The 69,700-nt window shown below is 52.5% G+C and overlaps 3 protein-coding genes across 5 annotated transcripts in view; 2 read left to right on the plus strand and 1 right to left on the minus strand.

Annotated features, from left to right (window-relative positions):
- Positions 1-15,013: 15,013 nt before the first annotated feature.
- THRA (thyroid hormone receptor alpha) lies at positions 15,014-26,155 on the plus strand (the record flags this gene model as incomplete). Of its 2 annotated transcripts, none has more annotated exons than XM_080713631.1 (8): positions 15,014-15,066; positions 17,541-17,608; positions 18,595-18,695; positions 21,360-21,507; positions 22,090-22,295; positions 24,345-24,491; positions 25,032-25,290; positions 25,905-26,155. In XM_080713631.1, 8 exons carry the CDS (start codon positions 15,014-15,016, stop codon positions 26,153-26,155), a joined length of 1,233 nt encoding a protein of 410 aa, XP_080569757.1. The 2 variants fall into 2 exon arrangements, with proteins under 2 accessions (XP_080569757.1, XP_080569758.1); XM_080713632.1 differs by having other exon boundaries at positions 17,547-17,608.
- A 3,517-nt stretch (positions 26,156-29,672) lies between these two features.
- Positions 29,673-36,845, minus strand: NR1D1 (nuclear receptor subfamily 1 group D member 1; the record flags this gene model as incomplete). The annotated part of the gene is made up of 8 exons (XM_080713630.1): positions 29,673-29,872; positions 30,509-30,719; positions 31,158-31,343; positions 31,626-32,266; positions 32,853-32,997; positions 33,101-33,189; positions 33,395-33,742; positions 36,815-36,845. 8 exons carry the CDS (start codon positions 36,843-36,845, stop codon positions 29,673-29,675), a joined length of 1,851 nt encoding a protein of 616 aa, XP_080569756.1.
- A 25,385-nt stretch (positions 36,846-62,230) lies between these two features.
- The window catches only part of MSL1 (MSL complex subunit 1), a gene marked incomplete at both ends in the record, with an annotated part of 12,580 nt that continues 5,110 nt past the window's right edge, over positions 62,231-69,700 (plus strand). The window contains 4 exons of one of the 2 annotated variants that reach the window (XM_080713313.1): positions 62,231-62,995; positions 65,620-65,843; positions 67,295-67,677; positions 69,583-69,630. In XM_080713313.1, the coding sequence (XP_080569439.1) occupies positions 62,231-62,995; positions 65,620-65,843; positions 67,295-67,677; positions 69,583-69,630 (1,420 nt within the window). The remainder of the gene's footprint in view (positions 62,996-65,619; positions 65,844-67,294; positions 67,678-69,582; positions 69,631-69,700) is intronic. The other variant, XM_080713314.1, reaches the window with a different exon arrangement.

Here is a 69,700-nt window from a genome sequence, read left to right on the forward strand (position 1 = left end):
CACTGAGGCCCAGGCCACAGAGCGAGCTCAAGAGCTGGCTGGCAGAGGGGCTTTTCCCCATTTCCTCAAACTACTAGGGATATACAAGGCCTCCTGGCAGAGGTGGAGGACACTGTGTGGGTCTTAGCTGCCAGGCTTTGGCAGAAAGTGCTTCAGAAAGATGGCTGGGTCCTCTAGCTCATAGGAGTGGGACCCTCAAGAAATTTTGGATTGCTTCCTAGCAACAACCTGGAAGGAAAAGAGGGAGAGGAATGGGCCTGGGCATGGCTGCTGCACTGAGAGCCCAGAGAACAAGCTGTTCCTGTTGCCTCTTTGGCAACAAAAATCTAAGCCAGAGGAGGAGACATAGCCCCTCATAAGGACCCTCTTCATCCCCACTCAAGCCTCCCCCCCTCCCATAGGTGCCACCTCTTCCCAGAGGTGGGGAGGGGGTGGGAGGGGACAGCTTAGGTGGAGGGTTTCAAGGCAAAGAGGAAACAGGAGCTGGGATGAACTGGATCTGAGAAAAGCCAGAAGCTTTAAGAAACAGGTGGGCAGGGTGAGCCGGATGGGAAGAGGGGTGAGGCCACGGACAGGGCCTACACCCAGACCTGGGCTGGCTCCTGGCTTCTGGCAGCGGCCTGTCCTGGAGGCAGCATGCCCTTCACTTTGTCCTTGCCCAGCTCTGTCACCAGCCCATATTGGGAACCCAGGAAAGAAAGAGAGATGAGCAGAAGAAGATGGGAATGGTGAGCCTTTGAGTTCAAGGTGCTTCTCTCTGCCCCGTCAGCGGTTGGGCTGGAAGGATCTGGAGGCACTTCATTTTTTTACCCTGAGTCAATGATTTCATTGGGGGAGGGGGCTGGTCTCCCCCATCCAGTGTCCTTAGGGCCTTGTGTCAAGGACAGATGTGGTAGAGAAAGAATGGAAGAGAGCCGGGCGTGGTGGCGCACGCTTGTAATCCCCGCGCTTGGGAGGCGGAGACAGGAGGATCGCGCAGGTTCGAAGCCAGCCGTGCTGGCGTAAGAGACCCTTTTTCAAAAATATAAAATAGGTCTGGGAGTGTAGCCCGGAGGAAGAAGGGCTTCCAGGAACCCCAGTACCACCAAAAAAAAAAAAAAAAAAAAGAATGGAAGAGAGATACAAGAATAACACCTTCATCTTCCCCTTGTGGATTCTATCGTCCTACCCCAATCCAGATTACTACTGAATCTCTCCATGCCTCCTAGTTTTGCCCGGTGGAAGCGGAACACAGATGTCTATCTCATGCACTGGGATTATCTCCCAACTCCTCAGGCAGCCCAGTCTCAAGTGATGACTTCTAAGCAGGGTAGCGCACTGCTGACCCTAAGCACACTGAGCTGCTCTCCAGGGTTCTAGCCAAACCTGATCACCAATGAGGTGGCATCAACTGTCTGGCAGCTACCCGGGTGCACCTCCCACTGCCCACTGCACTGACTGCACGCCGCAGTCCCCGGCCCCACACTGCAGCTGTTGTATGTTCACTTGGAGCCCAAGCTGAACTCAGGTGCACTTACTGGTGCTGATTCTGCACCCTGCAGGCTCCCCTCCTGACCCCGCTGCACTTCACCTCCCAGCTGCCCTTCCAATCCCATGGTTCCAGGGACTCTAAGAGATGAACCCCCGCCTCCATGCATTGCAAACCCCTGTTATCCCCTGTAAGAGAAGTGGCTCCATCAGGACGGAGGATGCAGGTGGCTGAGACCATGATGGGCAAGGGCAGCCCAGTTTGGATAGGCTGATGGCCAGAGCCTCTCACTCAGCAAGCGATTCTGCCCAGTACATACTGGATGATTAGCAGAGCAGCTCACACACACACACACACACACACACACACACACACACACACACACACACTCCTCCCCAAGAACAGCGGCTGATGGAGGCAGGGCCCCGCCCTGGGAGCCGTGGGAAGGCTGTGGCCCCCGCTGGTAAAACTGGGCTAATGACAGCGGGGGAACCGGCGGGGCCAGAGGGGGGTGCTAGGGTAATTAGACCTCTGCCTGGCGCTCCGAGATCCCGAGATGAAAGGGGCTCTGGCGTCACTGGCATGGTTTTATGTCCGTGAATGCAGGTGTGTGTGAGTATGTGTGTGTGCTCGCGCGCGCGTGTAGGGGGTGGGGCCGGCATAGAGACCTCTCCTTTGGGGAAGGGTGTCCATTTGTATGCAGCCCTCCCCCCTCCTTAGGTTGGCCCTGGTGTTATTTGGATTGTGACGGGGCAAGCATAGGGGGAAACACTACTTCAGTGAAGCCGAGAGATGAGGGGCTAAGGCAGTCTTGCCCCCTCCTGGACCTCAGCAGGGGGCGGATCGTTGGGGAAATGGCAGGTGGCCGGGAATACAAAGGGCTTCTACAGGGGTGTTGTTTGAACAGAGGCAATGGATAGGGTATTGACGTTAGAAATAAGGGGTGAGAGAATGAGCCCCCCAAGCATTAAAAACAGGATGTCTGAAGTTAAGAGGGCCTCTGGAGTTACCTGCTGAACCCTCGCATTTTAAACTGGAGGCAGCTTTACGCCCCCCCGCCCCCCGCAGCGGTGGTGATTTGTTCAAGGTCACAGTGAGTTACTGGTAGATAAGGGACCCGAACTCCAGAACAAACTCTACACCTCTAAGCGTTAGGTATTTGGACTTTCTCCCCGATTTAAGAGGTGGAAGCGGCTCCTCGATACTTCCTCCCCCACCCCAGGGCGCAAAGCTGAAAAACCCCAGATTTCTCCCACTGTGCAAAGGCTATTTTTTAAATGACATCTTTTCCGAAATCTGTCACCGAGTACCCACTCTAGCGGGAGCCGCCTGGAGCGGGAGGGCGAGGCGCGGCGGGGCTCGGCCGGGGGGCGGCGGGCGGCTGGCCGGGGTCCCGGGGCGCGGCGGGGGGCGGGGGCCGGCGGCGGCGAGGCGGCCTGCAGGGAGCAGCCGCGAGCCGGCCGGGCGCGCCGAGTCGGAGCCCGAGCCCCAGCCCGAGCGGGGCGGAGGAGGGAGGAGCCAGAGCGGCCGCCGCCTCTGCCGAGGAGCCGCGGGGCCGCCACACTCGCCCCCCGCCCCCCCGCGCTCACTCGCACTCACACCCGGGCGCTGGAGGCGGGCGGCCCGGGCCCCACCGGCCCCCCATGGACGCCCCCGGCACGGGGCGCTGAGACCCCAGCGTCGCTGCCCAGCCCAGTCCAGCGCGCCACGCCGAGGTAAGGAGGAGGGAGCGAAGGGGCATTAATATGCAAATGCCTGGCGATTGATTATGCAAAGCCGCGGGTCTCCATTGCTAGCTCCAGGCGGGCTGGGGGCGTCCGGGGCGTATCCGCTGCCAGTCTCAGCCTTTCCTGGTGCCCCGGCGACCCTGTCATTGCCTGGGAGCTTGCAACTTACGCCCTGGGCAAGGGAGGTGCTGTTAGGAGGTCGGTGGGCCCCGGGGTTTGCCAGCGGAGATGGCGTCTGGGCCTCCCCCTCGAGGGCCCGCCCGGCCTCTGTCCGGCCGATCTGCTGCGCATTCCCGGGCCCGGCCCCGCTGCCTGCCGGAGCTCCCCCGCCCGCCGCGCCGTGGTTTGTTTACGGTGTGTCGGAGGCCTGCCCCCCCAACCCCCACCCATAGCCTCGGAGGCCGAGTGGCCTTTGCAAAGCTGCCTCCAGCTGCGGAGGGCAATGTGAGTGTGGGGAGGGGGGGCTTGCATGGACAAGGAGAGGGAAGTCTCCCTCCCCTTATCTGCCCCCCCAACTCAGCATGGCTGTGGTTGCAACACTCCTAATTGCAAAAACGAGGCTGGTGGTGGGGGGAGTGTGTGTGTGTGTGTGTGTGTGTGTGTGTGTGTCTGTGTGTGTAGTGGGGCGGGGTGGGGGGAGGGCTTGAGGTCCCTAGATGATTAGGAGAGTTGCCGACTACTATCTGGTATGGCTGGGGAGAGAGGAAGGAATAGACCTGTGTTGTGTGTGTCCCCCCACCCCCGTTTCTTTCCCTTTGCAACGTGTCTCTGGTGCCCCTTCTTCGTCTAGGGCCCTCCCTTGTCCACTGTGAAAGGAAGGCTGGGGGGATGACAAAGGCAATGGAGACAGCCACCCATTCCCGGGATCTGAGGAGTGGGCACACAGAAGGAAGCCAGTCAGATGGAGCTGCCCCTCAACGCTGGCTCTGGCCCGGAGGGGGAGGGGATGAAGGGGGCCCATTGCCCTAGATGAGGGGGGAAGCAAAGGTGACATGCAGACATGCCCACACAGCCACGCACACACCCCGGGACACCCAGGCGGACTCAAGGACAGGAGCTGCTGGACACACCCACACGGGGACAAGGGAAGAGGCAGGCAGCCTGCACCACGGAGCTCAGAGGGTGGGACACACCCACAGAACACCAGCGGCAGGGAGAGGACCCATGCACATACCCAGGCATGGGGTCAAACAGATACTGTCACTCACAGAAGCAAGGAGGAGTCGCTGTCACATGCATGCATGCACACAGAGCGTTTGCACACAGCCACACACTTACAAAAGACCCTGTCACTCACAGGCACACGCATGCTCACGTGTGACCAGTCACGAAGTCATCGCTGCCTGCCCTGACAGCTGCCGTCACTCAAACACAAACGCAGCCACACAACAGTGCATGTGTATGTAGCTCAGCAACAAGTATTTTCCTGCACTCTTACTGTGGAACTGAGGTTCTGTACACAACAAAACCCTTGCTCCTGAGAAAATAAAATTTGTCTTAGTGGAAAGACTTCTCTGTATAATGGTTCAAAGCATGCATTCCTGGTAGCACATTCTCAGTCAGGGTTGCTTGCCATACCACCCAGTTACTAGATGGTGAGCTCCTTGAGACCTGGGAGAATCACTAGAAGAGCTCTGGATCCTACCCAGAGCCTAGCACAGGGTGTACTCTGTAAACACTTGTTAATTGATTGACTGTGGGAACTCCAGACACAGGTGCACTACTTTGTACACAGTCCCAAGAACTCAGGTGCAGGACACATGCACAAGGCTGCAGTCTGCACAGTCACAGGTCCAGACAGCAGCATCCAGACAACCCCACATGCACACATTGCAGCTGGGACTGTCAGGCACACACCTAGGTGCACACAATCAGAGGCTTTTCCCTCTACACTGCTTCTGTCTGTTCCTTCTAGGCTCAGCACTGGTGGCAATTGACTTTTTTTTCCTTTTCTTTTTTTTTAAGGGACAGAGAGTTGAGAGGAAAGTGGGCACAGGGGGGTTCCAGAGGGCCGAGTTATGGGCCTGAAGCAGTGTCCAGTGACTTCTAGCAGCTGGGATTATACTGGCTGCTGGGGGAGGGGTGTATTGGGAAGAGCTGGCTCCTAGGGAGAGGCTCTTATGGCCCTACCCTAAAAACCAGCAGACCTAGCTGCCCCTGCTAGCGGTTATTTGCCTGGGCCTTTCCTGGGGACCTCAGTCACCCCCCGCTGAGTGCCTCCTTCCCCTCCAGAGCCCACTCCTTTCCCACCTCTGCCCTCCTGTCCAAACTTGGAAGCTTTCCTTAGGAGGCTGTAGGCTGGCCAGTGTCTGCTGTGAGTGATGTGTATTTTTGACTTGGAATTTCTCTCTAACTCCATCTCGGTCGCTCTGTCTTGGGGTGTCTGTTTCTCCCTCTCTCTCCTGTGTCTCTGCCAGTCAGTAACTCTCTCACCCTGTCCTTGTCTGTTTCTACCACAGCCTCTTTTCTCAGAGCTGGGAACTGGCAGGGACTGTACTTCATACTTTTCCAGTTGTTAATTCTCAAACTGTGGCCCTCTGCCCCTCCCACCCCGCCTCTGGGGTCAACGGGAGGTTGGGGTGGGGGGCTCCACGGGGGGGGGGGTGTGCTGCTCGGCAGGCTGCTCAGGACATCCTGCGCTTCCTTAGTGCCGCAGCTGCAGCTGGCCAGCAAGTTTTGGGGGCTGGGAATTGGGGGAAGGAAGGGGGGTCAGCTCTTATGCATTCTGATCCTTGGGAGAGAAGGGGACCCTGGTTCTATGGGGAGCCCTCGGGATGCAGGCTCTAGCTCCTGTATAAGCCAATGAGGTTCCCACCCACACTGACTGAAGCTGGAAAAAAATGGCCCCATGGGCAATGGCGGGAGTTGGCAGGACCCACTCCAGCAGGACTTACAATGGTCTTTCTCCATGCCCCTGGCAGCTGTGACCCACCTCAGAGATGCCCAACAGCTGTGGCCTCCTTGCCCAGTCTCAGGCCTGGTTCTGAGGGTACAGCTGCTCAGTCTTTGCGTGGGTCTGAGGGAGGCCCTCTCACCCACAAGTGCAGGTTCCAGCCCAGAGAGGGCAGAAAGGGCAGCTCTTCCAGAGAGGGAGTTTGAGCAGGGGCACTGGGGCAGGAGACCCAAAGCCCAGGGGGCACCCAGCATTTCTGGCCACGCTCCCTTCCACCCTTGGCCTACTTGGATGAGGAGTCACTAGTAATGATTCCATTCTAAAGAATCCTTGGGCTGCTACAGAAGGGAGGCTTAGCCACAGGGGTTGTATAGCCAGGTGAAAGAACAGGGCATCCTTCCTCCAGCAGAACATACTCTATCCCTATTAAGAATAGGGTTTTGTTTTTTTTGTTTTTTTTTTTTTTGAGACTGCCTGGGTTTGAATCCCAGCTATGCCTCTTGCTGGCTATGTGACCTTGAATAGAGGAATTAACATGCCCCTTGCCTTATCTATAAATTGGGGGTGATAATATCTACCTTATTTAGCTATTTGACCTTTAGAGGAGTTAAAATATAAGAAGTACCTGGCTCACACCAAACTGTAGGTGTTAGCTATTATAACGAATGAGGAAACCTGTGGGCCTGGGGTCCCCAGTTTCTTGGGGAAGCTTGCTAAGAATTGGATTTCCTAAACATGGCAGGGATAGGACTGGAGTTGGGCGTGGCGGTGCACGTTTGTAATCCCAGCACTTGGGAGGTTGAGACAGGAATATCGCAGGTTGGTCTGTGGCCAGCCTCTGCAAGCTAGTGAGACCTTGTTTCCAAATAAATAAAATAGAGCTGGGAATGTAGATCAGAGGTAGAACGCCCCTGGGTTCCATCTCCAGTAACACACACACACACACACACACACACACACACACACGGCATAGGAATGGGATGGGTTGGAGGGCAGTAGGTCTCCAATCTCCAGCCTTTTCCTCCTTCATCTCATCTCTCTTTCCCCCATACATTTTTGCAACCTGGAGCCAGTTTATGAAAAAGAGCCCCAGGCAGGTCCTTCTGCCCACCCTCCTTTGACTCTCACCTTTTAGCTACCAGGAGCCCTTGGCATGTCAGCCTGGAACACACCTTAGCTGAGGACACAGGCCTGAATGTCTGAGCATCACTGCATTTCTCTTGGGACAAGACCGAGCACTGGGGTGGGAGGAGGAGCAAGAAAAGCAGTCCCCTGCCCACAAGCCTTCTCCCTTTTATTTATTATTATTATTATTATTATTATTATTATTATTATTATTATTTGGTGGTACAGAGGGTGGACCCCAGAGTCTTTCTACCTCTGGGCTATACTCCCAGACCTATTTTATATTTTATTTGGAAACAGGGTCTCACTAAGTTGCTGAGAGCCTCACTAAGTAGCTGAGGCTGTCTTCAAACCTGCGCGATCCTCCTGTCTCAGCCTCCCAAGCATGGGGATTATAAGAGTGGGCCACCACGCCCAGCCGTATTATTATCATTTTTTGATGGTACTGGGGGTGAAACCCAGGGGTTTTCTACCTCCGGGCTATACTCTCAGACCTATTTTATATTTTATTTGGAAACAGGGTCTCACTAAGTTGTTGAGAGCCTCACTAAGTAGCTGAGGCTGGCTTTGAATTTGTGCGATCTTCCTGTCTCAGCCTCCCAAAGTGCAGAGATTACAAGCGTGCACCACCATGCCCTGCTCCTTTTTTTTTTTTTTTTCTTTCAGTACTGGGGTTGGAACCCAGGGGAATTCTACCACTGAGCCACACACACCCCCTTTTTTTCTTCTTTTTTTTTTTTTTTTCCGGGTCTGGAGACGGAACTCAGGGGCATTCGACCTCCAGGCTACACCCCCTGGCCTATTTTTTATTCTTTATTTTGAAACCAGGTCTCACTGAGTTGCAGAGGGCCTCACTAAGTAGTTGAGGCTGTCCGCGAACCGCCATCCTCTGGTCTCAGCCTCCCGAATGCTGGGATTACAAGCGTGCGCCACCACGCCCGGCTTTTATTCTTTATTTTTAAAACAGGGTCTCACTACGTTGCAGAGGGCCTCACTAAGTAGCTGAGGCTGGCCACAAACCGTGATCCTCCTGTCTCAGCTTCCCAAGTACTGGGATTACAAGAGTGCGCCACCACGCCTGGCTGCTCTCTCTCCCTTCTTAGTGTAAGTAAAGCACAGGCTTAGGAAGGGCCCCCTTCCCCTCTCTTAGGAGCCCAGCACTCCAGCTCCCTAGAGCAAGGACCTAGCCTTGGCTGACAAAGGCCAGATTCCCCTTCTCTGCACAGAGCAAGCATTAGTGTGAAGGGCAGTGGCAGAGAAAAACTGAGGAAGGACCCCAGCGAGGTGAGCATGGCACCTAGAGGTGCCTGCTCTGGCCTGAGGTGCCTCTTTCCCTTTGTGGATCTGGGAATAATAATCCCTCTCCTCCAGGCCCCTTTTATCCAGCCCCCCCACCCTGCCCGCCCTTCAAGGTGAAGCAAGGACACGAGGAATGCCCATGGTGGGGTGAGCTGACCAGGAGGCTTTGGAGGGGGAGCCACTCTCAATTCCAGACCCTAGAGCTGCAGAAGTGCTTGGGGGACTTGGGTGCCTGCGGTGGGGGAGGCAGGCGGTGACATGTGGAGGGAACGCTGGCTGGGAGTTGGGAGACTGAGTTTTTGCCATTCCCCAGTTGTGTGACTTTGGGCCTGGGTTGTTTTTCTTATCTGGAAATAATGATGTCTGTCCTACTCAGGGTGAGGGTAAAGATCATAAGGTGGTTGGGTCTGGAGGTACAGCTCAGTGATAGGGAACTTACATCGCACGCGCAAGGCCCTGGGTTCATCCCCAGCATGGCCAAAAAAAAAATTTTTTTTTTAAATTTAAAAAAAACAATAACAACCAAAAAAGAAAAAAAAAAAAAAAACCCATAAGGCTGATGGTACCACGTTCAGTCTGTTGCTGCCTGGCATGATAAGATGATAAGCAGGGCTTCTCTTCTCATTCCCGGGACTGGCACTCAGCAGGCTGGCAACCCACCTGCCACTGGGAACTTAGTTCTCTGGCGGAGGCACCTGGGGCTGGTGTGCAGCGGGATCTCCCTCCTTTGTGGTGTGAGGTGGCCCAGAGGGAGGGTCAGAAGTTCACTGGGTAGACAAGGGAAGCAAGATGGATGTTACTGTGCCCAGGAAATGCTCCCCCCCCCCACTTTGGGGGTGGGCACTCAGGCTGGAGAGCAGAGGCTGGGGGCTAACAGTGCCAAAGGCATAGCCCCAGCCCCCAGCAATGGCAAAGAGCAGTGTGAGTGGGCTGCCCCCCCAGCTCTCCTCTTCCCTCGGAGGGCTCCGGACACCCCCCCAGTCCTAGCTGTCTGTTCCATTTTCTTTTACCAGGCCTGGGCAGGGGGAGGGGGAGGGGATGAGCTTTGGTGGCCATCAGCATTTTCGTACACATCAGTGAGTGGGTGTGTTGTGCACGCATCCATGTGAGAGTGTTTTTGTGCATGTGTGGGCTGGGGAGGGCTCTGAATATCTCCTGGAACGGGTGCTGGAGCCTTGCGGCTCTGCGCATGCGGGTGTGAGTGTGTCTCTGCACGTGTCCGTGTGTGTGCTGGAGACTCAGCTGCATTTGCTTGCTCGCCTGCACAGTCTCTCTCTCCCTCTTCCCCTCCCCCTCTTCTGCTTTCTCTCTCCCCTCTCTCTTACACACACACACTCTCCCTCTCCCTCCCTCCTTCTTCAATCCCTGCCCTTTCCCTCCCTCCCTTATCCTCTCCCTTCTTTCCTACTCCTTCCCTCCCTCTCTCCCCCTCTGTCTCTCCTCTTCCTCTCTCAGCTTCTGCCAGTTCTGCCTGGGTGGGGGCTAGCTGCCTCCCTGGAGTGCCTGGGAGAACACCTCCGCCTTTCCCTTCTCCTCCATGGTCCCCTCCTCTCCTAGGCCAGGCGCAAGGGCTGGCAGGCAACTTCTGCCATAGAAGAGGGGAGTGCAGAGGGAGTACCCCAAGCCCTGTGCCCGGGATGCCATCTGCAATGAAGCCTTGGCCCCGTGACATTCATGCCTCCAGCCTTCAGCTGCCCCAGCTCCCAGCTCCAATTACCCGCTGGCTGCTGGGGGAGGGTTGGGGAGAATGTGCCATACCTAGTTTGGGGTGCTCCTAATTCCGCTGTCTTGGCCACTTGGATCTCCTCCTCCGTTTCTGATGGGAGTCGGGTGGGCCGGGAGGGGGTGCTGAGATTCTGCGGGCTGGTAAGGAAGGGGTTGGACTCTTGCACATGGGTGTGGGCCTGACTGACCATCAGTGGGTGTGGGGGTTGGGCGTGACCAGGGAAGTGACCCCTAGAACCACCTTAATACCTGACTGGAGCTGGTGTGGGCTGGGGGAGAGGGAGGAAAAGCAGGTGGGTGAGATTATGGGGGAGTAGGGTGGGAAGCAGTCTTTGATCTTAGTACCGGGCATCTGGCCCAAGGCAGGGCTACTGTTTATGTCTTTCTGTCTCTGACCTGCAGGGGTAGCTTCCTGTTATATTCTTGATGGGGGGGGGGGGTAGGGAATATCCTTTGTTTAAGCAACCAGTCTCCCCCTTATGTATATCTCTTACCCCATCTCCCATTCCCTTGGCTCTCAGGCCCCACAGTGGCTAGGAGATCAGACTCCTGGTCCATTGCCCGTGGGCTGCAGAATGCCATCTCCTGGAGGGCCCAGGGAGAGCCCACGAAGGGTGCTGCCCCTCGCCACACTCCCTGCCTGCCACGCTGTGCCCCCGTCTGTATACCTCCTCTGCCACATCACACCTGCCAAGTAGTACCTGCCTTCCTGCTCTCCCTGCTGGCACTAGGATAACAGAGTGTTGGATGGGGCAGCCCTGCCCAGTCCACACCTGAGAAGAGAAGGCCGGCAAGGGGTCTGGGGAGGATCCAGCCCTGGGGAGGCATCTGCCCCTCGACCTGCTGCGGGTGTTGCTGCTGCTGCAGCGGCCACAGGCTCCCAGGGACTGCTGGCTTGGTGGCTGCCTGTGGGAGCCGGTGTTGGCACGAGGCAGCGTCTGCACACGGAGACCTGTTTGCCTGTGCATGCCCATGTGTGTCTGGGCTGTGGTGGCTGCCCAGGCCTCCTCTCCTTGTGCCGGGCCTGGCTCCCATGGTGTGGAGTCAGGGCATGGAGGCTGGGTGGTTGGGAGTGGGTGGTGGGGGAGGGATCCCCCCCCCCAGCAGCAGGCAGAGGGGAAGGGGAGAGGGAGGTGTGAACCTACCCACAGCACTATTAATAGCCCACATGCCAGGCCACCAAGAACCAGCTGTCACCGTGGAAACCATCCCTGCTCCCCCTTCCCCCAGCCTCCATGGGGTGGGACTTAGGCGGGGCGCAGAGCACCCCCCACCCATCGCTCTTTGTTACCTTTCTCCCTTTGTCTCCCCTCCTTCATCTGTCTCTCTTCTGCTCATCTGTCCTTCCCACCTCGCCCCTTCTTCCTCTCCCTCTCCTTCCTCGAATCCTTAGCTCTACCCCATCCCTGCCCCATCTCTTTGTTCTTGGCCGGTCTTTTCCCTCTTTCACCATCAGCCCTTTTGCCCCTTTCCCCTCCTCCTTCTCCCCTTTCCTCAGTACCCCACCCCCCAACATGTTATATCTCTCTGCAGCTGAGGAGAACGAGGGCCCGGCTTTCTTCACAGCATTAAGGGCAAAGTTCAGGGGCCCCAGAAAGGTAGGGCCAAAGCCACGCTCAGACACTCAGGAGAGTCATGTGTATAGTGTTTGGGGCTAGATCTTGGGGACAGACAGTCCCTGCTGGCAGCCCTGGGGTTGTCCCTGGGATCTGCAGGGCTGCAGCGTGGGGCTGACAGCAGTGGGAACCTGGCGTGGCGCCCGCGGATGCCGCATTGGCTTCTCATCCCTGTCCCCCCTCACAGAAGCACTTAAGCTTAATGAAATGCTTCCCCCGCTGCGGGCACCTTGCCCACGCTGCCACCCGGCGGCTCTTATCTGACAAAGAGGGAGTGGGTGGCCAGGCCTGTGGACAGGTGGGTCTTGCTGTCCGGCTGAGTCTCAGAGCCGTGGCTCCGCCCCCTCCCCCTCCTTGGGGCGGAGCCGCGCCTCTGCAAGGGATATGCCAGGAAGGAGTTTGGGCATATTAAGCTGGACTCCTGGAGGAACAGGGAGAGGCTGCCCTTTCAGGGTGGGCACCACTGCCCCGTCCCCCTTCCCGCTGACTTTTTTCTGCCCACAACTCCCATAGGTTTACATGGTTTGTGCCTCTCATCTGCCAGGCCCCCTACCCGGGCTCTGTGTTGTTTCAAAGGCCCAGGTATGTCCCTGGAGAGACTTCAAGGAGTCCCCAGGGCTTCAAACTCTTGCTAGGTGCCAGGCAAGGGCGCACTAGGCATTGAAGGCAGCACCTTAGTCCTCCGCCCACTGCCAGGGCCTCACCATAGCCAAGGCCGCACAGACTGGCACCAGAGCAGTCAGCACTGCAGGGAGGCGGGGCAGAGCAAGGCCTGCCCCTCCCCTCAGCGGGCACGTGCAGGCCCTTGGCAGTGCCCAGACACATTTGGAGTTAAGGCTGGGCCCGGGAGGGGGAAGGGGAAATAAACAGGGTGGCTTAGGTTGGCACTGCCCCAGGTCTGTCCCGAAGCAACTGGTAGCAGTGGTGGGGTATTGAGGGAGGGGGTTTTCCTGAGCTGTGGTCCAGGGCAGGAACTGCCCGTGCCATGTGGCTGCTGCTGGGGTTCCCTGTCCAGCCCAGCCTGCAGCTGCTAATGCCCATTCCTACACACCCTGGCCCTTGAAGTTGTCTGCCCCCGGGGCCTGCTCCCTGGGGCTGCCCCACTCTCAGCATGCCCACTCCTGGGCCTACCTCCTCCCCTCCCTGGGGGCGCTTGGGCCTCCGGCTGGCGAGTGGATTTTTCCAGCTTCTGTAAACAAGTGGTGGCAGTGTGCCAGGCGGGCAGGAGGCAGGCGGGGGCAGCACCACAGCCAGGGTGTGCCAAGCACCGAGGCACAGCCTCGGGGGGAGATGGGGAGACACCCAGACCCAGAGAGCGAGAAAGAGAGAGAGACATTCAGATGCAGACGGATAGACCAAATGAAGCCTCTCTGGGCACAGATAGAAGTGAGAACAGAAGAGTCTCTATTGTCCGGCCCAACCCCCACAGCCCCTGGCCCCCTACCCCTCTGGGTTCTGGCTAAAAGCAGCAGGCCCTAGTGCCCTGCCCCTGGGCATCCCCACCCACTCCCCCCCACCTCCACCCCTAAGGGCTGGCTACGCCATTATAAATTTATAACAGGAATTTCTCCACAAGCCAAGAAAAACTTGACCTACTTTCTTGACGGCTCCCTGGGCTAGGGCTCCTCACTTGCCCCCCCCAATCTCCTGTCCAGCCCCCAGTGTCCAGTGTTGGCCTGAGGGGTGTCTGAGGCAGAATGTCCCATTTTTCTGTGCTTTGGTGCTCCCCACCCTGGGGGCCTGCCTGGATGCAGAGGCCCTGCCCACTGCCCAGTTATCCCTGCCCCTCTCTCCCTGGCTCCTTATCAGTTCCTGGGGGTGGGGCCTGGGGCCTGGGGCCTAGGGCAAGATCTCTGGCACTGAGTTAGCATGATGGAGCTTCGCCCTTTGTCCCCCTCCTATACTCCAGCACCTGCACGCCCGCACGTGGACTGTCAGCCACGGGTCTGCACTCAGGGCTAGAGACACGGTGTGGAGGGATGGTGGGCTTGCGGGGGCGCTGCCCTGGCTCCAGGTAGCAGAACAAGGCAAGCATTGGAGCCAGGCGCAGAGGTGGCCATCCCTGGGCCACCTGCTTTCCAGCTCCGTGAAGTCTAGTGAAGGATGGCACTTTCTGAGACTCAGTTTCCCCATCTGTTCTGCCGTCCACTCGGAAAGCGCATACTGTCACTTCAGCCAGCACGTGTTAGTTTCCTTTTCCCTGCCCGTTGTCATCCTAGAGGGTGGCAGCTCAGCCAAACCAACTCAGAAGCCTGGTCCTCGAATGGGACAGTGGGATTTGGGCTTTCCAGGGAGGCTCTGGAACCTCCGAGGGGCTGGAGTTGGGAGGCGGTCATTGCTTGGCTGGTAGCAGGGGAGGTCAGCTTCTCATTACTTCCAGTGTTTCCATAAAGGCACCGAGGTGGGCATTCCTGGTCCCCGCGTGCTGCCCCACCCTGCTTTCATAGGAAACCCCGTGTCTGTGCCGGAAACTGCTCATCTCTGCTCCCCTCTTTCTCCTAAAACACTGATGGATCTTAGGACCATTTGGATGGGGATAGTAACAATAGCTAATGTTTAACTGGTGTCCATCAAGGGCCAGGCACTTGTCTGAATGTGAGGATTCAGACGTGTTCCCTGCTACACAGATGACCTCATTCTTTCCCTCCTTACCTTCCCGTGTCTAGGGCTTGGGATGTGGCTCTCCGGCCTTGCCGGCCATACCTGTGAGCTAAGGTTATGCTGGTTGTCTCTCTGTACCTGTCCTCCATGCCTGCTGCCATCTGGTTATCATCCCCAGAACCCCCAAATGTTGCCACCCAAGGAAGGAACCCTGCCGACCCCGCCTGTGACTTCTTACCCTGCTTCTCTCTTCTCTCTGCAGGGATCTGTGGACAGGACTCCGAAGCTGCTTCCTCAGCCTCTAGCCCAGGACCCCTCACAGAGGACCCCCTTGCTCCCCAGTTCTCCTACCTGCTACTCCCTGGCCCCTCCCACCACCTGCCCCCTCTTGGGGCGCAGGGCATGGTGTGAAAGGCCAAGTGCCCAGGCGGGTACCATGGGTGCTGTGCCCTAGAGCCTGGGTAGCAGGGGTGGGTGGCCTGTGGGCGTGTGGGGGGGCCAGTGCGCCCACCCCAGTCTCTTGGCGTACTGGAGGGCATCCTGGATGGAATTGAAGTGAATGGAACAGAAGCCAAGCAAGGTGGAGTGTGGGTCAGACCCAGAGGAGAACAGGTAACGGATCTGGCATCCTGGTAGCACCAACTCTTAGGCAGCAGGCAGGGTCACCTGCCTGGGCAAAAGAGAGCTGAGCTCCGTTCCAGGCACTGCCTTGAAGCACCTCAGGAGCTGGGTGTGAAGCCAGCCCGCCAGCTGCCTCTTTTTGTCCAGGAGATGAGGACATGTTTGGGAAACCAGGCATTGAGTTGAGTGATGCCCATTTTGAAGGGGAGAGTGATACAGATGATACAGGAGGCTTGTGTGGCCCCTTCCTGGACAGAGCTAAGCCGTCTCCACTGCCCCTCATATTCCTTCCATCCTCACTGCCCTCACTAAGCACGCGTCATCCAAATCCATCATCCGCCGCTCCTTACAACCCAACGTGTGGCCCACAAGCCACCGTGCATATCACGTGACACTTCAGGGCACGCGCACCAGTAACTGTTGCTCACAGCCCATGTTTACATTCGGAATCTATTGGGAGCCCCACGGGCTCTTCCTTGTTCGTGGTCAAAGGCGGGCACTGCCGTGGGGCTCCACCCAGGAAGTGGGAGTGCCTGCCAGCCCTGAAGGCTTTGCTTACACGTGGGTGAGGTGTCGGCCTGTACACACTAGGGGTGGGTTACCTGCCCTTGAGCAGCCCAGAGGGCTCTTGCCTCTCCCATCAGCTCCAAGTGGCACAGAGCTCTGTCCCAGTTGGAATGTGGTCCCAGGAGCTGGGTACAGCCTGTGCCTATGGTCAGGGAAAGAGTGGGGGTGGGGGTGCTCCGGGGAGCAATGTAGCTGGCTGTTGCCTAGGAGATGGGTTCCTGAGCCAGGAGGCCAGAGGCCTGGCCGGGCAAAGCCCTAGGGCCCAAGACTGGTTCCCTGGAGGAGTAGAGGAAGTGGATGAGGCTAGCAGCTCTGTAGGTAGGATACTGGGGTACCTTCCTCCCCCAAAGCCTCACCCCAGGCAAGATTATGAGAAGGGAAATCCGGCCAGTTGTCCCTATGTAGCTATCACTTGCATCTCTTGGATTTCCCTGCCCAGCCTTCTAAGGGTCTGGGAGAGTCTGCACTTAGGGTTTGTACAGAGGCAGGAATGCCCCTTCCTGGTCCCCTGGTACTGCAGCCCCTCCCCCGCCCTCCTTCCCTGCTTCCCTCCTCCCCTCCCCCATGTGCCTGCGCCACCTTGTGGCTGTCTCTGGGACAGCAGTTGTGAGTCTGGTAATTGCAGAAGACACTGCTCCCCTGGGGCCTAGGTGGCCTGAGTTCCTCTGCACTACCCCCCACCAAGGCAGAAGGGAAGCCTGACCCTCCAGCCTTGTAAGAGCCAGACAGGGGTAATCCCAGGGGGCGTGGAGCACGGGGCTGTCTGTGACTGTGACCCGAGCCAAGGTCACTGTGTCAGTGTGTTGGGAGCTGCGGCCAGCTCCAGGAGGAGGGGCCGTGCAGCATGCCTTGCGCAGGGTGGGTGTGGAAGGTTATACAATCCTTGCATGCGTGTAGAGGGCTTATGTAACCTGTGTGCACTGATGTTATGTAACACGTATGTGGAAAACTTAACGACACATATGTGCAGGGGCTGAGGGTTGCTAATGACATCTTGCATGGAGAGGCTCGGGGTCCTTGTCCTGGCTCTGAGTCCAGTGCCCAGTGTCACCAGGCACGAGTGACGCCGTTGGCTGCTGTGTTAAACGGAGACTGTGAGCAGGGTGACGGGAGTATTTTCAGTTGCTGTGGGTTGTTTAGCTTGTGTTCATGCCCCGGATACCAAGCAGTATGTTCACACAGGGTCATGGGAGGAGGAGGTTATTTGGTGCCTGTGCAGGGCATTGTCTAACACATGGTATGTCCTAGAGGTCATATAACACATTTGAGAATGCCTGAGAGTTGCAGAGCTATGTAGATCCTTATTACCATACTTGGATTTATGCTGAAGGCTGGCTGCACTATTATTCATATGTGTGGGTGTCATGTTGCATATATATATATATATATATATATATGTATGTATGTGAGTGCTAAAGGTTACATAGCTTTACCAATATTCTGAGAATTCTTTCAGCATATTTGTTATCTACTGAAGGCTTAAATAGGTGGGTGTCGTGTGGATTATGGGTGCTCAAGGTCTATTGTATACATCTATGTGTGTGTGCTATGTGAACATGTGTGTATGAGTATATGTAGATGTGTTGGTGCCTTGGAAAAGAGAGAGAGAGAGAGAGAGAGAGAGAGAGTGTGTGTGTGTGTGTGTGTGTGTGTGTGTGTGTGTGTGTGTGTGTGTGTTGGGGCCCTAGAACTTGCTCTTGCCCCAGCCAAGCCCCTTATCTCTCCCTGCAGCAACCAGATAGCTAGACCCTTCTGCGCGTGGTCAGCTGATGTGGGGGTGGGAGGTAGGGTGAGGCCACAGATGGAGGGAGTTGGGCTGGGGGATTGTATAAGCCTTGTGGATAAGAAGGGACTGCCCAAGGCTGCTCTGTGATTCTGCCCACTTTGCCCCCATCCAGTGCCAGGTCACCAGATGGAAAGCGAAAAAGAAAGAACGGCCAATGTTCCCTGAAAACCAGCATGTCAGGTGAGCCTGGCTGTGTGTGCCCCTCACCCCACCCCCATCAGGTAACGGGGGACTCCTCTGGGTTTATGCCAACACCTCCTCTGTCCCCAGGGAGAGTCTCCTAGAGGGCTGGGGATGGATTTGTCTGGGAGGGAGAGTGGTGATCTGGGATGCACTCCAGCCTTGGAGAAGGGATTAGGTCAAGAAGGGTCTCTCCCCTTCTCCTTCAGTCTCCTTACCTAAGGCCTCCACCAGCATCAGGGCCTGAGATGGAGGAACGAGGGTCTGTGTTCTGAGAGGAGCTGCTCCTGTTTATGTTTCTGTCTTTGCCATCCTCTACTTCTTAGATGCATCAAGGTAGAAAAAAAATATAAAGGCCTAGCCAGATGCAGTGGTGCACACCCAACCATAGACCCAGCTGCTTGAGAGGCCGAGGCAGGAGGAAAGCTTGAGGCCAGAAGTTCGAAACAAGCCTGAGCAACATAGTAAAACCTCATCTCAAAAAAAAAGGAGAGAGAATGAGAGAAAGAAAAAAGCCCTAAATGGTCTGTCAGAAGAACCGAGATTCATTTGGGCTTTGTGGCACGACACCTGTAATCCCAGTACTTGGGAGGATGAGACAGGAGAGGAGGATCATGAGTTCAAGGCCAGCCTCGGCAATCTAGTGAGGCCCTGAGCAACTTAGCGAGACCCTATTTAAAATAAAATAGAGCTGGGGGTGTACTTCAGAGGTGGAATGTCCCTGGGTTCAATCCCCAGTACCACAAAAAGAAAAGAAAAAAGACCCCAAAACCAAGATTCAGTATATTTGTAGGAAAAGGGATAAACAAAATTACCTTCGATGTGTCTCCAGGATTCTATCATTCTACCTGGACATAAAAAACCCTTCATCAAGGCTGGGCTAGGAGATGGGCCAAAAAGGAAAAGCTGGGATTAGGGGAAGTATAGGAGCCTCTACGCTGGGCCCCACGCCATGCCTGCTGCTTCTATCCTTTCCTCCCTCCCAGGGTATATCCCTAGTTACCTGGACAAAGACGAGCAGTGTGTCGTGTGTGGGGACAAGGCAACCGGTTATCATTACCGCTGTATCACTTGTGAGGGCTGCAAGGTATGGACCAGCCATCTCCTGCCCCTCCCCCACCACCAAGCCCCGGGCACTCCCTTTGAATTCCTCAGCACCTGGCATGATGACAAGTTCCATAGACACGTGACCTAAAGCCCGCCCGTTATATCACCATTTTTCATTCATTCATTCATTCATTCATTCATTCACAATTGATGCTCTGCCATCGCAGGTAAATTGCCTAACCTCTCTGAACTTCCTCAGTCTCCTCATCTATAAAGCAGCGACCATCATACCACCTGTCTTGTAGAGCTGTTGGGAGAGTTAAATGAGATGATTCACACAAAGTGCATAAAACCGTGCACAAAAGAGGTGCTTGATAAATGTTACCTGCCTGTGCAACGTAAATGTAGTAGGAGTGAGGGGTGTAGTACATGCCCTGCCTGCAAGCTGCTTACAGCCTACCAGAGAGAGACGGACTTGAAACACACATCGGTGTTTTTCAAAACATGGTTTGTGGACCACAGTACTAGTTAAAATGCAGATTCCCAGGCTGCCTCCCACCCCTGCTCAATCAGAATGTCTTCATGGGTAGAGCCCACAAATCGTCCTTTAGACAGGCTCCCCGAGTGCTTTTCATGTACCTAGAAGGGTGAGAACCAGTGCTGGGGACACAGGAAACAAGAATAGTAGGTAGGTTCTCCCTGAGAAGAGAGAACAAGGTCATAGACTCGGGGAGGCTTAATTAGATTTCACTTAGGTTTTTTTAACCTGCATGACTTTTCCAGGATCACTACCTTCTGAAAATGTCAGGATTTCCAAGAAACAGATAATTTTAAAAATATGTAAGGCAGGCATGCAGTCACAGACCTGTAATCTCAGTAATTAGGAGGCTGAGACAGGAGGATTGCAGGTCCAAGGCCAATCTCCGACAACTTAGCGAGGAATTCAGCAATTTAGTGAGACCCTGTTCCAAACTAAAAAAAAAAAAAAGAAAGAAAATAGGGCTGGGAGTATAGCTTGGAGGTAGAATGCCTCTGGGTTCAACTTTCAGTACCACAAAACAACAAAAAAGGGAAAAAAGCCAGGCATGTGGTGGTACACACCTGTAATCCCAGTACGTGGGAGGTCGAGATGGGAGGATCACAGTTCAAGGGGAACCCCAGCAGTTTAGTAAGACCCTGTTTCAAAATAAATAATAAAAAGGGCTGGACTTCAAAAGGGAGAAAAAGAGCCGGGCGTGGTGGCGCACGCTTGTAATCCCCGCGCTTGGGAGGCTGAGACAGGAGGATCGTGCGGGTTCGAAGCCAGCCTCAGCTGGCTTAAGAGACCCTGTTTCCAAATAAAATATAAAAAGAAATATGTCTGGGAGTGTAGCCCAGAGGTAGAAGGCCCCTGGGTTTCATACCCACTACCACAAATAAATAAATAAAAATAAAATTAAAAAATTGTAAAAAAGGGAGAATAACCCTGGGTTCAATATATGTGTGAAAGCGTGAAGTTTCTCTCTTTCTTTTTTTTTTTTTGGTGGTACTGGGGTTCCTGGAAGCCCTTCTACCTCCGGGCTACACTCCCAGACCTATTTTTACATTTTTATTTGGAAACAGGGTCTCCTAAGCCAGCGCGCGTGGCTGGCTTCGAACCTGCGCGATCCTCCTGTCTCTGCCTCCCAAGCGCGGGGATTACAAGCGTGCGCCACCACGCCTGGCAAGTTTCTCTCTTTCTTAGTGTCAACCAGATCAAGACCACCAGGGATTTAGAGCTCTCTGGCAGTGCCCCTGGAAGTAATACCAGCATTGTAGCCTGGAACAAGACATCTAGGTCCCAGGGGAACATCCCCCAAAGACAAAAATGCCTTGGCTCCCCCTTAGAGAGTCTGGTTTAGTAGGTCTGGAACGAGGCCCAGGAATCTGTATCTTTGGTAAGTGTGCTAGGTGATTTTAGTGTACCCCAGAATCTGCGATCTCAGATCTTGGTGTCCCCCTACCTGAGGCCGAGTTCTGGCTCCGTTTCCGTTGGGCAAATTGCTTAATCTCTCCAAGCCTCAGTTTCCTAGTCTACAAAATGGAGACCATGACAGTTCCTACTTCATACGTTTGTTCTCGGGATTAAATGTAATGAGGTATGAAAGAAAAGGCCTATCTTTACTAAGTGCCTGGCACACAGATAAACATGCATCAGACTTTAGCTTTGATTCTGAAGACTATTCCTTTAAAGCAAAGACTAATCCTAATCTGTAGAATTGAAAATTTTCAAGCTGCTAGAATTCATCCCCAATGCTCTTTCATGACTTGATTTTCTTATCTCATGAATTCTACCTTCATGGGCAACAGGCAACATACTATATATGAGAATGGATTTGGTGTGTGGGGGGGTCAACATTAGGTTAACAAGATGGAAAATACGCTGCTCATTGGACTTCCAAAGCTGCCGTTCCTTCAGGCCTCACAGCACCTCACACCATCCCAGGCCCACAGCTCCCCACTGAAGTCATCGTCCTGGTATACCTGTGCCAGCCCTGACACTCCCAGCGCTCCGCGGCCCGGGGGCTGAGGGTATGCGTTTCCCAGGCCTTTGGGCCTGCAGTGTCAGGAGGATGCCAGCTTCCCGCACTGATCTCGCCTCCCTTAGCAGCCCCCACTGACCTACGTGGTTGGTTCAGGGGGAGGAAGTCATGATTAGAACCTGCTCTAATCTCCACCATCCCAGGGCTTCTTTCGCCGCACAATCCAGAAGAACCTCCATCCCACCTATTCCTGCAAGTATGACAGCTGCTGTGTCATCGACAAGATCACCCGCAATCAGTGCCAGCTGTGCCGCTTCAAAAAGTGCATCGCCGTGGGCATGGCCATGGACTGTAAGGGGCATGGGTGGGAGGCACTGAGCCAGGCAGCTGGGGTGGGGTCAGGCATCTCCCTTCCAGGGAGTCCTCAGGGTAAAGCAATATAGTCCAGGGCAGAGCAGGCTGGTGGCAGAACGTTCAGTCTTCGTCCCTGTGTCCTCATCCTAAGGGGAGAGGAAATGGGATTCCTCTCTGGGTCCAGCGCATGGGCTTAGAGAGGGTGTTGTCGGGTAAAAAGAACTCCTGAGCACCCACCCTCCCACTGCTGACCCCCATGGAAGGCACCTCTCTTCTGGGTAAGGGTGCATCTTTCATCAGTTTGGAACTAGGTGGCGGGATTGTCTAGAAACTGCTGTCACCATCCACCCATTAGATGGGAACATGATCTGCCCCCTGGATCAACCCAAATTGGAGTTGACAAGGAGTCCCAGCGACTCCTGGTTGAGGTTTTGCCACCCAGCTACTAGGTGATCTAGGAGGTCACTTAACCTCTCTGGTCCTTGGTTCCCCTCACCTGTGCATGGCAAAGAGGAGTTCTGAGAGAAGTGTGGAGAGGAGAGGGAGGCCGCTATGCCAAAGGTGTTTCTCCGTTGACAGTGGTTCTAGATGACTCGAAGCGGGTGGCAAAGCGCAAGCTGATCGAGCAGAACCGGGAGCGGAGGCGGAAAGAGGAGATGATCCGATCTCTGCAGCAGAGACCAGAGCCCACTCCTGAAGAGTGGGATCTGATCCACGTTGCCACGGAGGCCCATCGCAGCACCAATGCCCAGGGCAGCCATTGGAAGCAGAGGAGGAAATTCCTGGTAAGGAGAGAGGGACACAGGGAGCAGCTGCTGAATGGGGAGTGAACTCAGAGGCGCGTGTCCTCTGGGAGGCCTCCTTGGTTTAAGCAAACCCAGAAATGGTACTTTCCAGACCTTCGCGGTGCTGATTTTGTACACCTTTGTATGTGTTACACCTGTCTGGGTCCTGACTGTTTCATCTCATGCCATACACCTTGCCTTCCTCGTGCAATTTCTGCTGCAGGGATGCCTGATTTTCCTGCTCATCATGGCTGGGAGGGGACCATGAGGACAGTCGTGTAACTTTTTTTTTTTTTTTTTTTTGGTACTGGGAATGGAACCCAGGAGCATTGTATCTCTGAGCTACACCCCCAGCCCTATTTTTTTCTTATTTTGAAACAGGGCCTCACTGAGTTACAAGGGGCCTCACTAAGTAGCTGAGGCTGGTCGTGAACCCAGATCCTCCTGTTTCAGCCTCCCGAATGCTGGGATTACAAGCATGCGCCACCACGCCCAGCTTTAATTTTTATTCTTTATTTTGAAACAGGGTCTCACTGAGTTGCAAAGGGCCTCACTAAGTAGCTGAGGCGGGCCTCGAACCACTATCCTCCTGTCTCAGCCTCCCGAATGCTGGGGTTACAAGGGTGTGTCACCAGCCTTCCGAATGCACCACGCTCAGCTGTCAGTCATGTTACATTTTTGAGCACCTGCTGGGTCCCAGGCTTTGCATTAGGCCTTGGCAAGTGAATGATCATTCTGGAAGTAAAGGGATAGGTGGTAGAAGGCCAAAAATTGACACTTGTTTCCTGGTAGCGTGGGTTAGGGTATGGAACTGTGCACTGTCAAGATCTACAGTACTGAAGTCGGGCCTGGTGGTACACACTTGTAATCCCAGTACTTGGGAGGCTGAAACAGGATTGCAGGTTCACAGCCAGCCTCAGCTACTTTCTAAGACCCTCTACAATGTAGTGAGACCCTATTTCAAAATAAAGAATAAAAAATAGGGCTGGGGGTATAGCTCAGAGGTAAATGGGTTCAATCCCCAGTACCAAAAAAAAAAAAAAAAAAAAAAAGATTTCCAGTACCAAGCAGATATGTTTGTTTGTAAAGGACCAGTTACGTGATTTTGGCCTTGTTATTTAGCTATACTAGGCCTTGATTATTTGGTCTATGAAATGGAGCACCTCAGTGAGACCCTGTTTCCAAATAAAAATATAAAATAGGTCTGGGAGGGTAGCCAGAAGAAGGCCCTTGGGTTCCATCTCAGTATCTCTCTCTCTCTCTTTCTCTCTCTCTACACACACACACACACACACACACACACACACACACACACACACGACACTCTTTCCAAATAAGAAATTAAAAGCCGGGTGTGGTGGCACACACTTATAATTTCAGCATTTGGGAGGTTGAAACAGGTGGGCAGCCTCATCTACTTAGTAAGGCCCTTTGCAACTCAGTGAGACCCTGCTTCAAAATAAAGAATAAAAAATAGGGCTAGAGCCAGGTGTGGTGGCACACGCTTGTAATCCCAGCATTTAGGAGGCCGAGAAAGGAGGATGGTGGTTTGTAGCCAGCCTCAGCTACTTAGTCAGGCTCTATTTCAAAAATAAAGAATAAATAATAGGTTTGGAGGTTTAGCTCGGAGGTAGAATGCTCCTGGGTTCCATCCCCAGTACTAATACTAAAAAAAAAAAAAAAAAAAAAAGGAAATTTAAAAAAATGGGCTGGGGGTGTAGCTTGGAAGTAGAATGCCTCTGGGTTCAGTTTCCAGTACCACATAAATACACATGTGCCTGGCCACATGTTCTGAATCATTATAGCTGCTATTATTACTACATTACTCTTACTACCATTCTTACCATTGTTATTATTAGCCGACTTGGCTGCTGGCTCTGGTCTATTCAGGCCCCAAGGTTGAAGGGAAAGCCTCAGGGATGGGACCAGCCATCTGGGCCGGCCCCCTCTTCCCCAAGCTGTCTTGGAGCTCCCCCTGGTGGGCAGGGTGCCTCAGTGAGAGGCTGAAAGGGGTCTGCAGCCGAAGTCGACCCCCATCTCTCCCTCTAGCCGGATGACATTGGCCAGTCGCCCATCGTCTCCATGCCGGATGGAGACAAGGTAGACCTAGAGGCCTTCAGTGAGTTTACCAAGATCATCACCCCGGCCATCACCCGTGTGGTGGACTTTGCCAAAAAACTGCCCATGTTCTCCGAGGTGAGTGGCAGATGGGAGGAAAGATATGGGGGCCATGCTGGAGGAAAGAGGAGTAGTTTCCCAGGTCACCCAGCCCCACCGCATGCACCTCTGGGGTCCTCTGGACAGGGAGGGATTCCTGGAGGCCAACACACCCAGCGCGTACAGTCTCTCCTCCCCCCACCCTCTCTCTCTCAGCTGGCTGATTTAAGAAGCAGCCAGCTCTGTGTGCCCACCTCCCCAAACCTTCTTCTCCCACCTAGTCTGTGTGGCCACCCCACCTTCAGGCAGCCCAGACAAGGCCCCTGTTCTGCACTTGCTAACATTGGAGACCGGCCACTCTCCTGGCTGTGGGACCTTGGCCAAATGACCTAAATCCCCTGTAGCTCAGTTTTCTCATCTGCAGTGGACTGGGGGAATGACAGGACCTACCTCATAGCAGAATTGTGAATTTGGGGTGAACTAGGATGTGGACCCCACCCCGCACAAGGTGAACGTCGGGGAGGCCCCTGGGCGTGGGAAGGGTGTGCTAAGTGGTCCTGTGGCCCTGTTGCCCCACAGCTGCCTTGCGAAGACCAGATCATCCTCCTGAAGGGGTGCTGCATGGAGATCATGTCCCTGCGGGCGGCTGTTCGCTATGACCCCGAGAGTGACACCCTGACACTGAGCGGGGAGATGGCCGTCAAGCGAGAGCAGCTCAAGAATGGCGGCCTGGGAGTAGTCTCCGACGCCATCTTTGAACTGGGCAAGTCACTCTCTGCCTTTAACCTGGATGACACAGAAGTGGCTCTGCTGCAGGCTGTGCTGCTAATGTCAACAGGTACTTGCCAATTGGCCGGGAGGGCCCAGAAGCCCCCAGGGGGCCCCAGAGCTGGGCTGGACCCTGGGCCCGTTGCTGTCCTCCTTCCTTACTCTTACCTACTCTCTCTGTCCCCCAAACCCACCTCTCTGTCCCATCCCCTCTCCCCCAGGTTACCTCTCCGTCATCAAAACTATCTCTTTTCTCATCCCTTGCTCTGCCACCCACCTGGCCAATGGTCCCCAGGCCTGTCTCTTGCTTCCCTGTCCCTGCTCTATTCTTTATTCTGTCTTTGTCCTCTTCTTTCTCCCCTAGCCCCAATTCTATCTCCATTCCCACCCTGCTTCTCTGCCCCCTGGTGTTCCTCTGTCTCCAGTTTTCCAGGCCCCCTCTCTGCTCCTCTGCCCCCTTCTCCATTGCTCTACATCCCCAGCCCACTGGCCACTACCCCCAGCCTCAGCTGCCTCGCTCTGCCTGGTGGCTGCTCCTGCACACGTCCCCCAGTGCAATTTTCTTCCCCGGAGCTCTCCTAGCCTCTCTGTCTCGGTCTCCCTTCTTGTCCCTTTCTCCTGTTCTCACCCCCTGTCTCCCCCAGGCCCTTACCACTCACCCTTCGTGCCCTTCCTTCCCCGCAGACCGCTCGGGCCTGCTGTGCGTGGACAAGATCGAGAAGAGTCAGGAGGCGTACCTGCTGGCGTTCGAGCACTACGTCAATCACCGCAAACACAACATTCCGCACTTCTGGCCCAAGCTGCTGATGAAGGTGACTGACCTCCGCATGATTGGGGCCTGCCACGCCAGCCGCTTCCTCCACATGAAAGTCGAGTGCCCCACCGAACTCTTCCCCCCACTCTTCCTCGAGGTCTTTGAGGATCAGGAAGTCTAAAGCCTCAGGCGGCCAGAGGGTGTGCGGAGCTGGTGGGGAGGAGCCTGGAGAGAAGGGACAGAGCTGGGGGCTGAGGGAGACCCCCCTCTTCTCTCCTTCCTCCCGTCCTTGGATAGCTGCAGCTCCCACACACGCCCGCACTGCCCAGGTCCCCCTCAGAACCTCCAGCCCTGAGGCAGGGCTCACAAATGAACTTGGTATGAAAGGACAGTTTGGGAGGCTGGGACCTGTGTCCTGCAGTTCCCGGGACCCCATCCTCTAAGAAGGTAGGGGAAGGGACGGAGAACTAAGAGGGACGAGCCATCTTGACTGTAGGGAAAGGAGGAATGTAGGGTGGGGGAGATGCCCCCACTCACCCCTACACACACAGCCCCCACCCGGTTCCTTGGCGTAGGCTCCCCTCCAAGCTAAGGGCCTCCCCTTCCCCAGATGCCTGGGTGCAGAAACCACCTTGGCTTGGCTCCTCCCCTGGAGGTTAAAATGATAGTCATCCTTACTGCACTTTGGAAACCAAGCAAGGGGAGCAGATAAATGAAGAAAAACTAGACAGAGGAAAAAAAAAAAGACAAAAAAGAGAGAAAGAGAGCGCGCGAGAGATGATATTAAGTTATTAACTAAGGCTGGCCAGAGGGGAAGGACCCCCTTTCCCACCCTCCATGCACTTTGAGAGCTGCCCTTCCTCTCCCTAGATTAGAGAGAAACGCCCCCCCCCTCCAGATCCTCAAGGACAGGGCTGCCGATCAGAGCTGTGAGTTGACGCAACAGGGTCCTGGCCACCCCCTTGCCTTGCCCCCACCTCTGTGCCCCTTTGGCACCCTCACCCCAGTACTTCCTCTGCTCTCTGCCACTCGTGCCCGCTGAGTTCCATCTACCTCTCACGCTGGATGCCAGCTGGCCCCTCACCAGCCTGCCCTACTGCCCACACAGCTCCCCTTTCAAGTGCCCAGCCCCAGGGGCCTCTCCCTGTCCCCCTTCCTTCTGCACCTCGGCACCCACGCAGGAAAAACTGTGGGCCAGGCTCCTCCCCTCCTCGTATCCTGCAGTATTAGCTACAATCCAGATGCTGCTGGGGGCGGGGGGGGGGCAGGCGTGCGTGAGCATCTCCCAGAGCCTCCACCCCTGTAGGACTCTTTCTCTGTTTCCTGTCTATCTTCTGGGCTCTCTCTGACCTCTGCCCTCCTTCTTCCCCACCCCCACTCAATGCACTAACCCAGACTGGGATGGATGGGCAGGCACACAAAAGGGGTGTTTTTATTGATGGCACTGAGTCGGGTCCCTGGGGGAGGAGACAATTGATGTTCCTCCCGTTTTTCTTTGAAGCTCCTCAGGCTGGCCACCCCTCTGCCCCTGGGACCCTTCCCCTTCTTCTTTTCTCTAATTCAGGGACTTTGGCTTGAGCCATCTCCCACCCTCCTGGTGAGGAGTGCTCTGTTGGTCTGCACTGGGTGAGCTGCCCTCCTCTTCCTCCTCCCTTTGGCCGTGCCCACTCCTCATGAGAGAGGAGGGAGGCCACCCTCCCGTGGATTGGAAGAGGAGATGGGGGGAGGGACAGAGCAGGCCACAGGGCCTGGGCTCAGGGCTGCATGTCGGCAGGGATGGATGGGTGGACATAGATGCCCCCGGAAGCCATGGGGAATGGGGCAGGGGGCAGGGAGGGGTGCCAGGGCTTCCTGCGCTTTGCACTATTGGGGCAAAAATGTCTTAAGCAGTGGGGAACCTGCCACCCCACTCTGACCCTCAGCCTGCCACAGCCCCCCTACACACACACACACACACACACACACACACACACACACCACACACGAAGGCAGAGCTATGCTGCCTGCCAGGGTGGTGTCCCTCCCCCTGTTCACATGCTCCCACAGGGTAGAGGGCATGGAGGAGCGTCACTGTCACCTGTGCCCCAGGCTGCCCAGGCAGTCTTTGTCTCTATCCTCCCTCTCTCTCTCTCTGTTTCTCTCTCTCTCTCTTTCCCCCTGGGTTACTGGTTCCTGTATTTCTCCTCTTCCTGCCATACCCAGGGGGCCCAGTGGAGTTCCTGACCTGTCTGCTGTCTCCCCCCTTCCTCCAGCCCCACCCTGCCTCTCGGTCCCCATTCTCAACCACAGACACGGTGGCCTCTTACAGGCACTTGGGAAATCTCCCCTCCCTAATGATATGAGCTGTGACTCCCCACCCTCTGGCCCTTCCTGTCCCCTCCGTGATGTGCCGTGGGGGTGTGTGTGCGTTTCTCTGCGTGACTGTGTGAGTGAGTACACGTGGTGGGGGAGGAGCCAGGGAGACTCAGGCGTGCCATGCACTTGCTCTAGAGAGGCAGCTGTCCCAGTCCCTGCTGTGGAAGTGAGGGACAGGGCCCTCTCCTGGGGGCCATTGGTGCTAATGGGGGGATGGCCTTGATGTGGGTGCTTAGCATGCCTCTTCCAGTGTTGGCCCAGGGCACTAGGGCAGGCAGGGTGGGGCAGCAGGTGCAGTATTGGGAGGGTAGGTTGCTGGGAATAGGTTGAGGGGGCCAGGCCAGGACAAAGGGGGTGCCAGAGCCATGACCACTACCCCACCCCCACCACCTGCCTCTCCATCTCAGTATTCCCCCTCCCATTGCTTATAACACACATACCTCATCCAGCCTCCTCCCTGCTCAGACTTGGGGAGGGTGGGGGAGGAGGAGCCCCTACCCCTTCCCCGGGTGGTGGGAGAGGGCAGGACGGGTGATAGACACCGTCCATGGGGGGGGATAGTACTTCCTGCCCTGGGAACTCCTGGGTGGGGGAGGGGGACACTGCCCAGAGGCACTACTGAATGTATGAGAAGCTGGTGCTGGGGTGGGGGGAGGGGGGGCTATGGCCAGAAACAGGGAAGGAGGTAGGTCCCTTCCCCAGGGCGGGGTGGGACTGGTAGGAGTGAGTCAAGGGGCTCCTACTCCTGCCCCACGTTGACAATCAGTATGTCTGTTATGTGCGATTTTTCACCCCGTTGTGTTTTGGGTCAGGATTTTAAAGAAAGATATTTTTATGGTAATTGTTGCTCGTCTATTTTACTATATATTTATGTAATAAATATATGATGAAAATAACCCCCTTGGGCACCCCCTTAGACTTGTGTGCTGTTTCCCTATATCCTCCCATCTGCTGGCAGAGTACCCACCCCACAGACTGACCAGATGGAGAGGTGCCCCCCCAGCCTTGGCAATAGTCCCACCCCACCCCCCAAACGAGCACACACCACAGAAGCCAGCTCAGCTGTGAACTATTGGATTTGAGACAGGAACAGAACAAATTGGGGGGGCCAGAGAAGGGCAGGAGAGCAAGTGGTTTAAATAGGGGAGGATGGGAAGTGCGGTGAGCGGGGAGGGTGCAGGTATTTACAAGAAGGCTCAGGGGGCCAGAGGCTCATCTTGGAATATTTTATAACAATATAAATAAGATTCTGGTTTGCTTTTCCTTTTCGTCTCGTAAAGGAGAGAGAAGTGCAGAGTTCGATTCTGTACAAGGGGGCAGCGGCAGAAGGCCGGCCGGGCGGGTCACTGGGCGTCCACCCGGAAGGACAGCAGCTTCTCGGAATGCATGTTGTTCAGGGTCCGCAGGTCCGGCAGCTTGAGCAGCAGCTTGGTGAAGCGGGAAGTCTCCAAGGGCCGGTTCTTCAGCACCAGAGCCCGAAGAGCCCGCAGCAGCGTCTCCTGGAGCTGCTCCACCGAAGCGGAATTCTCCATGCCCGAGCGGTCTGTGGGGAAGACGACAGCAGTGAGACAGGCTCCCTGAGCTCCTCTGACGAGGACCCGGAGGTCTGCGAGGAGGTCTGCGAGGACCCAGCAGGCAAGGCAGCCTCTCCCTGACGCCCCTCAGAGGGCCCAAGGGGACGGAGAAGGAGCCACACAACTCCTTCTTCCGGGCCTCTGCCCCGAGAGCAGGGCTGCCCGAATGCTGGGAGCGTAGCCGGCAGGCTGGCCACCTCCCCTCCCACAAGACCACGCTCCTCCCCGAAAAGGCCACCCCGGGCCAGGCTCCCTTGCTCTTTGCTCTGTAGTTCCCCCCTGCCTGGGATGCCCTACCCCTCTCTCTGCCTGGCAACACCTTACTTGTCCTTTGAGAGCCCCCTCCAGTGTCTCTCTTTCCCCAGCTCCCCCAGGCAGAAATAGTTGTCTGTGCTTCCTTGATTCATGCTTCTACTGTGACACTTATCTCACTGTTTTATAATTAGTCGGGCATGAGTCTTGTTTCCCAAGCTAGACTGTGTCTGAATCATGTCTGTATCCCCAGTGCCCGATGCTGGGCCTGGCCTAGAGTAGGTACTCCATAAAAGGTGTGTTGAATTGAACTGCGTCTGCCTCCTCCAGGGTCAGGCAAGAGCTTGACCTACCTGCGGAGACAAGCACCACTGCGGTGAAGAGGCCCAGCTCCTCCTCGGTAAGCGCCAAGGAGTTGAGCTTCTCGCTGAAATCGAACATGGCATTGAGCAGGTCTCCCATGCCCATGGCACCGAGCTCCTGCAGGCTATAGGTGGTGCGGCTCAGGAACATCACTGTCTGGTCCTTCACGTTGAACAGTGATGCGAATCGCACCATCAGCACCTGAAAGGGGGGGGGCAGTCATCTGGGTGAGGTGGGAAGAGCTCGAGCCAGGCTGCCCCTGAATCTGCCTGAGGGGTTAGCCTTAGAGTTTTCTCAGCTGGGGGTGTTGTTTCTGGATGGGGAATGGGGAGGGCCCAGGTGGAAAGATGGGGAGCGGGCTCTGGGATAGGTGCTTCACCAAAGTTAATTTGCTGCAGTGTTTACAGTGGAGTGAGCCACGTATCCTAGGGTGTTATTTTCATGTAATGCAATTAGATGTCCACTGAGTTGAAAAAAGTCCCAGTCCCCTGGAGGTGGGACTGGGAATCTGATGCCCTCCTCCATCAGATGCTGAGGCTCCAAAGTCTTTCAGAGCTCCTACCTGTCTATCCCAGACCACAAGTCATTTTGCTGAATTCTTCCCAAGGTCAAGGGCAGAGAGCACAAAGGGCCACTCACCTCAAAGGTGCCAGCCTTCAGCAGGGTGACCTGGTCATGCTGAGAAAGGTCACGGAAGCCAGGGATGTGCTTGGCAAACTCCACCACCTCCCGCACAGCGGGGGTGAAGCTCATGGAGAAATCCTCCCAGATCTCCTGCACAGTTCGGCCACTGCGTCCATGGGGATACATGTTCATGGGACATGCCTGAGGGAGGAGGGGATGTGGGGAGCGGAGCGTCAGCCAGGTGACTTGGATGGGCTCCCTGGCAGGGCTGGGCCCCACATTCTGCCTGGGCTGGGGCTGTGGCCCTGGAAGGTAGTTCCTTCACATAAAATAGTAATCAGATTCCAGGCAAGAGCCCAGACTGCAGGGCAGGACATCCCCTCCTGGGAAAAGGATATCCCTACACTTAGCTTCCAGAACACCCAGCTGCCCCCCTGTTAAGTCTGTTCTCCCCTGCCCTCTGCACCCACTCCATGCCCTCACCAGCAGAACATTCTTGGAGTTGCCTTGCCGTGGACTGTTGGCAGGTGCCTCGCCTTCTGGGGCTGTGTACACATGGGTGGGGCACAGGCGGTGCCCATTGCTGTTGAGCTGGTGGCAGCCATGCTGGGCAGGACCAGGGGGCCAGGCAGGAGGGTAGGCAGAGGGGGCCTGGCGTAGACCATTCAGGGTCTCATTATGCCGCTGGGCGGCCAAGGCGTTGTCATTGGGGGCAGGCGGGCAGCCCTGGTTCTCCCAGCGATGTGGGGTGGTGGCTGAAGGGCTACCCGATGTATGGTTGGCATTGAAGTTGCCAGGTGAGGTGCCCAGCTTGTCATGGGCATAGGTGAAGATCTCTCGATGGGCCCGGGCCACCTGGGATATCACATCTTCCACGGTGGGCTCTGGGCTTGGGGATCTGGGTGGTGTCAGCTGTTGTGGGAACTGGGAGAAGCCCACCAGGGGTGAGGGGGCCGGAGCAGGAGGCGGTGAGGGGCCCATGGGGCCTGAGGTGGGGTGCTGGGTGGGGGAGGGCTCCAGGGGGCACTGGCTGCTCAGCTGGTTGTTGGCCAGATTCATGGCACTCTGCATCTCGGCGAGCATCCGCTGCTTCTCTCGTTTGGGGATGCGCCCAAAACGCACAGCTGCGACAGGATGAGAACAGTGTCAGGAAGTTCTTGTGCACACGCACACACATCTTTCCTTCCTTCCTCAGACCCTGTTTCGAGGCCTGAGGTCCCACAGCAAAACTAAAACCAAAAAAAAAAATAAAACCAAGCCGGGTGGGGTGGCGCACTCTTGTAATCCCGGTACTTAGAAGGCTGAGACAGGAGGATGGCAGGCTTGTGGCCAGTCTCAGCTACTTAGTGAGGCCCTCTGCAACTTAATGAGACCCTGTTTCAAAATAAAGAATAAAAAATAGGTCTAGGGGTATAGATAGGAGGTAGAATGCCCCTAGGTTCAATCTAGTACCACTAAAAATAATTGTAAAAAATCCACTAAAACCAGCAGGGCCATACCCATTGAGGTGACTTTCCGAGTAGGAGGTGACCAGAGGGACCAATGGGAGAGAAGTGTGTGTTTACCTAGGAGGATAACAAATGGGCATCCTCCTTGCAAATGAGATCCACAGTATTACATGTCTTAGTTTGGGACTATTTCTTTAAGGGAGGGATTAAGTCAGAAACTTGGGAGGGAGGGAAAGAGGAGGATGCAGGCGTGCTGCCTCACCGTCTCGAGACATGCCCACGGAGAGACACTTCTTGAAGCGACACTGCTGGCAGCGGTTGCGATTGATGCGGACGATGGAGCAGTTCTCATTTTTCAGACACCTTTTGTACTGGATGTTCTGCTGGATGCTTCGGCGGAAAAAGCCCTGGAGGACAGAGGCACCTAGTGAGCCTCTCCATCCAGGCTGAGACTCCGTGTCCTGTGGGAGGGGGTCACCTGCCCGGGTCCTCACCCCCAACCTGCCTCACCTTGCAGCCCTCACAGGCATGCACGCCGTAATGGAAGCCGGAGGCCACGTCCCCACACACTTTACACAGTAGCACCATGCCATTCAGCTCTGTGGGAAGAGAGAAGCAATTACTGTGTTTGGAGATTCTTCTAGAAGCTCTGGGGTGCTCCAGTGCCTGGGGAGCGACCAGACTGGGCTGGACAGGGGCTGGTGCAATTCCAGGAGGAATCTGTGAGGCCACGGTAGCCCCTGAGGATAAGTGTCGTGACTTGCAACCTAGCCCTGGCCCACTTCCCTCAAATCATTTACTCACTGGTGATGTTGCTGGTGTTCTTGCTGGGGGACACTCGGCTGCTGTCCTCCATGGCCACTTGCAGACTCCCCGGGGGGCTGCCATTGTAGAAGGAAGAGGAGGATGAAGACGACGAGGAAGAGGATGAGGAGGAAGAAGGGGAGCCATCGTCGCTTAGGCTGGGTGGGATGCTCCCAAAGGAACGAGCGGGGTCCTGGGTAAGGGAGCCCGTGGGTGACGGTGGGAAGTAGGCGGGGCAGCCTTGAGTCAGGGACTGGAAGCTGCCATTGGAGTTGTCACTGTAGAGGGACTCCGGGCTGGTGCGGCTCGGGGAGGAGCCACTGGAACCAATGTAGGTGATGACGCCACCTAGCAGGAGAACACAAGAGGGTGGGGGGGTGTCACTGTCACATCTTCCATGCTAGGGCACCAACCATGCTCGTAAAATACTGCTTCTCTTACAAGATGACCATGAGGGACCCCCTAACCTTGAAGATAATAAGTAACCCCAACACGTACTAGACATGACCTTGCTAACCTAGTCGAAATAGGTAACTACCTAACACATGCTAAACAGCACGGAGCCGGGCACTATGGTGGGTACTTGGAAGGCAGAGACAGGAGGACAGCAGGTTCAGCAACTTAGACCCTGTTTCAAAATATAAGCCAGGCGTGGTGGCGCATGCTCGAAATCCCAGCATTCGGGAGACTGAGACAGGAGGATCGCGGTTCAAGGACAGCCTCAGCTACTACTTAGGCCCTTTGCAAGTCGGTAAGACCCTGTTTCAAAATAAAGAATAAAAAAAATAGGGCTGGGGGTGTCACTTGGAAGTAGAATGCCTCTGGGTTCCATCCCCAGTACCGCAAAAAATAAAATATAAAATAAAATAAAAAGGGTTGGGGAGGTAGCACTGAGGTAGAATGCCCCTGGGTTCAATACCTGGAACAAAACAAAACAAAACACACAAAAAACATAGTATGGTCAATCAACACCATGGTCCTTTGCAGGATACATTCAGTTCTGTTCTAGGTATAAAGCGTGACCTCAATCGTCATCTTTCATCCCCGTCCTAGATGACCCTTGGAATATCAACTGCAGCTAATGACTTAGTTGTCAGTGTCAGAATGGACCGGGATTAGCAGTTGAGAGCCATTCATAATGCCCAAGTCCTCCAAAAACAAAAACCAACTGCCAGTCCTTACACCAAGACTGTTCCAAGGATGAGACCCCTGACCATAAAAGGGTGGGTAACAGCAAAGAGACTACAAAAACAAAACAATATATGTCCCACAAACTGGGAGACATATTCTCAGAAAGTATTATGGGGAGGACCTGGTGCAGCCTGGGTCCCCGGCCTCCAAGTGATGAGTCACAGTGGACTCTGTATCTGAGTCTAGGAAGGACTTAGTGGTGCAAGCTGCAGGGGTGGGAGTACAGATTGTCCAGCTTAGGGCTCTGGAATTCCCCCTTCCAGATCTCAGTGTGGTGGTAACTGGCTTTCTGTCCACTCAGACTCAAGGACTTTGACCCTCTGGTTACACTGCCAATTAGGTGGCTGTGCTCTCGTGGTATTAGCAGGAGAAAAAGGTGACCTGTCTGCCATACCTCTGCCAAGCACCTAGCTTGGCCTGCCATGGGTGGGGTGGAAGGAGGAGGATCCCAGGACACGTGTGAGCTGACACATGCCATGCCACCGTGTCTACAGAGGCACATGTCTTGCTCACCCACTGACACACACTAAACTGGGCAGGGCAGCCTTAAAATAGCTCAAGGTTGGTCAGGGTGAACCCAGCTCCCCAGCTCCCTGTAAAAGAGTTGCACAACAGATGAGCTCCTACAGTTTCAGGGCTGAGGTGGAGGATGGGATATTTATTTGGTAGTAAATGAACTTGACCTAGTTTACCTATCCCCAAAAGAGGAGTGAGTCCTTCATCCAAAGAGGGTTCCAACTTTGAGTCTACTTCTAGGTCTACATCTATCCCCACCAAGTTGCTTTGTGACCTTGAGGAAATCAACCCCCCCTCTCTGGCTGTCAATTTTCCCTTCTGTGAGAAACAAAATAATAATAACAATAATATAATAATAATAATAATAATAATATGGAATAAAAGGCAATATGGTTCTGGCTAGGATTCTAGGATCTAGATGTTGGGCACCGTCTTTAGGAAGCCAACTGCTGCTTGTTGGATGGAGGTGAGGGGTAGACCCTGTTTGCAGGGTGAGGGAAAGATGCTTGGGGAACAGGAAGAATTGGGGCTGTGGAGAAAGGAGCTGAGCCTAAATGCAGTACAGTGAAGCGGGTGCAAACATGTATACAGGGGAAAACAGCTGAAGCATAAACAAGAGGCCAGGAGAGGTCAGCGGTGTCTCCATCTCGCTGCAATCTGTGATGAGGGGCCGGGCCGGGCCAGGAAGATGGGAAGAGGAGGCAGGCGGGGTGTGGGGGGGTGGCTGAGTCAGCCCAGCTTCACCCAGATCTCGTCTGGGCGGGGCGGGAGCCCGGCCCTCAGCCGGCCTCACGTCCCGGCTCCACGTGTGTCCCTCGCACGTGGCTCCCCAACGAGGAACCCCGGAACCCGAGGCCCCGCCCTCTCCGCTTCCCGTCTGTCTCCCGCAGCAGCCCCGCCCTAGTCCCGCCCATCCCGGGCGTCCCAGGTCGAAGGCTGGGCACCGAAGGCTGGCTGGGCCGGGACAAGCTAAGGGAGGAGAGAAGGGGACACGCGTTTCCTGGGCAACCGGGGGGCGGAGCTCATTATGTAACGGGGCCGGGAGGCGACGACCAATGGGATGGCGGCCACGGCTTCTGCTGAATGAAAACAAATGCAGCACGTGGACCCGGCTCTGCAGCCATGTGAGCCCTCCCGGAGCCCGGGTGCTCTGGGTGCCCTCCTTAGGGTCGAGCATCACGCTCCCAACTCCTCAAGTGCCGCTCCCTACTGTCACTGAGGATTCCCCTAAGAGATCCGACCCGTTCCTCCAGTCCCTCCAGCCCCGATCGCCCCACTGCTTCTCAGATTCCCTGGAGCCTGCGGGAACTAGAGGAAAGGGAAAAGAAGAGGAAGTTCTCCTTCCCAGGACAGGCATACCACAGCTGCAGGGGATGGACACTTTTCACGACATCGCTCAAAAGCCCCCGTCCCCCTAAAGTCTTCAGTGCACCACTAGTACCCTCACTCCATTTTCCCCTGCCCGGTGTTCGAGGCCTTCAGGCTCAAGGGAGCTTTGGGACTCTGCTGGGTGGTGGTGGTGCGCTTCTGGGCGCATTCCCAGCACCAACTACCCGCTCTGGAAATCCCACCCTATGGCCCCTCGGCAGGCTAGCACATCCCCGGGAGAGGGAGTCCCCGGTTCCTTAACAAAGTTCCTCTTGTTATAAAGCGTAAGATGGAAGTGGGGAGACAGTGACAGCAAGGATGAGGGCAGTAAAGAAATCTCAGTACCTGTGTTGTTGTTGGAATCCAGGGTCGTCATGTCTTCACCGTTTGAGAGTGGTCATTCAAACTGGACCTTGACGCAAGCTGGAGGCTGCGATCGCCGCTCCTGCCCCCTGGGCACCGGCTGAGGACGGGGAGTGGACCCCGCTGCTCAGGAGCAGGATCGGAGGCACTCTGCAGCAAGCTCTTGGGGTGGTTGGACTGCAGTCCTGCAGAGGGGTAGGGCGCTGAGGCAAGGGAGGTCTGCTTTGCATGGGAAAAGCAGAGCGTGTGTGGGAGAAAATCAGCCCGCAGCAGTTCTGGCTCAAGGTAGCAAGGAGGGTCAGGTCTCTGCAGTGCACCGGGTGTCGCTGCCTGACGGGTCCGCAGCGCTGCAGGTTAGCGAATCTGGAGCTCCCGGTGCGAAAGTCCCGGAGGGAGAGAGGGTGCAGTCAGGAAGTAGGTGATGGGAGAAACAGGGCACCCAGGCGCAAAGAGGAGAGAGACGTGTGCCCTGCTACGTTCCCTCGGCAGCAATATTTCACTCTGCCAATCTCAGCCGCCTTTTGCCCGAGCCTTTCCCTGGGACAGAAGGCTCTGCGCAGGCGCCAGCAGCCCAGGGTTCCCGGGCCGCACGCGGCACTGGAGCAGGTACCATGTGATCCCAGGGAGCGCCTCGTGCCCCAGTGACACACTTTTCCAGCAGCCGGCACGTTGATCTCGGTGCGCCTGCGCACCGCCAAGACTATCGGGATTTGTAGTGCACTGACAAAGCGGGTGGACTGCGTACATTTCCCCTCTCTGCCTTGCAAAAGCGCTTGCCGGCAGCTGGGAGGAGCTGAAAGTGGAGCGGGGTGGGGTGCGCGCGGGAGAATCAGGGTGGCGTGTTTGGAAAGCCTGTATGGTAGGGGCATGTGAATTCCTGGGGAGGGACTGGCAAGCTGTGAGATCAAAGCTAACAAGCTTTCTGCAAACTTTGCAAACGTGAGGGCTTCACGTGATTGCAGGACTGACCTCACCCCGAGGTTACTGGTGACACGCTGACACGCGGAGAGAGAGACCAGCAGGGGAGGGCGATTTCCTGGAGTCAGGAGCTTAAGCTTGTCTTCTGCTGCCGGGCCAGAGAGAGCCTTATGGAAAGGCAATGTGACCCCTCTTCCCTTCAGGTCCCCATAGGGAGAACACTCCGAGGGAAAGGAGTGGCACAGAGGTGGGGATATCCCAAGGGACTCCCTGTTTGCTTGTATGACACCTCCCCACCCACTGGAGGTGACTTGGGGCTGAGTCATTTCCCTTTGTCTGGGAAATAAAAAGGACAACGGAGGGGAACTTCGTGATGAAAGTGCTTTGAGATCCTCAAGTCATTGGGCAGAATGAGGCAGGAGCTTTGGGGTCACACAGCCATTCCCCCCCCCCACACACACACACACAGTGCTTGAGAGTAGCCTGTGGATTCCACAGATGGTAGGTAACTCAAATGGGAATGTGAAGATCATGTAATCCTCTCTCCTTTTATTATTTATTTTTATTTTTATTTTTTTGCAGGTTAAGCAAATCTTTATTACAAAGTAAGAAATAGGGAAGAAATTTTTTGTGTGTGGTACTGGAGGTGGAACCCAGGGGCTTTTCTACCTCCAGGCGGTACCCTCAGATCTATTTTATACTTTATTTGGAAACAGGGTCTCACTAAGTAGCTGAGGCTGGCTTCGAACATGCGCCATCCTCCTGTCTCAGCCTCCCAAGTGCTGTGATTACAAGAATGTGCCACCATACCCAGCTCCCTTGCTCCTTTTATTGAAGAGGAAAATGAGGCTGGCCCAAAGTTCCTGGTTTCATCTGCCCGCTCACTCTGAACATCAGGGAGATGGTGAAAGTCACTGCCAGCATCTCCCCCTCCCAGCAGCAGCTGCCCCAGGGGTGAAACACAGGTCTCCAGGTCTCAAGCAGATGCCTGTCCTCTCAAAGGGGTTGGGTTATATAGAGAGGTGGGGGCATCCTCAAGAGCCAGGTGAGCCTGAGCCACTAGCTGTTGCCACCAGGTCCTCCTCAGCCCCAGTTTTGTTTACGGAGAGTTTCATTTATGCAGGAAGCCCTTCACTCATTCACAGACAGCTCCAGGAACAGCACTGATGGATGCCTGGGAAATATGACAGCCACTGAAGAGGCAGAGAAAAGAATAAGGGCTGATACAGTGGCGTGCACCTGTAGTTCTAGTTATTCAGAAGGCTGAGGCAGGAGGATCGTGTCAGCCCAGGAATTCAAGACCAGCCTGGACAATAAAAATGAGACCCACGCAGGGCATGGTGGCACATACTTATAATCCCAGTACTTGGGAGGCTGAGAAAGGAGGATCACAGTTTTGAAGCCAGCAATTTAGTGAGCCCCTCTGCAAGTTAGTGAGACCCTGTTTCCAAGTAAGAAATAAAATCAGACGCTGCGTGTGGTGGCGCACGCCTGTTGTAATCCCCACGCTTGGGAGGCGGAGACAGGAAGATTGCGGAGGTTCGAAGCCAGCCTTGCTGGCTTAAAAGACCCTGTTTCCAGGAAAAGAAAAAAGAAAAAAAAAATATATATATATATATATAATAGGTCTGGGAGTGTAGCCCGGAGGTAGAAGGGTTTCCAGGAACCCCAGTACCACCAGAAAGAAAAGAAAAGAAAAGAAGAGAAAAGAAAGAAAGAAAGAAAGAAAGAAAGAAAGAAAGAAAGAAAGAAAGGCAGGATGAGGGTATAACTTGGAGATAGACTGCCTCTGGATTCAATCCCCAGTACAGAAAGAAACAGAAAAAATGAGACCCATAAAAACAAAACAGGAAAAAAGAAAGAGGCAGGAGGGTTACCAAGGAAAGAGCTAGGTAGTGAGTCTCTTGTGAAGTTAACTAAGCAGCTGGATTAACCAATGACCTTCTGACTCCCAGCAGTAGGGCTCCCTAGAATAGCTCAAGCTTTAGTTTTGTTCCCCACCCCCAACAAAAGTGGAAAAGAGAAGGCAGTGGGCTTTTCTCGGGCCTGCCTGGCCCTTGGGTCCAGAGCAGCAAAGCTGCTGCTGAGCGGGGGAGGACTTGGGAGGAGCTAGGACAAACAAGGAAAGAGGCTTTTCAGGAAAACTTGGTTCTGAGCTCAGTCTCCACCCTTCTCCCTCCTCTCTCTGGACTATGAAGGAAAAGCTGGGAGGTGAACCACCCTTCCAGTGCTGCCAGCTCCATGAGACCTTCCTGACTCTCCCCTAGCCAGGGTCAGGGCCCAGGTACTGGGATCAGGGCCCCTAGTGTGATGTCCAGCTTCCCACCAGCCCCAGCACCACCACAGGCGCACACACCCTTCAGTTGCTTGGGCCTCCCCAAGGCCCAGGGCTCCATGTGCAGCTGCAGAGGTCCTGCCCACTCCCTGGCTGCTTGCAGTGAGTTTGTCCCTATAGGGGAAGAGCCAGAGGTCAAGACTACCCCTCCCCCAGGAGTTTTTAGCCAGTAAGAAGGAGGAGGGAGGAAGGGGAGGGAGGGAGAGCTCAAATTCAGTTGGCCCAACTCTACTCTTGGCAAGAAACTGGGTTGTTTTGCAGTCTGGGTGAGGTATGCAGGCAGAGACTGGGAGGGAGGGAGGAGACAAAAAAAAAGGGGGGTGTTTACCTCTGCTCTCTCTGTACTTTTTATAGGCCAAACAAATAATTTTTCTCCCGGACAAGGAAGTGATTTTTAACAGGGTGCAGTGAACCACACCTATAACTCCAGCCACCTAGGTGACTTGAGGCAGGAGGATGGCAAGTTCGAGGCCAGCCTGGGCAACTTAATGAGACCTGTCTCAAAATAAAAGGTCAAAGGGACTGGAGATGCCGTTCAGTGGTAGAGCACCATTGGGTTCAGTTCCCATTACCTAAAAATAACCAAACAGACAAACAAAAAGCTCACTTTGGGCCAGGTGGCACACCCTTGTAATCCCAGTATTAGGAAAGCTGAGACAAAAGGATCCAGGTTCATGGCCAGCCTCAGCTACTTAGTGGTGCCTTTTGCAACCTAGACCCTGTTTCAAAATAAAGAATAAAAAATAGGGCTTGGGGTATAGCTTGGAGGTAGACTGCCCCTGGGTTCCATCCCCAGTACAGCAAAAATAAAATAAAATAACGTTAGGATCTTCCTTTTGCAATGGACCAGAGGGATGTAGAGTGAAAGTCAAGGTTCTCCCTTGGCTCCAGATGCTTCTAGCTTGTCTACCATGCTCCTTTCTCTACTAGCAGCTGCTGGAAGAAGGGCAGAGACTAGAAGACCCAGAACCACCAAAGAGGGGGTGGAGAGATGGTTGTCTGGCCCGTGGGGACCTGGAGTACACTCATCGTCTCTCTTTGACCTCAACCTTTACCTTATGACAACAAATGTATCTCAACACAACCTCTCTCTCCTCCTGCCAGATGGACGTTCCAGTTCACCTCTACACACTCACACACATACCCCTGCACACACAAACACACCATTCCTCCCTTAGCCAAATTTAGCCCAAGAAAGGACCACGCTCAATAAACAGTGTGCTCAGCAAGACACAATCCTGGATCTGTATTACACACCTTTCCTCTTGGATTCCTCAGTCTGGGAGTGTGAGGACCAAACTTACCATGCATTAGATCCTTTGCATGCGTGTTTCCACATATGTCTTTAATTCTCCTTGATTCTTTGAACTAGGAAGAACAGCAGAGAGAGAGGAAGGAGCGGGGTTTCTGGAGCTCTAAGCTCTGGTCAGTGCGTATCCATATGATTGTATGACGGTGAGTGTGAGACTACGTGTTTGAACGTGTGAGAGTGAACACTGTGAGTGTATGTAAGAGTGTGTTTAGTTCAAGACCAAGACCTCTTCTCCTTGCCAGTAGGTTGTTTTGGGTAACAGGGGCAACGCCCTGTGCAGATCCTAGGTGGCCTAAATCTTGGACCAGCTACTTAGCTGACTGACTACTGAGGGTGGGTCCTTGCTGAAAACAGGTCAGACTTCTGTAGGTGCCTCCCATCCTCCTGTTCTCACCAAGGAACCATTGCCCAGGATAAAAACCTGTCTGCCCAGGTGATGCAAACCTGGAACAGAAACCCTGGGGATGCCCCCAAGTCAGGGAACCAGCCATGTACCTGGAAGAGACTCTTCCCTGCCCTCCTGGATTCTTTTCCTGGTCTTTAAAAGGCTGACTAGTGTTGTCCACTCCACCCAAAACCTCGGTGTCTGGGAAAAACTTCCAGACGTGCCAGAGAACAGACAAAATCTGAGCTACTTTGTTCTCTGTGGGAGATGGAGAAGGTAAGGTGTGAGTCAGAGCTGGGTCCCATGGATGTGTTTTCCTCAGATCTTATCTTTACCTCACTACTACGCTTTCTAAGGAAAGGAAACAATAAACATGTATTAAGTACCAACTGTGCACCAGGCACTGCTAAGTACTCTACATACTTTACATACACACTATCTTATTTAATATCAACAACAACTCTATGCTGTAGTTGTAGGTAGCATTCTTTTTTTTTTTTTTTTTTTTTTTTTTTTGCAGTACTGGGGATAGAACCCAGGGGCATTCTACCTTCAAGCTACATCCCCAGCCCTATTTTTTATTCTTTATTTTGAAATAGGATCTCACTGAGTTGCAAAGGGCATCACTAAGTAGCTGAGGCTGGCCACGAACCATGATCCTCCTGTCTCAGCCTCCCAAATGCTGGGATTACATGCCCCACCATGCCTGGCTCTTTTTTTTTTTTTTTTTAACTCTGGGACATTCTACCTTCAAGATACACCCTCAGCCCTATTTTTTATTCTTTATTTTGAAACAGGGTCTCACTGAGTTACAAAGGACCTCAGTAGCTGAGGCTGTGAACCGCAATCTAATCCTCCTGTCTCAGCCTCTCAAATGCTGGGATTACAAGCATGCACTTGTAAACTTTCTTATTTTAGGAATGAGAAAACTAAGACTTAGAGATATTTAGTAATTCACCCAGAGTGCTGGAGGGAGTAGGTGATTTATCTTGAGGCTGTATTTACTTAGCACTTAAGGCTGAAAAGATGATGTCACATCATCACAAAGAATGAGGGAGCTGATAGAGGTCATTGGAAGGGCTGAAGCTCCCAGCCCATCTTGGAACTCTCATTATGCACATTATGATGAACATGGCAGCTGAGAGAATTCGATGCCAGGTCTACAGATGAAACTCTTTAGCAAGAGAGAAGGGTAAGTCCAGGGGACACTTCTGAGCAGCAAATTGATCCCAGTGTTTCCCAAATAAAGATGGTGCTTGGTGGAGCAGCCTTTGTTCCTGTCCCCACAAGAACCTTGGCTTCCCATGAGCTCTTATTTACTTGTTTTTGCCGTGCTGGAAATTAAACCCAAGACCTCACACATAATAGGAAAGGGCTCTACCACTGAGTTATAGCTCCAGCTTTCCCCACAACACACACACACACACACACACACACACTTTTTTTGTGTGTGTGCTGGGGATTGAACCCAGGGTCTTCCTACATCCAAGCTACACCTCTAGTCATTTATTTTATTTTTTATTTTTATTTATTTATTTATTTTTGCGGGTCTGGGGATGGAACCCAGGGGCATTCGACCTCCAAGCCACACCCTCTGCCTTATTTTTTATTCTTTATTTTGAAACAGGGTCTCACTGAGTTGCGGAGGGCCTCAGTAAGTAGCTGAGGCTGTCTGCGAACCATGATCCTCAGGTCTCAGCCTCCCGAATGCTGGGATTACAAGTGTGAGCCACCACACCCGGCTCTTTATTTTATTTTGAAACAGGGTCTCACTAAGTTGTAGAGGCTGGCTGCAAACCTGCGATCTTCCTGTCTCAGCCTCCCAAGTATTGGGATTTCAGGCATGTGCTACCAGGCCCAGCACAGACCTTTCTTTTAATTCCAACATTTCCCTTTCCCTTAAACTCTTCCCTCCACCCTACATTTCTCTTGCTGATTGTAGGGTGCAGACCAACTGGCCAACAAAGAATCTTCCCATGTAGACTGTTCTGGAAGTTCTAAACTCTCTTCCTCACCCCAACCCCCCGACTTTGGCCTCAGTGGTTGGTGATAAGGTGAAGAGGGCAAGCAGGTTAGGTCCTTTTGAAGCCCCATGGTGCTTCCTTCAGGGGGATGTATTAACAATCCAATTGGCTGGCAGCATGGAAAGCCACCACGGATAGGCAGAAGCTGTGACAAAGCCCGCAGGAAGGAACCTGTGGCCTCTCCATCCAACTGCATGAGCAACACGGTGTGCCTCTGAAACCACTGTCCTACGTTGTGGGGAGCCATTAAGGCTTTCCCCTAAATTAATGTTTCTGACTCAGCTGATTTCCTTCACCCAGCGTCAACAAGGTTTGGGGTTATGGAAAGTTCAAAGAGGTCTGAGAGAGGATCAGGTGGTGATGACACGAGGGTACTGATTGACCTATCTGTAATGTGTGTGTTTTGTATTGGTCTGTATTGTATTCCAGTGGTGATAGCATGAGAATGTTGATTGACCTGTAGCTGTGTATAAATACCTCTGGAAAAACAAACCCGGCACCGGCGCAATAAAGATGAGACTGACCCAGAAGTAGGCGTCGGCCAGGAGTGGCAGCGCAATAGAGAATACTGACCCAGGTATAGTCGTCGACCCGTAGGAAATATTGACCCAGAAACAGGGGTCGACCAGTAGAGTTAGTAGACTGGCGGCTCCCCCACGTTAGAATTAAAAATTCTTCATCCTCACGCCTCTCTTCAGAACCTGTACTCTTGCCGGCTGGCTCCGGCACTACATGACTGCTTCTTCAGCAGATGCTTTGGGGAACCAAAGGAGGGTCTCCTCTCAGAGCCCAGGGTTCCACAGACATCACAGGATCCTGAAGGTGGCATGGACTGTCCTTAGCATTGAAAGACCAAACCCCTTTATCTGGTGTGGAGCGCCTCTTCCTGGTTAGGGGGCAGTGGTGCTCAGGAATGCAATGCCAAAGTCTTGTTCACCCTCGGCTGTGTGGCTACTGGAGCCCACTGGTGGTATCATCTTCCAGGCCCCCGCACCTGCCAACTGCCTGTCCTTGAGCCTGTCTGAAGGGACTGAGAGGCAGAGGAGCGTATGTGTTGTGTGTTGTGTGTTGTGTGTGTGGCGGGGTACTTGCACGCCTGCCTCCGTCTCCACCCCTTACTCTATGCAGCATCTCAAACCCTTTCTTTGTCCAGCATCTTCCTGGTTCTTGGGCCTCTGCAGAGCTCCATGCAGCTGGCTGGGGAGGCCAGAGCTCATGACAGTCCTCGTGAGCAGGATGGACCTTAGAGGAGCTGAGCCTGGGCAGGCATTAGGGGCTGTGTGTAGCTTCTGGGAGGCTTACATAAACACTGGCTGGGATGAGAAGGAAAGCAGGGTGCTACTGGCTGCCCAGGAAAAAAAAAAAAAAAAAAGCAACCCAGCCAGGCCAGCTCAGCCTGCATAGAAAGAAGGAACAGAGCTCATGTTCCCTCCTCCTGCCCCTCTCCCCTAGTCTGCAGCTGTTACTTGGGCTGGAAGGACAGCTATGGGTATCTTGGGGGAGGGAAGCAGGGGAAGGAGAGATAGAGAGAGAGAGAGGATGCAACTTCACAAATTTGGGATCCTTCCCCCTCTTTTAAATTAGGGGGGAGGGAGGAAGAAGCAATTTGCCAAAGAGATTTTCAATGCCGCAGGAAGGAGCTTTGGCTCATTAGAATGCGCAGTTTGTACCCTGGAAGAAAAAAAAAATCTGTGCTGGTTGCAAAAATGCAGACGTGTGTAGAGGCCCAGCAGAGATTAAAAAAAAAAAAAAAAAAAAGCGCTAGCTCTGCAATGCAGGATCTGCGAAGTTTTGGTGCGACAAGGAAATGTGGGTCGTGCTCATTTCACTTGCTTGTTCCTGCTAACCTACTGTCCGCCTGACTCCGGCAGTCTCACAGCCCAGCAAGAGTCAGAAACAGGGTCATGGGCAGGGGTAGGAGCTCAGGGCTAGAAGTGGAAGTGGTGGTCTGGGGTTAGAGTGCCAGGCCTGTGGGAGGGGACACTCGGGTGAGGGATGGAGGTTGAACTTGTCTTTTGCACCCTCCTCCAGCTGCACAAAAGTTGCTGCCACAGCCCTTTCAGGTCTCCTCCAGCCTTCAGAGCCTCCTCATCTCCGATTGCAGAGACATTTTCCTCTTCCTGTCCACTAACAGACCAGACCACTGTGGCAGAAAGGACCTAACCCCTCAAACCCTTGAATTCTCCTTGTTCTAATTCTGGAGCAGGCACTAACTGTATGCAAGTGTGCTCTCCTTCCTAGAAAGAGGGGACAGGATAGCCTGATTTGAGGAGGCCAGGCTGCAGGGAAACCACGCCTTGGCTCTGGGCTGGCACCAGCATATCCACAGCAGGGCTGGGGTGGGAGGTACTGTCCTCTTGGCCTGGGGAGGCCCTTTGTTCTTTGGGGGGCTAGGGCTATGTAAATGCCAAGGGGCTGCCCGGAAGGAGAATATGCCAGGAAACCATGTTTCCTTGCTAGTGTTTGCTCCCCTGGTGGCTCAGAGGAGAGGGACAGAAGCAAGATACAGGGCCAGACAAGGAAGCCCAGTGCCCTTTCACTCCTTCCCCGTCTTGCCTCCCGGTGCTCCGGTGCTCCGGCCGCTGGAGGACAGGGCCGAGTGTGTTTGTGCCTGCTGGAGGCTCACGCGGGCTCCCTGGGTCACATGGCCCGGGCATGTGCAGCCTGCTCCATTTCTACCACAACAACTCGCTCATAAACAGCCCGGCTGCGGCGGTGGTGGCGCGTACATGTGCCGGCGAGGGGGTGGGGCACGTGGCCCTGCCCGAGCCAAGGGAGCCGGGAAGGGAAGGGAAGGCGCTGCGTGCTGCCTCCGCCCCTCCCCTCCCGGCACAGGAAATTCCTAGTGCTCTGTTGCTACTGCAAAACATGTTTTTTGGGAAGTGGCTTTTAGTAAAAATGGAGTCAATGCACGACTTAAAAGGAGATGGCACAGATAATTAACCCAAGACCGTCTCCGGCTCGCCTTTGCCCTGTCTTCTTAGATTCCTGTACACTGTGGGTGAGAGGCTGAGCAGGAGTCAAGAGCTCACACTTCTCACCTGTTCCTCCCTTCCAAATTACATAAAATTGGGACTAACCAGGCTGAACATTGAGGTGAGGGGCTGGAATCCTCTAACAGAAGGGTTTCCAGAATCAGCATCACCTGGGAACCCGTATAAAATGCAAACTCTCATAGCCAGACCCTCAGCCTAGTATCCCAGTAATTGGGAGACTGAAACAGAATTTGAGACCAGCCTCAGCAACTTAGGGAGACCCTGTTTCAAAATTAAAAAAAAAAAAAAAAAGAAAGAAAGAAAGAAAGAAAGGTCAAGCGTGGTGGCGCATGCTTGTAATCCTTGCATTTGGGAGGCTGAGACAAGAGGCTCGCACAGGTTCGAAGCCAGTCTCAGCTACTTAGTGAAGCTCTCAGCAACTTAGTGAGACTCCGTTTCCAAATAAAGTATAAAATGGGTCTGGGAGTATAGCCCGGAGGTAGAAAGCCCCAGGGTTTCACCCCCAGTACCACACACAAAAATAATAATAATAATAAATAAAGGGTCTGGAGATAGAGCTGGGAGGTAAAAAGCCCCTGTGTTCAATTCCCAGCACCAAAAGGGGGGGGGGGTTGGAGGTGTAGTCAGAGAGAGAGAATGCCCTTGGGTTCTATACTCAGAACAAAAGAAAAGACAGAGACAGAGAGACAGAGAGAGAGAGAAAGAGATAATGGGAGACAGAGAGAGGGTCTCATCCCAGGCAAGCCCTCCAGGAGATCCTGGGAACCACTGCTCTAAGCGATGTTTACTCCAGGAGAATGTAGCCCAGGACCTGGAAATGTGTCTGTGCTTCCCCTTTTTGCAGCTCCATCTCAAAGTTCAGCCAGAGAGCATAAACAGATTTAGTTTGACTCAGCACAAAATGCATTTATTGAGTGCCAGCTGTGTGCAAGAATTCTGGAAATGAGGGCAAATGGCACAACAGTAGTAGTCTAATAAGTTGCTGAGATCTCAAGGTGAGATGGACAGTACTGGGGGAAAAGCAAGGGAAGAGAAGGCTGGGCTCTTCCTCCATTTTACCTACTCTCCTTCCTGTCCTAAGTCTCCTGTTAGCAAATGATTGTGGTTTAAACTGTTTTGAGGCTGGCTGAGCATGGTGGGACATGTTTTATAATCCCAGTACTTGGGAGGCTGAGACAAGCATGAGGCCAGCCTGTGTACCTGCAGTAATTTAGTAAGACCCTGTTTCAAAATAAAATTAAAAGGCCAGGCATGGTGGCACAGGCTTGTAATCTCGGCATTGGGGAGGCGGAGGAGATTGGAGGATAGCTGTTCGCCGACAGCCTCAGCTACTTAGTGAGGCTCCTTGCAACTCAGTGAGACCCTGTTTCAAAATAAAGAATAAAAAATAGGACTCAGAGGTAGAACGTTCCTGGGTTCCATTCCCAGTACTGCAAAAAAAAAAAAAAAAAAAGAAAGCAAGAAAGCAAGAGAGAGCTGGGCGTGGTGGCCCACGCTTTTAATCCCAGCACTTGGGAGGCTGAGATAGAAGGACTACACAGGTTCACAGCCAGCCTCAGCTACTTAGTGAGGCTCTCAGCGACTTAGTGAGACCCTGTTTCCAAATAAAGTATAAAATAGGTCTGGGAGTTTAGCCTGGAGGTAGAAAAGCCCCTGGGTTCCACCCCCAGTACTACCAAAAAAAAAAAAAAAAAATGAGCACCATGCATGCGTGCACACACACACGCACACACACGCACACACACACACTTCTGGGAATCTCAGAGGCATTGGTAGAGAAAGCCAAGAAAAAGAACGAGGTCCCAGAGATTTGGAAGTTTCCTGGGCAAAATGAGTTTAACAGATAATAAGCAGGAAAAGTCTTTCAATAGGAGAGGGTGTGGACAACATGGCCTACTCCAGCTTCCTGAGACCCAGAAACTTTGGCCAGAGGAAGCAGAGGGTCTCTAAGGCAAATCACAATGGCTCCTGAGAATGAAACCTGAGCCTGGAAAGTGACTGGAGAATGGGGGGATAGATACCAGATTCAAAGGGTTCCCTTACATGGGCAAACTGCAAACAGAGAGGGGAGAAGGAGGGGAAAGCCAGGCCTGGGAGCAGGTCCAGCCCCTCTCCCCCGGCCTTCTCTCCAACACAGCAGCCAGCTCTCAGCCACCGACCCAGTGGCTCCTTGCTCCTCCCGGCTTCTTTTTTGGAGTAATATCTTTCCTCTGATTCTCATAGAGCTCTTTCGTGGAGTCTCTGCAAGGCTTGCTTGCTCTCTGACTAAAGGGCCCTAGGCTGGAGGAGCAGACAGCCCTGCAGGCTCAGCTGCAGTGACCTACATTGGCTCTCCCCTAGGCCCTGGGTGTGGGGGCTGAGGTTTCAAGATAGGAACTTGGGAATCTGGCACAGGCCTGCAGATGATGACGTCAAGCAGACAGGCTGCAAAAGTGGCAGCGAGGCAGAGGGCGCCACTCTAACTTTGTCATCTGAGGGCCTTGGTGGACAGATGTCCTAAGATTCTCTTTCCCCAAATGCAAAAACATTGCTGAGCAGTGACCCCTTAGACAGGAGCTAGAGGTCCTTACCGATTTGGTCTCTGTTCGTGAAAGCTGAGAGTGATTTCTCTCTGCTCTCTATTCTTGCTGAACCCACCCTAGTCGGCAGCCTTGGGTTGGAAAGATTTCCTTGTTCTTGATGTGGAAGAGTGGGTTCATGGGAAACGGAGGCTGTAGGGAGGTCAGATATGCAAAGATATGCTTACTCCTAGGCTGAGACCATCGTGTTTCTTTAGACCCAAAGGTTCTAAGAAAGATCCAGCAAGCACTCAAGGAATAAATCACAATATATAATCCCTGACTCTGCAATTGAATCCCCCTCTCCTTCCAGCTCCAGGCCTCTGGAATCACAATGGTTCCTGAGAATGAAGGCAGGTTCTGGGATGAGGTTCTGGCCTTCCCTCCTGCCCTCTATAAGCCACAGAGTTCAGGATGACCCCCCGCCTTCCAGGTTGTGGATACTTTGCCCTGGCAAGGAAATCCTGTGGTGAGGAGGAAATTAGGTGGTGGTGGTGACAGTGTGTGACAGATGAGCCTTTTGCTGAGCAGAGAGAGACCGAAAGGGGGCCTGCTGTGCAGGACTAGGTGGCTTTCCAGTCCAAAGGGCTTCCCCTCCGCCAAGCCCCACCCCAAAGCCCAGGAAGTCCAAGGCTTGGCACCCAGCCTGGAGAGCATTCCTCAGGACTCTGATAGGGTGGGGGATGGCTCCCACCGTGAGGATGGGGGAGGGAAGGAAACTAAACTAGCAGAGGAGGAAATGACCAGAGCCTGGGGTGAGAGAGAGCGGTGGGGAGGGAGCTCCCGGTGCCATACATCTCTTTTAGAGAGGGGGGTTGAGGCTGTGTGCCTTTCAACGCCCGTGCAAGGTCCTGCAGCCTTACAGATGACCCCTCCGTCACCTCTCTGCCCAGGGTCATCCCTGACGTCCTCAGCCGCCCTCCCGAGGCTCCTTAGTTTTCTTGCCAGCTTTGGCTGTGGTTGGGCTCGGGAGCCACCAAGTGGCCAAAACCTGGAACTGCAGTCGGGCTGGGGGAGGAGCCCGCCGGGTCTCCCGGAGCCTCTCGACCTCTGCCCCTCCTCCTAAGCCCCGGACTCTGGAAATAACACCTGGTAATGGGAGCGCTGATAGATGCTGAGTTATAGAAAGCAGGTGTGCCGGCCAGAGTCCTCAATCATCGAGCTTCATCGCTTTGGGGCTGTTTCCCTTGAAAGTAGGTGCCCAGGACTCCTCCCATTTTCTTTCCACTCATTGCTCCCGAATAGTGTTCCTGGGCAGTGTGCTGTTTGTCTCAATGAGTTCCCCTTCCTGGGCCACCTACTAACCATGACCCTGTGACCTTAAAGGGACAAATGGCCACACGATAATTCCCTTTGAAATTTTTTTTTTTTTTTTTTTTGGTGGTACTAGGGGTGGAGCCCAGAGGCTTTCTACCTCCGAGCTGTACTCCCAGACCCACCTTATATTTTATTTGGAAACAGGGTCTCACTAAGTTGCCGAGAGCCTAAGTAGCTGAGGCTGGCTTCGAACCTGTGCGATCCTCCTGTCTCAGCCTCCCAAGCGCGAGGATTACAAGTGTGGGCAGCCACCACCAGGCCAGGCTCCCTTTGAAATTTTACCTTTCCAGCCGGGCGGGGTGGCTCACGCTTGTAATCCTGCATTCCGGAGGCTCAGACAGAATTGCGGTTCACGGACAGCCTCAGCTACTTAGGCCCTTTGCAACCCAGAGAGACTCTGTTTCAAAATAAAGAATAAAATACCGGGCTGGAGGTGTAGCTCGGAAATAGAATGCCCCTGGGTTCAATTGTTGTTGCTGTTTTGGTGGCACTGGCTGGGGATTGAACCAAGAGGCATTGTACCTCCAAGCTACACCCCCAGCCCTATTTTATTTTATTTTATGTGGTACTGGGGTTCCTTGAAGCCCTTCTACCTCCGGGCTACACTCCCAGACCTATTTTTACATTTTTATTTGGAAACAGGGTGTCCTAAGCCAGCGCGCGAGGCTGGCTTCGAACCAGCGTGCGATCCTCCCGTCTCTGCCTCCCAAGCGCGGGGATTACAAGCGTGCGCCTCCACGCCCAGCTTATTTCTATTTTAAAACAGTCTCACTAGGTTGATGAGAATCTCACTATTTGCTGAAGCTGTCCTGGAACCTTCGATCCTCCTGTCTCAGCCTCCCAAGTACCAGGATTACAAGCATGTGCCACCATACCCTGCTTCTATCTAATGCTTTTTTTTATTTGGGGGGGTATTATGGACTAAACGCAGGCATTCTACCTCTGAGCTATACCCCAGCTCTTATTTTATTTTACTTATATGCAGTACTGGGGGTTGAACCCAGGAGCATTCTACCTCTGAGCTATACCCCCAGCCCTATTTCTTATTCTTTATTTTGAAACACGGCCTCACTAAATTGCTGAGGCTGACCGGGAACCTACAATCCACCTGTCTCAGCCTCCCAAGTACTGAGATTACAAACATGTGCCAGCACTCCTAGCTTTATTTTTTATTTTGAAACAGGGTCTTGCTAAATTGCTGAGGCTAGCCTTGAACCTGTAATTTCCTCTCTATCTCAGCCTCCAAAGTTCTGGGATTACAGGTGCGTACCGCCATGCCTGGTGCTTTTATCTAACTCTTAACTCCATATTTCATGTGGGGTGAAAAATGTACAAAGCCTAGAGCAGAATGTTTCCCGAGGAAACTGGTTGCCTCTGGCTTCATTTGACCTATTTCCCCATTTTTCCTGGTTAGCCCCCTTGTTCTGTGCACCAACGCTTCCCACTGGACTAATTTTTGCTGCCCGCCTTATAAATTGTCCCTCCAACACTATCTTCTGGGGCCCTTCCCATCCAAGGCAAATGTTTCCAATGTTGAAAAAGGGAGAGATCGTGGGGTTTTTTAATTTATATTTTGATGATACTGGGGGGTTGAACCCAGGGGCATTCTACCCCTGACTTACACCCCCAGCACTGTTTTATTTATTTTTTATTTTTTATTTTGAAACAGGGTCTCTTGCCAGGTGTGGTGGTGCACACTTATAATCTCAGCACTTGGGAGGCCGAGACAGGAGGATCCCACAAGTTCGAAGCCAGCCTCAACTACTTAGGCTCGCAATTTAGACCCTGTTTCCAAATAAAATATGAAATAGGTCTGGGAGTATAGCCCAGAGGTAGAGAAGTCCTGGGTTCCACTCCTAGTACCACAAAAAAAGGAAAAAAAAAAGGAAAAAAAAAAAGAAACGGTCTATGTTGATGAGAGTCTCAATAATTACTGAGTCTGTCTTCAAATCTGTGATCCTCCTGTCTCAGCCTTCCCAGTTTTGGGATTATAAGTGTGTGCCACCACCCATGTTTGAAATTGATTTAGAATTAGTTTTTTCAGAGCCAGACGAGGTGGTGCATGACTAATTTCAGTAGTTGAAACAGCCTGGAGGATCATGGGCTCCAGGCCAGAACATAGAATGCCCCTGGGTTCAGCCGGGCTTGGTGGCGCACGCTTGTAATCCCAGCACTTGGGAGGCTGAGATAGGAGGACTGCACAGGTTTGAAGCCAGCCTCAGCTACTTAGTGAGGCGCTCAACAACTTAGTGAGACCCTGTTTCCAAATAAAGTATAAAATAGGTCTGGGAGTATAGCCCAGAGGTAGAAAAGCCCCTGGGTTCCACTCTCAAAACCACACACACACACACACACACACACACACACACACACACACAAAGAATGCCCCTAGGTTCAACCCCCAGCCCTCTACACACACACACACACACACACACACACACACACACACACACACCAGGAAGAAGCAGCAAAGAGTTGTCAGCTTGAGGAGTCTGAGTTTATACAGAGAACTGCTTTCAGTTGCTGGGGAGGGTGGTGGTGGTGGAGACCAGAACCCAGACCATAATTAGGGAACTCTTGGCACTTCTCTGCTATGGATCCGTGCTCTCTGCCAACATCATGAAGAACTCTAGGGGAAATGGAGTAGAGGTAACCACCAACTTGCAGCTGGAGAATTAAAACTTTATCAAACTCCACCGCAGTGCAGTTTTTCTTGATGATCTCCCTTCTCTTGAGTTTGTCTCTTTTTTGGGGTGGGGAGGGTCGGGTCTGGGGATTGCTCTGCATAGCATTCTACCAAGGAACTACACCTCCAGCCTGTTTCATCTTTTAGTTGTGGAGTCCTTAAAGGGATTAACCAGGGAACTATGTGCATATTAAATCATTTGAAGCAGAGGCAGCCATGTTCCCCTGTTACACTGGCATCCCCCTCCTTCCCCCCGGGCTGCTGTCCCACAACCACCCTGAAGGGGGCACTTTTGTTCAGCCGTTAGCTGGCGCCAGCTAGGAAGCCCCAGGAAGGAAACACAACAATTGATCACATGTAGGGGTTTGGGGGCGGGGGGGGGGGGATCTCGCAGGGGTTGCTGGGACAGGGAAGGGAGGTCCACGTGGAGTGGGCGGGGCGCACTGAAAGTTTTGGCGGGGCTAGCAGACGGAGAAAAATGCCCAAATTTGAGTTGTGATTTTATTGGAAAAAAAAAAAAGCTGGGAGGTCCGCCCAGCCTTAGGAGAGGCCCTTGCAGAGGGGAGAAGAGCGACGCTGCAGCATCCTGCTCACAGAGGCCTGCCCCAGCGCAGCGCGGGGGTTTCTGCCAGAAAGCTCTGGGCCTGCCGGCCTTTGGAGCCGGAACCTCGGTGGCTCCGTGCTGGCTTCCATCCCCCATTCTCCCAGAGAAGGGAAAGGTGGCCTCCCTGGCTGTGGTCTCTCAGTGCCTGTGGGGCTGGGCTAATGCCAGCCATGCAACCCCAGTCTTTATTTATCTTTCCAAGAGCCTCAGGAAACCGCCCAGATGAATCCTCTCTCTCTGGGATGAAGCCAAAGCAAGTCTCTGCTTATAAATACCTAGTTCTGTTCCACTGTTAGCAGAAAAATGCAGCTTCATAGTCATGAAGCTGGAAGAGACATTAATGAAGATCTATTTGAATTTTCTTTTGGGACTGGGGAAACTTAAGACCAGGCAGGTGAAGGGCTGCATGCTCTCTCCATTTTCCCCTCAAAGAAAGGAGGTCACAGAAATGGAATTCTGCCATTCTACTCTATAAGCCTAAGAGGGATGATGAGCGAGTTGGCTTTAACTTTCTCCATATCCTTAACCAGAGGGCACATGCAGTGGTCATTAGCCCATTAGGGATAAAAGAGAGGATTATTTAGAGACTTGATTTGTGGGTCTTAAACACTGTGGTTTTGTTTTGTTTTTTGCAGTACTGGAGATTGGACCCAGGGCCATTCTACCTCCTAGCTCTACCTCCCAGCCCGTTTTTTTTTTTTTTTTTTTTTTTTAATTTTATGTGGTACTGGGGATGGAACCCAGGGGCTTTCTACCTCCGAGCTATACCCCCAGCCCTATTTTTTTTTTTTTTTTTTTTGGTGGTACTGGGGGTGGAACCCAGAGGCTTTCTACCTCCGGGCTATACTCCTAGACCTTTTTTATATTTTATTTGGAAACAGGGTCTCCCTAAGTTGCTGAGAGCCTCACTAAGTAGCTGAGGCTGGCTTCGAACCTGTGCGATCCTCTTGTCTCAGCCTCCCAAGCGCGAGGATTACAAGCGTGCGCCACCACGCCCGGCCCCCAGCCCTATTTTTTAATAATTGATTTGGAAACAAGGTCCCACTAAGTTGTTGAGAACCTCACTAAGTAGCTGAGGCTGTCTTCGAACCTGTGGGATCCTCCTGTTTCAGCCTCCCAAGCTTAGGGTCTTACAAGCATGCGCCACCACACCGAGCTGTTTTTTATTATTTATTTTTGTGGTACTGGGGGTGGAACCCAAGGGCTTTTCTACCCCCGGGGCTATACTCCCAGACCTATTTATTTATTGTGGAAACAGGGCCTCACTAAGTTGCTGAGAGCCTAAGTAGCTAAGGCTGGCTTTGAACCTGTGTCTCAGTCTCCCAAGTGCTGGGATTACAAGCGTGCGCCACGATGATGCCCAGCTTTGTCTTTATTTACTTACTTATATTTTTTTGTGGGTCTGGGGATGGAACCCAGGGTCATTCTCTGAGCTACACACCCCTGCCCTATTTTTTTTATTCTTTATTTTAAAACAGGGTCTCACTAAAGTTGCAGAGGGCCTCACTAAATAGCTGAGGCTGTCTGAGAACCCCGATCCTCCAGTCTCAGCCTCCCAAATGCTGGGATTACAAGTGTGTGCCACCAGGCCCGGCTTTATTTTATTTGGAAATAGGGTCTCCCTTGGTGGATGAGAGCCTCACTACTTGATGAGGCTGTCCTTGAACCTGTGATCTTCTCAGAGTTGAGTACCACTGCTTTCTAGTCTGCACCAGGGTTTGGCCTCCCTGTTGTCTTTTTTTTTTTTTTTTTTTCTGTGCTGGGGATGGAACCCAGGACTTCCTGCATACTAGGCAAGTACTCTACCAGGGAGCTACACCCTCAACACTACCTACCTATTCTTGAAGGGCCAGTGACTATCTTGGGCTTTGACACAGGATCTTTTTTGCACTCCTCAATTCTGCCAGTGTAGTGCAAAAGTAGCCCCAGAAAATGATAGGAGTATTGCCACATTGCAGTAAAATATTATTATATGAAATTTGCATTTCAAATAATTTTCATGTTCAGCTACTTAGTGAGCTGAGTAAATTGCTCTCTGCAATTTATTGAGACCGTTTAAAAATAAAAGAAAAAGTAGGGTGTGGTGGTACACGCTTATAATCCTAGCATTCAGGAGGTTGAGACCAGAGGATCACAGTTTATAGCCAGCCTCAGCTACTTAGGGCCTCCACAATTTAGTGAGACACTGTTTCAAAATAAAGAATAAAAAATAGGGCAGGGAGTATAGCTTGGAAGTTGAATGCCCCTGGGTTCCAGCCCCAGCCAGCAAAAAAAGAAAGAAAGAAAAAAAGAAAAGAATAATCCAGGAATGGTGGTGCATGCTTGTAATCCCAGCATTTGGGAGGCTGAGACAAGAGGATTGCAGTTTGCAGACAATCTCAGCTACTTAGTGAGGCCCTTTGCAACTCAGTGAGACCCTGTTTCAAAATAAAAATAAAAGTAGGGCTGAGGGTGTACCTCAGAGGTAAAAATGCCCCTGGGTTTCATCCCAACCACAAAAAAGAAAAAAAAAAAAATAGGGCTAGGGGTATAGCTCGGAGACAGAATGTCTCTGGGTTTAACTCCTAATACTACAGTAAATAAATAAATAAATAGCCGGGCTTGGTGGTGCATGCTTGTAATCCCCGCGATTGGGAGGCTGAGACAGGAGGATCGCACAGGTTCGAAGCCAGCCTCAGCTATTTAGTGAGGCTTTCAGCTACTTAGTGAGGCTTTCAGCAACTTAGTGAGACCCTGTTTCCAAATAAAAAATATATAAAAAATGGGTCTGGGAGCATAGCCCGGAAGTAGAAAGCCTCTAGGTTCCACCCCCAGTACCACCACCACAAAATAATAATACAAAAATAAAATTTATTTCATGTCATATTATCTAAAAATTTCTAACTATTTAAAAATTCTTATGCCAGGCAGGGTAGCATACGCTTGTAATCCCAGCACTTGGGAGGCTGAGACTGGAGGATCATGGTTCGTGGATAGCCTCAGCTACTTAGTGAGGTCCTCCACAACTTAGTGAGACCCTGTTTCAAAAATAAAGAGTAAGCTGGGCGTGGTGGTGCACGCTTGTAATCCCTGCACTTGGGAGGTGGAGACAGGCAAGTTCGAAGCCAGCTGCGCTGGCTTAAGAGACCCTGTTTCCAAAAAATATATATATATATATAAATGTGTCTGGGAGTGTAGCCCAGAAATAGAAGAGTTTCCAGGAACCCCAGTACCACCAAAAAAATTAAAAATAGGGCAGAGGGTGTAGCTCGGAGGTTGCATGCCCCTGGATTCCATCCCCAGACCCGCAAAACATAACAAAAACAAAAACAAATAAAAAATTAAAAAAAAAAAAGCCAGGCGTGGTGGCGCACTCTTGTAATCCCCGTGCTTGGGAGGCTGAGACAGGAAGATCGCGCTGGTTTGGAGCCAGCCTCAGCTACTTAGTGAGGCCCTCTGTGACAATGAGACCCGGTTTCAAAATAAAGGATAAAAATAGGCCAGGGGCTGTAGCTCGGTGGTCGAATGCCCCTGGGTTCCATCCCTAGACCACTGCCCCCCCAAAAAAGGCTTGGGGATGTAGCTCAGTGGTAAAGTGCTTACCTAGCATGCTCAAAATCCAGGATTCAATTCCAAGTGCCCCCCGCGCCAGGAAAGATGGTCATGGAAAAATTATTAGCTTGTGGGCATACAAAATAGGTGTTGTGCTGTACTCAGCCTTCAGGCTACCCACTCCTGATTTAGAGAGAGACCCAATTGGAGCCATTCTAGGACAAAATGAAGGGCAGACACTATTTAGTACCCATTATAGGGGAATGTAGGGACACTGAGAGCTGTTACTGAGATTAGAAATGTCTTATTTTGTGTGTGTTCAAATATACTTTCTTTTGTGAAATTATGACAGTAAATAGCAATTGGTGGTGGTAGGGTTTTTTCTTTTTTTTTTTTTGGTGGTACTGGGGTTCCTGGAAACCCGTCTACCTCTGGGCTACACTCCCAGACCTATTTTTATACTTATTTATTTATTTATTTATTTATTTATTTATTTTTGTGGTACTGGGGTTCCTGGAAGCCCTTCTACCTCCGGGCTACACTCCCAGACCTATTTTTACTTTTTTTTTTTTTTTTTGGAAACAGGGTCTCCTAAACCAGCGCGCGTGGCTGGCTTCGAACCTGCTCGATCCTTCTATCTCCACCTCCCAAGCGCGGGGATTACAAGCGTGCGCCACCATGCCCGGCCATTTTTTTTTTTAATTTACCAATCTCAAACATGTTGAAGATCAAGAGTAGATGTGCAGCCAGGAGTGGTGGCGCACACTTGTAATCCCAGCATTCGGGAGGCTGAGACAGGAGGATCGCGGTTCACGGTCAGCCTCAGCTACTTAGTGAGGCCCTCTGCAACTCAGTGAGACCCGGTTTCAATATAAAGAAAAAAAAAATGGGGATGGGGGTGTAGCTTGGAGGTAGAATGCCCCTGGGTTCCATCCCCAGTACTGTTAAAAAAAAAAAAAAGAGTAGATGTGCACCAGTGCACCTAGTGTGGATATGTATGTGACGGGTGCCTGTGTGGCTGACCTATTGGATGCGGGATGACAAAGGAAGACCTTAGGGAAGCACCATCTGGGTCAGGAATATTCATAAACTTTTTTATTTTTTGGAGGTACTGAGGATTGAACTCAGGGGCATTCTACCTCTGAGATATACCCCTAGTATATTTTTATTTTTTTATATTTTATTTTTATATTATATTTATTTTATTTTTATATTTTTATTCTTTCTTTCTTATTTTTTATTTTTTGGTGGTACTGGGGTTCCTGGAAGCCCTCTACCTCCGGGCTACACTCCCAGACCTATTTTATTTTATTCTTTATTTTGAAGCAGGGTCTTACTGAATTGTGGAGGGCCAGCCTCACTAAGAAATTGAGGCTGTCCACAAATTGCAATCCTCCTGTCTCGGCCTCCCAAGTACTAGGATTACAGCATGGACCAGCATTCCCAGCTAAACTTGACTTTAGGTGTAAGTCTAAAATGTCTATTAGACATCTAACTGGGGACTGTGGGTATAGTTAAGTTCAGTAGTACATTTGCCTGGCATGTCCAAGCAACCCTCCCCCCCCATTCAGTAGACATCCAGTTGGATCTGTATACTAAGCAGAGATGTGATTTTGGCGTAAGGAGATGAGTCCAGGAAGAAGATATTTGGGAGGTGTCAGTATACAAATGTCTTCACATTGAAAGATTGTGCTTGGCTGGGTGTGGTGGTGTGCACCTTTAATCCCAGTATTTGGGAGGCTGAGACAGGAGGATTGCAATTTGGAGGACAGCACCAACAACACAGTGAGACTCTCAGTAACCTAGCAGACCCTTTCAAAACAAAAAATAAGAAAGGGGCAGAGTGCAACTTAGGTAGAATACTCCTGGGTTCAATCCTCAGTACCTCCCCCAAAAAAGAGTAAAGTGGATGTAGTGTTGCAAGTTTATAATCCCGTTGTTTTTTTTTTTTTTTCCCCCAGTACTGGGGATTGAACCCAGGGGCAGTCTACCTCCCAGTTATGCCCCCAGCCTTATTTTTTATTCTTATTTTTTATAAGGTACTGGGGATGGAGCCCAGGGGCTTTCTACCTCCGAGCTACACCCCCGAAACAGGGTCTCACTGAATTGCAAAGGGCCTAGCTAAGTAGCTGGGGCTGTTTGCAAACCATGATCCTCCTGTGTCAGCCTCCCAAATGCTGGGATTATAAGCATGTGCTACAACACCTGGTATATTCTTTATTTTGAAACAGGGTCTCGAGCTGGGCGTGGTGGCGCACGCTTGTAATCCCCGCGCTTGGGAGGCTGAGATAGGAGGATCGTGCAGGTTCAAAGCCAGCCTCAGCTACTTAATGAGGCTCTCAGCAACTTAGTGAGACCCTGTTTCCAAATAAAATATAAAATGGGTCTGGGAGTATAGCCCGGAGGTAGAAAGCCTCTGGGTTCCATCCCCAGTACCACCAAAAAATAAAATAAAATAAAAATAATAATAATAAAAATAAATAAACAGGGTCTAAGTTGCTGAATCTGGCCTAGAACCTGCAATCCTCCTGTCTCAGCTTCCCAAGTACTGGAATGATAGCTTGGAATCCCAAGTACTTGGAATCCCAGTACTGGGAGGCCGAGACAGAAGGATTACAGGTTCGAGGCCAGCCTCAGCTACTTAGTGAGGCCCTCTACAACTTAGTTAAGACCCTGTTTCAAAATAAAATGGGGCTGGCCGGGCGTGGTGGCGCACGCTTGTAATCCCCGCGCTTGGGAGGTGGAGACAGGAGGATCGCGCAGGTTCGAAGCCAGCGGCGCTGGCATAAGAGACCCTGTTTCAAAAAAATATATAAAATAGGTCTGGGAGTGTAGCCCGGAGGAAGAAGGGCTTCCAGGAACCCCAGTACCACCAAAAAAAAAAAAAAAATGGGGCTGGGGGTGTAGCTCAGAGGTAGAACATTCCTGAGTTCCATCCCCAGTATCACATACACACATAAAATTGTGCTCTATAGGGCTGGGCATGGTGATGCACACTTGCAATCCCCATGCTTGGGAGGCTGAGACAGAAGGATCACACAGGTTCGAAGCCAGCCTCAGCTACTTAGTGAGACCCTATTTCCAATAAAATATAAAAATAGGTCTGGGAGTATAGCCTGGACGTAGAAAAGCCCCTGGGTTTGACCCCCAGTACCACAAAAAAATAAAATAAAAAGCCAATACTTGCAGATCTGAGGTCATATAGTCTGGTAGAGGAGGGCTGGGGCTATTTTAGTTGGCGGCTATTTTTCTTCTTTTTTTTTGGTACTGGGAATTGATTCCAGGGGCATTCTGGTCTATCCTTGGACTTACACCCCAGGCTCTTTTTATTTTTTATTTTTTGAAACAGGATCCTGCTAAGGGTTCGCTATGCTGCAGAGGACCTAAGTAGCTGAGGCTGTCCGCGAACCTGCAATCCTCCTGTCTCAGCCTCCCAAGTACTGGGATTACAAGCATGTGCCACCACCCAGCCAGTATAAAGGCAGTTTTATTAGAGGCTTTCAGAATAGGCCAGAGAATGTTAATCTTCACCATCTCCATCCAGATTTTAAAGAGCACACCTCAGAAAGGAAAAATAACCAATTAAGAATATTTAAAAGTTTTTCCACAGGATGAACTCGGGTGAGGACTTGTTGGCTTCAACTGCATGGAAATGAAGGCACGCGGACACACACACGGACACACACTGAACCTGTCGAGGCAGGAAGAATTCCCCAAACAGAGGGCCCTAAGGTGCTCCTACTCCTGGTAAAGGTATATAAACCCATCACAGGTTTCCTTCCTCAGCCTCCTCTGTCGACGTTAGGAGTTGCCTTTGGGAAAGAAGAGTCGGTAGCAGGCGATGCTTCATCCCGATGGAGGCTGCGGCGAGGCGACAACTCCCTGGGCAGCGGACATCATGGGTCTTCCTGCCTCCGGGACCAGAGGTCCCTCCGTTCCTAGTCTGGGTCCCTGCGAGACAAAGAACTTCACTCTCCCTCTCCCATCGCGGCGAGCGCGCGGGCGGCCGGTGCGGGCGGGTCCCTGCGCGGCGCCCTCCACCCCGCGCCCCGGCGCCCGCGCCCGCGCCCCCGCCCGGCCCCGCGCGGCCTCCCGCCCCCGGCGCGGCCCTTTCACAATAGCGCGGCGCCGCCTGCCCGCGCCCGGTGCGCGCGCGCCTCCCGCCCGCGCATGCGCCTGCGGCCCGCGGCGGCGGCGGCGGCGGCGGCGGCGAGCGGCTCCGTTTTTTTTAAAGGGAAACGCCGGGGCGCCGGGGGTGCCGGTGGGGGAGGGGCCGGGCCGCGGAGACCCCGGGCGGCGGCGGCGGACCCCGAGGAGGAGGGCGGTGGGCGGGCGCGGCCCCCGCCCCTGCGGAGCGGGAGGGGGCCATGGAGGCTCGGGGCGGCTGAGGCGAGCTCGGGCGGGGGGCCGGGGCGGGGAAGGGGTGTGGGGTGGGGAGCGAGGCGGGCCCGGCCGGGCCGGGGGGGGGGGGCCGGCGAGCTCCGGGGATGAGCTCGGGGGCGGCTGGGTGCGAGCTCCAGCCTCTGAGGCGCAGGCGGCGGCGGCGGCGGGCCCCCGTGGGCCGGCGGCGGGCCTCGGCCGCGGCCTCCATGCGTCCGCACGCCGGCAGGATGGCGTCCGGGCCCCGGCGGAGCCGCGCTAGCGGGGCCCGGCGGCTGCGCTGCTGAGGCGCCCGCCCCCCGCGCCGACCCCCGCCCGCGCCCCCTCCCCGCCCTCGCCGCTCCGGACCACTATGACCATGAGATCCGCAGTGTTCAAGGCGGCCGCGGCCCCGGCCGGCGCCAACCCCGAGCAGCGGCTGGACTACGAGCGCGCCGCGGCGCTGGGCGGGCCCGAGGACGAGCCCGGGGCGGCCGAGGCGCACTTCCTCCCGCGGCACCGCAAGCTCAAGGAGCCGGGGCCCCCGCTGGCCTCGGCGCAGGCCGGCAGCCCCGCGCCCGCCCCGGCCGGCTGCGGCGCCAAGGGCCGCGGCTTGCTGCTCCCGGCCGGGGCCGCCCCGGGGCAGCAGGAGGAGAGCTGGGGCGGCTCGGTGCCCTTGCCCTGCCCGCCCCCGGCCACCAAGCAGGCGGGCATCGGCGGGGAGCCCGCCGCGGCCGGCGCCGGCTGCAGCCCGCGGCCCAAGTACCAGGCGGTGCTGCCCATTCAGACGGGCTCGCTCGTGGCGGCGGCCAAGGAGCCCACGCCCTGGGCCGGGGACAAGGGCGGGGCGGCTCCCCCAGCCGCCACCGCCTCGGACCCGGCGGGACCCCCACTACCTCTGCCCGGCCCGCCACCCCTCGCGCCCACCGCCACCGCCGGGACCCTGGCGGCCAGCGAGGGCAGATGGAAGAGTATGAGGAAGAGCCCTCTCGGGGGTGGCGGCGGCTCGGGAGCCTCCAGCCAGGCCGCCTGCCTCAAACAGATCCTCCTGCTGCAATTGGACCTCATCGAGCAGCAGCAGCAGCAACTGCAGGCCAAGGAAAAGGAGATCGAGGAGCTCAAGTCTGAGAGAGACACGGTACGGGAGGGGTTAATCTGAGTTCGGGAGGAGGAACGGGTTTTGCGCATGCTCGGGGCCAGGGGACTGTGCGAGGCTGAGGGCTTTAGTTAGCGGAGCGGAGGCTGCCACCAGCAAAGGGGGCGCTTAGGTGCTGGGTCCTGGGGAGGCCGGCTCAGGAACACGTTGGGTCAGAGAGAAGGGTTAAAGGGCAACCTGCAAGGGGAGGGGGAGGGAAAAGTTCGGGTGTCAAAGGGTTAATTTAAAATGACAGCCCCAGACTTGTGGCAAAGGCGTTTACAGTGGGAAACGACCCGACTTGTGAGGGGTTAAAAGTGAAAGGGTGGGGTGCAGATGTGCAGTCTCAATGGAAGGGGTTAAATTAAAGAGCTATTGCGTTAGAAATTGTGGAGGAGAGAGACATAGCAGCTGTTGCTCTAACCACTGCTGCAGCATCTTTAGACAGAAGGGTCATAGGCCTTTCAGCCGTCAGAGTACGAGTAGAGGTGATTTACGTGGAATCTTATTTTAGCTTTCTTAGATGATATGAGAATCACTGCCTTTGATTTCAGACAGTTTTTAATAGGAATCTGAGTTCAAACAAACACTACCTACCGACCAGGTTCCTTGTGTTTAAAGCTGCAAATTTTTAAGACATCAGAGGCAAAAGGAAGCTTAATCAGTGTACTAAAAAGACTCACTCCCCCCCCCCAAAAAAAAAAATCTCTGTTCTAGAATCTTAAGTTAGTAGGGAAGTCATTTAGTATTTCTTGGTACTGCAGAGCTTGTTTTTACTGCAGCAGCTAGTTAAGGGCTCCTCCTTCAGATATCAGGGAGGCTGGGGTGGTGGGGTATTACTATGTTGGCATACCTTTCAGCTGCCTAAAAATAAACATGGTTTCTACAATTGTGTTCAGGCTGCAGCAGTTCTCTCTCCCTCGCTCCGCCTGCACTCCCCCCCTCTGACGTTGTGTGCACCAAAGGCTGAGCAAGAGAGCAGAGGGCTATTCATTTTGTTTGCTTTTCAAATGAATCGCATCAGGCGGCTGTTTCATTGGAGAATGCATTCTGCGAGGTGGAATGGGAGCTGGGGCAGGTCTCATTAAAACATCTCTTGGTGTTGATTTGTGGAAGTTACTCAACATGGAGGTGGTACTGCTGAGCTACTGTGCTGCAGTCCAGGGTATGATGGTACTGTAATTACAACACACCATATCCTTACATGGGGAAGGGGTGGGAAGGGAAGGACCAGTGAAGGAGAAAGAGTAAAGAAAATGTCACCCACCAGCCAGGGTGAAGTAATGCTAAGGCTGCAAATCAAAACAGATATAAGGAGATGAAATGAGAGTGTGGTTGACATGGGGGGCTCTCTGCTGACTGTGGAGGTATCTGCTCAGTTCTCGAGGTGATGGCCCCTTTGCAGGCATTCCTAGGCGCGGAGAGCGAGGTGAGTTAAGGATAGAGTGTCAGTCTGAACTTGGCATTCACTGCTTTTGTTGTGTATTGCAGTCTTAGTGTTGCTTAAGCTTATTTCTCTTTTTCCAGTTGTTATTTGGCCTCTACTGAAATCTTTGCAACGGATGTAATGAAGGCAGCATTAATATCACTGTCTAACCCAGACAAATTCTTTTAATAGGGTGTAAGTAGCACAATTGGCACCTTTTCTCAAAATTGAGTTAATGTGAAGTTTTTGATGACAATAGACTTCCATTTTGTTTGGTTATGTAGTCCTTCTTTTTAATTAGAATTAAAGGACTTTGATTTAATAAGTATTTAGATAAATGGGTATGTTTTTTCTGTTATTTCAAAATGCAAAGCAATATGTATATGTCATGTTTGTTGGGATTTATAATACTGAATGGAATTTATAATACTTTTAGAAGCACCCCACCCCCACACACACACTCCAAGAAGCAGACCACTTTCAAATAGCATTGCCATCCCTAATGACACTGTGAGCTCTTTAATTCCCTGCCAGTGTACTGTTTGGACATTGCCATTATGCGCAGAGTTTTGAAGTGGAAGTAGATAGGATAGGATTGGGACAATGTTCGGGCTTCTTAAAGTCCGGTTGGGGTGTAGTTCAGTGGTAGAGTGCTCACTACCATGAACAAGGCCCCAGGTTTGATCCCTAGCTCCACAAGAAAAAAAAGAAAATTTTACGTATATACATATGTGTATGTGTGTGTATATATGGCTAATTCTGGAAACTCCAAAATGCCTGGGAGCCACGTGGATAGCAGTAGCTGAGCACATGCCATTAAAAAGCATGCTGTGGCCCCTCTAAGAAAGGATTTTTTTTCAGAATAATGAACTACAAATTTCCCTCTTGTTTCTTCCCATATAGGTTAGCCCCTAAATAAACAGTGTACTTTATTTGTCTATTGTATTTCAGGAAAACTACTCAGATTCATGCCTGATTAAAAATAAGTTGAATAATGCTGCGGTTGTAGCAGTGATGGAGTACTTGCTATGTCTAGGGCTGTGGGTTGGATCCCAGTACTGCCAAAAAGCAAAACAAACCCAGTTGAACCTTGTTTCAGGGTTCACAGAAACAGCAGAAAACTATGCTGATTCCTAAATGGGCCTAAAAGTGCCTGCATTTAATATTTTTAAAGTCTCCATTTCGCCACTCTCTCTTTTAGCTCCTTGCTCGGATTGAACGTATGGAAAGGCGGATGCAGCTGGTAAAGAAGGATAACGAGAAAGAAAGGCACAAGCTGTTTCAGGGCTATGAAACTGAAGAGAGAGAGGAAACAGAGCTATCTGAGAAAATTAAACTGGATTGCCAGCCGGAGCTTTCTGAGACATCCCAGACTCTGCCCTCGAAGCCTTTCTCATGTGGGCGGAGTGGAAAGGGACACAAAAGGTGTGCTGATAACTTTGTTCTAAGATTTGGACATGATGAGAACATGTGGTACCAGTGACTGAGAATAAGGGATTGAGATATATTGATTGGTTTATAGCAACTATAGCCTAAATTATGAAGTCTTTCGTATTGAGAAACTGTCTTGAAGCATTCTTGCTCAGTCTGTAAAAATCTGTCGGGATCACTTTGGTCACAGATTAGTAATCACAGAATGTAGAATACATCATAAAAAGAATGGACACCAAATGTGACAGCTGAGTTTCTTAAAACTATAGCAGTTCACTTCAAGTTAGGAAGTATTAATCACCTCTATTATGTTAGGCCTTGGTAGATATAAAATACTAGCATATAATGGTCCTTGTGTTCAAATAAATTAGTCAAGTTACAGGGATAGGCAAACATTTTGAGAACACAATTCAAACAAAGAATACAGAGATATGAAACACAGCCGGGCGTGGTGGCGCACGCTTGTAATTCCCATGCTTGGGAGGCTGAGACAGGAGGATCGCGCAGGTTCGAAGCCAGCCTCAGCAACTTAGTGAGACCCTGTTTCCAAATGAAATATAAAATAGGTCTGGGAGTATAGCCCGGAGGTAGAAAGACCCTGGGTTCCACCCCCAGTGCCACCAAAAAAAAAAAAAAGATATGATACACTGATATAAAGTAAGTCTTATAAGATTGAGGGATATTAAAGGCTATTCTCAGCCGGGCATGGTAGTGCACGCTTGTAATCCCAGCTCTTGGGAGGCTGAGACAGGAGGATCGTACAGGTTTGAAGCCAGCCTCAGCTACTTAGTGAGGCTCTCAGCAACTTAGTGAGACCCTGCTTCCAAATAAAGTATAAAAACAGGTCTGGGAATATGGCCCGGAGGTAGAAAAGCTCCTGGGTTCCGCCCCCAGAACCCCCCCCCACACACACACACACAGGTTATTTTCTATTAAAATTTTGAAACTTAAAGAAGGAGATGGGTCTTGAAAAAAGAAGTAGAATTTAGGTTGGTAAACTGAAAAAGGTTGCATTCTGGAGATATTCAGGGAAGGAGAGAAGTGGGAGGACGATCAGCAAGAAGAAATAGATGGTAGTCAACACGGTGTAGGGATAGGGGATAAAACAGGCTGCTCTGATTGGCAGGAAAGAAAAGGTGGCATAGAGTATTAGCACCTAATGTCGGCTAAAGGAATTTGGATAAAGTGGAAGCCCTTTTTAATCTAGTAGGCAGTAGGATACTATTAGAGATTTTTAAGCACGAAACTTGCTTGTTCACCATTTACTAAGGGCCTATTCTCTATACTGCTAAGCATGAGATTATTTCTGCTCATGACTTCCAAATGAGCACCAGATATTTAGGTACGCAAATGCTGGTCGAATTAGTTCTTTTGTCCCAAAATGTATCCAGATCAGAATTTATTCGAGTCAATAAATTTTATAAATTTTCTCCCCTATCTAATAGGAAAACCCCATTTGGAAGTACAGAAAGAAAGACTCCTGTTAAAAAGCTGGCTCCTGAATTTTCAAAAGTCAAAACAAAAACTCCTAAGCACTCTCCCATTAAAGAGGACCCCTGTGGTTCTTTATCTGAAACTGTTTGTAAACGCGAATTGAGGAGCCAAGAAACCCCAGAAAAGCCCCGGTCTTCAGTGGACACCCTACCAAGACTCTCCACTCCCCAAAAGGGACCCAGCACCCATCCCAAGGAGAAAACCTTCTCAAGTGAGATAGAAGATTTGCCGTACCTTTCTACCACAGAAATGTATTTGTGTCGTTGGCACCAGCCTCCCCCATCACCGTTACCATTACGGGAATCCTCTCCAAAGAAGGAGGAGACTGTAGCAAGTAAGGCATAGAGAACACTTGCTCTTATACCCTAGTGGTGGCGGTCAAGCTAACAAGTGTGAAAATGCCTTTGGCATTTTTTAAAAAGTGCAATCAATAAAGCAGAGTTCTGTCAAGAATGAGTAAGTTAACAGCCAGAGACAGACACTGTGCAGGCATTGCAAATAGATGGAAATACAGCAAAATGTGCTCAATGTATTTGCCTGCTTACAACACTGGGAGATGTGTTTGCCAGTAAGTTGCTCATCACAAGAGCATCAGACTTGGGGGTGTAATCTCCGGCAACTTGAATGCCCTCTGAAAGAAGGGTTTTCTGTGCTGTGAAATGCATAGAACTTATACTTTGCCATGCACGACTGTTCCTGCAATTGATATTGTGTGAAACCTGGGAGGGTGGTCTTTGGGTGTTCTCAGGGGCCAATGGTAATTTTTGGTTGGGGAGCCAGCTTGGGGTGGGGAATTTCACCTGGGCCTCCGCTCTTTAACTATATAAACATTTATCTGTATCTCTATGTCCCGGTCTGGGGGCAGGAGGAATCTGCCAAAGACCAACAGTCTTACTTTATCTTCCTATACTTCACAAAGGTTCTAAAATGTGAAGAGTTTACTTGGATTGCAGTAGCCCATTGGTTGTTCATATATTTAAATAAAATGGTCTACAAACTATTTTTCAAACAATAAGGACTATCTTGGGATATCTGAGCTGCTTGGGGAGGGTGTGGGGTGTGGGACCTTGGTCTTCATTCCCTTTTATTTTTATTTTTTTTTCTTTATGGCTTCCACACAGAGATGCTCCCTTATCTCCTACATCAACCAGTAACTGGAATTGTGTCTTCAATCGTGTAATATTAGTCTGTGACAGTCACTGTGGGTGCTTTGGGGTAATGGTGGGGAAAGCCTTCTTGGATAGTGCCTTAGCTCGGAGTTCTACCCTTGGGCCTCGCCTTAGGCAGGAATGGGGATGGGAATCCATTCCAGTGAGATGAAAGCATTCTCCAGGCTTTGGTTGTTCTGATGACAAAATTGAGTGGGGATGAGAGATAAATTACCTAAGTTTATTAGGCCTCACACTTGAGTACATGAGCTAGACTAGGATCCTGATGTAGATTCAGATTTTTTTGTTGGTTCAGTCAGTTGAACAAGTTCTTCCTTAATGTTAACCTTTTTGCTGCCATGGCAATGCTATGTAACAACTTAGAGAAACCATGAAGCAACTTCCTATCCAGAATTGGGAAATGGCTTGGTTCGGAGCTATTCTATATGACTGGCTATTTTTGAGCACCCTACCTGCCCTAGTACAGCAAATTTCAAATACCTCTGAGATTGTGGGTATTAGCAATATGAAGGAGTCTGATCGAGGAGATCCCAGTTCCTTTAGGAGCCTGAGTTTGAGTCAATGTGTGAATCCTTACTCTTGATGCCCCTATCTCAAGAGGAAGTCTCAGTGGCTTGTTCTAAGAAAGCCAAAGTCTTTGTCCATGTTGTTCAGGCTGGACCAGCAAGGTAGTTTGTTTGGAGGGAGGAGGGAGCTGTTTAAGAAGACTACATATGTAAGTTTTGAGAACACTGATCTTTTATTTGAAAAATAGGGTCAACTTTTACTCACCTGCCATGTTCTGAGTTTAAGGTTTGCTATCCTTGGCCATCAACTGTTGCAGGGAAACCACCCTAAATAATGAAGAAAAGAAGTCGTCTCAGTGTAAAAAAAAAAAGTGGTGGGCTTATTTTCTTTTCTTTTGTCTGTTGTTCCCTCTTCCCCTCCCCCAGAAAGAAATTCTCAAAAGAACAACTCAAAAAACAAAATGGCTTCCTAGTGAGAACTTCAGTGATGATCCTTTCCTCCATTTTGGGTATGGGCTTTTTTCTTTTTACACTGAGATGATTCTTCTTTCCTGCATTATTTAGGGTGTCTGATGCCATCAAGTGTTGCAGGAGAAACTTCAGTCTTGGCTGGTGAGTAGAATAGGAATTGTGCTGGCTGGGCCTGGGGTGGGTGTTGGTGGGACGGTGGATGGTTGGGAGC

Source organism: Muscardinus avellanarius, assembly GCF_963383645.1.
Source record: "Muscardinus avellanarius genome assembly, chromosome: 16".
Lineage (NCBI taxonomy): Eukaryota > Metazoa > Chordata > Mammalia > Rodentia > Gliridae > Muscardinus > Muscardinus avellanarius.